Raw genomic sequence first — 72089 nt, 5'->3', positions numbered from 1 at the left:
ACATATAGCTATTGCCGGATATATCTAAGGTTACAAATTCACGTGTAGAAAGATTTGCCATTAGTAATGGAAAATAAAGAAATCAATACCTTCGAGGCTTGTAAAGTATTTGCTCGAGATGACAGAGTCTCGTGCTGATAACGTATTATAAAATAAAACTATGAAGTAAATACACAGAAGAAATATGTAGAGAGAATATGTAGAGAGATATCAGATTATATTACTTCTGCTCTTTCAACATTGCATCTGTGCATCCTATTTATAGGAGCAACATGACATGGGATATTTTGAGATATTTTGAGATATTTTGGGATATTTATAACTTAATGGATATCCACTACTTGGGATATTTATAACAATAGCTAAGTAATTGAGTTTTTAAAGCAAAAGATTGTTGCCATGAAAGGAGCATGAGGGGTCGTTTGGTTCAAAGACAAGTTATACATAGATTAATAACGCAGGGATTAGTAATGTAGGGATTAATAATACAGGAATTATTTTTGTTGAGTGTTTGGTTCATTGCAGATATCATTTGAATATTTATTTATTTTTAAAATTTAAGAAATAATTTGTTACAATTATACCTTGGATGCTTGGTTTCTTGAAACAAAACAAGGTTAATTTTGTCATTTTCGTTTTTTATCCATGGATAAGTTATCCCATGATGGTGGTGAGATAAGATAATACATCCTTTGATGTATTAAATAATCTATATATTAGTTATACATGCCTCAAAATATCAATCAAATATGATATAAAATAATACCGCATCTAATACCATGAAAGTCTTATTCTATACGGAAGAAGGAAAAGTGAATAATGAAAAAGTGAAAATATTATCTTTTGTTCGGATAAAAAAGGAAAAATGAAAAAGCGAACATGATTAACAATGATGTCGCTTTAGAGCTCGTTTGGATTGACTTACAAGTTGCTTATAAGCTGTTTTCAGTTTTTTTGAGTATTTGGCTGACCAGCTTAAAGTCATTTTATGCTTAAAATAAGCTCAAAAAATTAATGGGACCTGTTTGGCTTAGCTTATCTAAAGCAGCTTATAAGCTGAAAACAACTTATAAGCCAAAAACAACTTATAAGCCAAAAAAAAAATTTAGGCTACTCCAACTTATTTGTTTTGGCTTATAAGCTGCTTTTTTTAAGCCCATCCAAATAGGCTCTTAAAAAGGTTGGGGAAGATAGGTCCCACATGGCGAGAGAGAATCTATATATATATATATATATATATATATATATATATATATATATATATTATAAAGTTAGAAATACACAAGGTGATGTGGCATATTTCTTTAGTCAAGGATCATATTTATCTTTTTTCTCATTTTTTTTTACTTTTTTTATCTATTCTTTCTATTTATGAGACATGTTAAAAAAACTAAAAGTCACTCATTCAACTCTCTTAATTAAATCTTAATTATGACAATTGCTGGACGTTGAATTGTCCATGAAACTTTGTCAGTTTTCTTTGCATTGATCAATTTGTTTAATAATTTACAAGATTATTCTTATTTATTACATTTAATTATATCTCATGAGTTACAAAAAAATCCTTCATCTAATTGTCATGTCTCCTCAACTCCCTTCTACCTAATTCTTGTGGCTTAACCTATCTATAAATAACAATCACATATGGAATTCTTGCATGCTCATTTCCGTTTTTTCCTTCTTTTTTTTTTCTTTTTTTTTTTTTACCTTGATTGAAAATTTTGTTTGAAGCTTTCTGCAATATCTAAAACATGGGGAATAATTTTTTTTAATTCTTGAATGCGAACTGCTAATTCATCTAGAGCACTAATTTATTTTTGTAAGTTTTGGTCTAGAATATCATTAGCTTGAGGTAATTTTATTTATTCCAATATATTTTTTGGGTAATTCAAAGATGTTATTTTTCTCAATAATAGTTTCCAGATTTTGTTTGGTTTGTTCTGTTTCTCTTATTTGGTGGATTCAATCTTATTTATCCTATTTTATTTTTAATGATTCATTGAAGTGTTATGTTTGGATGATAATTATGATTTTCAATTGACGTTAATTTCTTCTTTCTTTTCTGCTTCATTTTATTTTAGGATCTAGAAGTGGAACCTTTCTATTTTGATCTCTAATAGGTATGATTATTCTTGAAGTAAAAGCAGATTTATCAAGGTATTATAGTTTCTGATATTAATTGTCTTCTTAAATATGTATAATTATTTTTTATAGTTTGACGTATTACCTTAAGAGGTCTTCCTTTTGGCTGCATTATTGGATGATAAGTGTAGAGATCAATATCGTGACAAAAGCTATTTGGTGAATAGTCTTTGATTTGAATGCTCACAAAAGGAGATGCAAAGATTATACTGACAATGTTTCGTTCAGATATATTTTCTTAGTTAAACGTTATTCACAAGGTTCAAGCTTTCCTTCATTTAATCTAAATTTTCTCAATTTATGGATAATATAAGAAACTTCATTAAATTTTTTATAGATAATAAGAAAATTTTACTTTCTGTTTCTAAAATGTCGTCTCTAGACAATTCAAATTTTGAAATTACCAATGAACAAAGTGTTAAAAGTCTATATGGGAAACAAACTGATCGTGCTTTTTCAATTTGCTCAATTATAAAAAGAAGCAGCACTTAGTTTTCTCTAAAATGGAGAAGTCATTATGAGTCCGTGATTACCGCTTCTTTTAAAAAGATACATTTCGGACGGAAGAAAACAAATTTGCAGTCAAATCAGAAGTGCATTTACTCATCACTAAGTTTAAAAAAAACAACAGTATATCTCACGAGGTGGATCTCGAGGGTAGAGTGTACACAAATTTGAGCCCGAAATCAAAATGTCCCTATAAAAATTACTTTAAACCAAAATACTTCAACAAAAAAAAAAATTACCAAAGTACCTATAGCGCAGTAAAATACTGCATTATAGCACTTCATGGAGACGGATTCGTTAAGTGCTATAGCGCAGTATTTTACTGCGTTATAAAAAAAAATCTATAACGCAATAAAATACTGCGTTATAGAAACAGTACCAAAAAAAAAAATCTATAGCGCAGTAAAATACTGCGTTATAGAAGAGAGTACTAAACAATTTTTTTTTATAACGCAGTAAAATACTGCGTTAAAGAAACAGTACAAAAAAAAATTGGCCAACGATTAGTCGTATGTGAAGACTCCGAAACGTCAATATTTTATAAAGAACCTGGTATTTTTTTTTGCGTACAATAATGTAGGCTCAATACATCAAGGATACGTATACATTCGGATCGTCATTTTAGGGGTTGAAAAGATGTCCGAAGTAAGTTTTGTTTGAAAAAACTTGGTGTTTTTTCCATACTTTGACCAACGATTAGTCGTGTGTCAAGACTCCGAAACGTCAATATTTTATATAGAACATGATATTTTTTTTCTGCGTACAATAATATAGGCTCAATACATCAAGGATACGTATACATTCGGATCGTCATTGTAGGGTTGAAAAGGTGCCCGAAGTAAGTTTTGTTTGAAAAAACTTAGTGTTTAACGGTAAGGTTATTTTAGTTAACTTTATATGTCGAGAAAATTAGTCAGCTTTATTTTCAAAAATTGAAACCGCAGAAGTGAAATTGACATTCACAGCTACATTACCTCGGGATTTTTACGTTGAAATCTATTGCGTATCATCATCTTATAAGTAAATAAAACCGAAAATTTCACGCCAATTAGGGGAAAAATTGAAATTGAATGGGATAACAAGTGTTTTTTTTTTTAAATCGGCTCGGCCAAACCGCCTATGACTGTTTATCCGCGTAGATCTCGAAAAAATAAGCAAATTAAAAAAAAAACGCGTAAAACGGACGTCCGAGCGCAAAGTTATGATCATCTAAAGTTTGACGACTTTACAACTAGTTTTTTTCCCTATATTTTTTAGAATTATATTTTATTCAAAAATTTATGTCTTGATTAAAAAATAACACGCTTAAATCAAAATCTTAAAAAATAAAACACCTAAAGTTTCCAAACAAAATTTACTTCGGGTACCTTTTCAACTCCTAAAATGACTATCCGAATGTCTACGTATCCTTGATGTATTGGGCCTACATTATTGTACGCAGACAAAAATATCATGTTCTATATAAAATATTGACGTTTCGGAGTCTTGACACACGACTAATCGTTGGTCAAAGTATGGAAAAAACACCAAGTTTTTTCAAACAAAACTTACTTTGGACACCTTTTCAACCCCTAAAATGACAATCCGAACGTCTACGTATCCTTGATGTATTGGGCCTACATTATTGTACGTAGAAAAAAATATCAGGTTCTATATAAAATATTGACGTTTCGGAGTCTTGACACACGACTAATCGTTGGTCAAAGTATGGAAAAAACACTAAGTTTTTTCAAACAAAATTATTTCGGGTACCTTTTAAACCCCTAAAATGACGATCCGAACGTCTACGTATCGTTGATGTACTGGGCCTACATTATTGTACGCAGAAAAAAATATCAGGTTTTATATAAAATATTAACGTTTCGGAGTCTTGACACATGACAAATTATTGGTCAAAGTATGAAAAAAACACTAAGTGTTGCAAAAAATAAAATTGGCCAATTTTTTTTTTCTGGTACTCTTTTCTATAACGCAGTATTGTACTGCGTTATAGAAGTAAAAAAAAAAATTGGTATTGTTTTTATAACGCAGTATTTTACTGCGTTATAGATTTTGTTTCTTTCTATAACGCAGTAAAATACTGCGCTATAGCACTTAACGGTTTTGTCTCCGTGAAGTGCTATAGCGCAGTATTTTACTGCGCTATAGGTACTTTAGTAAATTTTTTTGTTGTTGGGGTATTTTGATTCAAAGTGATTTTTTTGGGGGCATTTTGGTTCCGGACTCCACAAACTTTACCTCTACGTTGTGACGATAACTAAATTGAAGATAAATAAATTGTTAATTTTACTCCATTGGATTATAGTAAAGTTCCATTCTTCTTGATGCATAGAAAAAATATAGTTCTACTAGGTTCGATCCAGTGTTTTAAAAGGCGGAGGCGTAAGGCGAGGCGTTTTATGTCTGCCTCAGCGAGGCGTAAGTCCCGAGGCACGAGGCGTAAGCCTCATGGGACTTTAATTTTTAGTATTTTATAAAATGATATAATTATAATAAATACTTTTAAATAAGTTAAATAACGTAAAAAAATTGAAGAAAACAATAAATAAGTGATATATATATACACACACATATACATACTCCACCCCCACAAAAAAACTAATTAGAACAATCTATTATACGTACTTACAAGTATAAGTGACTGCTCGTTACTTTTTTGAGATAGTAGAAGACAAGATAAATAATTGGAAAAGAACATATATTAGGCATTCTAGCAATAAAAAAAAGTCTTGACTTTTAAATTTAATGTTTAAGTTCCTTTTTAAAATATTTGAGTAATTACATGTTGACTTTTGAGAATTTGGGCATTATACTAAGGACTTATTTAACAAATTTCGTTTTAGTTTGAAGAAGTTTTCTGGGCTTACGCCCCAACAAAAAAAAACTCGCCCCAAACGCCTGGGCTTACGCCCCAACAAAAAAAAACTCGCCCCAAACGCCTGGGCTTACGCACCAACAAAAAAAAAACTCGCCCCAAACGCCTGGGCGTACGCCCCAAATTGCTGGGCGTACGCCTTTTGGGACTTTCGCCCCGACCCATCGCCCCGAGGCATTTTTGGTACGCCCCGTGGCTCGCCCCAAAAACGCCTTTTAAAACACTGGTTCGATCAAGTATTCAAAAACCAAACTACTTAATTTATGTGTTCGGCGATGCAAGACGTTTTGTTCTCAATTTAAAACAAATCTAAGGGGCTACCATGTTATCGTCGTGGTCAGTTTTGCCAACAACGGATTAGTTCTGCCAATAGTGATTTGACCAATTATTCACATTTTCTTGATTTGGATGAATAAGAATAAAATGTAGTTTCTTTGTTTAAGATTTACTATAAAAATTATTACTGTGGCGTATGATTATTTATTTGGATAAAAAAATGATTGTACAAAAACTAATAAAACAAAAGGAAAACAAGTTCGTAAGAATTTATATGAAGTGTTATTAATCCCTTAGTATATTCTTAAACATTTGAGTTTGTTTTCTTAATATTTTTCAAATATTTGCTATTTCATTGTTTGTCTATTTTTTTTAAATTTCTATTACATTTTTTATTCTATCATATCAAGAAAAACTATAAAAAAAAAACGTGTTTAACCGCGTGAAGTGTGGGCAAGTTAACTAGTATCATATTACTCTATGAGGACATCTCTAGCCTTGTGGACCATATTTTACATCAAAATGATATAAATTAACTCCAACCATTACACTATTTTTTACACCAAAAAAGAATATTCCTTTTATATTTTTCTCTCTCTTCTATATTATATTATTTTCTATTATTTAAATTTCATTTTTTTATTTCATAAAATAAATTCTTTCTTTTTTTCTTTTTTACATATTCATCTCATGTAATTCATATTCCTTTTTTAAATAACCATTTAATGTAACATTATTTTATACTATAATTTTTTATTGAACATTGTGTTATAATTTTAATTTATTATTTTATTGAACATTGTTTTTTTAATTTTAATGTATTTTCAATTTTAAATTATTAAGTTATTGAACATTGTGTTATTTATTAACATAATATATTTTATATTTGCACTTCTTATTTTTGTGATGGTTATAATTTTTTTATACAATTATAACTTATAATAAAATTAACTTAAAATTTTATATAAAAATAATATATACGAAAATTAATTTATAAAAATTACACTCCAAAATTAAGATGTAAAATTAATATTATAAAGATATTACATAAAAATATTTAGGTATATTAGGGACCTAGACGAAAAAATTAAAATCTATAATATGTTAAATTAAAAGTGTTATATAATAAAAATAAAATATTGGTGAATAGTAATGGTGTGGATGAATAGTGTTGCACCAAATTTGGTGAAACAGTATTCACACACCAAAATGGTGTAAGAAATGGTGCAAGGTTGGAGCTCCAAAACACCATTTTTTACATCATAATAGCATTTGGTGCAAAAAATGGTGCAAGGTTGTAAATGACCTCAAGGTTCAAAAAGAGTGTTCACTTAGTCATTCGCACAATCTTTAGAAAAACTTTAACTTCCAGGGAAAAATAAATAAATTGACTAAACTATCTCTAGTTAAATAGGTATTAAGATTTAATCACTTAATATATAATAAGAGAAAATCTGGAAATATAAAATTAATTCTTTCTTGATTTTAAAGTGAACGCTCTTTTTGAACAATAGATACTATGAAATAGTAAAAAATTTACTATGTGTCTTACACAACTGACATTTGTTGCGTAAGACTCTTTTTTGTGAGCCAAAAAAGTAGACCCACATCTTACATTTTTGGGTCCAAAAATTTTAGGTTAATTTTTTTATCTCGCAAAAAAAAGTCTTACACAATTAATATCTGTTGTGTGAGACATATATTTAAAAAAATCCAGCTATTTGGACTACTTTTGGGGTGAAAAAACCAAAGTTCAAATGAATGGCCCCAAGTTCTAGTCGCTTCACAAGTACTCCCTCCGGTTCAAAATAATTAAAGATTTAACCTCTAAATGTTGATCTAAAACAATTGATGTTTAGTCTATCAAGAAGATATTTTATTCTTTTTCAAATTTACCTTTGACACATTTTTAATTCAATTAACAAATTTATGATTGTTATAGTTTTAAAATCCCTCTTAATTAAAGGTATTTAGTAAATACACCTCTTAATTTTTTAGAAGTAAGTAAATTTCTTAATTTATGGGCTCAAGTCTAAAACTTCAATTATTTTTTTACCGGAAGGAGTAGAATTTTGGAGTAATGGCATAGTTGTCACCGTATGATTTATAATCACGGACGCAAATCGTAAAATCTATCACTAATGTTTGTAGGATAAGTCATGATGGAGGTTTCAGGTTCGAAACCCCCTGCCTACGACAGCAGGAGATTTTCCTTCTGGATTGAGCGCGCGTGGATTATCTTGTGCGCACCCGAAAGATGAAACTAATCCATTTTTTCATACATTAAGGACTATTTCGGTTACGTGTTATGTATGAAGAACTAAAATGAATACTTTTTTCATACATTAAGGACTATTTCGATTATGTGAAATATATAAAGGACGAAAATGATCATTTGTTTATACAATAAAAATTATTTCAATTACGTGGTATATATGAAAGATTTAAATAGTCCAACCCCCATATATTAAGGATCGTTTTGGTCATTTTCTCAAATATGGATGGAGGGTGACATGATTCGATCAACACCAAATTTCTACGGCTAAAGTCATCGACAGATTCTCAAATTTATCCGTAAAATTTACTTAGACCCTCAACTAAGACTCGTACCATCGAGCTGACATGTCACTATTTGTGTTACCCACTTTCTTAAAGAGCGTGAATCTATTGATATGGGGCCCAAATGACAGTCAACTGAAAAAAGAAAAATCAATTTTTTCTCTCTCCTTCATCTTCTTCACCACTTGTTACTCGACCAACAACACCATGTCTCCTTCACCTCAAGTGAGAGCATGAGCAGTGAATATGGCTTGAAAATCTTGGAGAACAAGCTTTGTTTTCTCTTCTTCTAACTATCTTTTATAATATAAAGTAATTTAAAAAGAGTTTGTGCTCAAAAATATATATAACCGAAAAAATGGATTCAGATATGAATGTCCCCCGTCTTTCTCTCTTTTTAGCCGTAAAGCAAGTTTTGTTCTCGTCTTCTTCCAATATAACGTGATATAAAAAGAGCTTTCTTTGCTCGAAGAAACCGCCGGAAAAAATGGAGATGGCCGAATTTTTTTTAAGGATCCAAGTCTGCATTGTCATCCTCTTTCTCTCTTTTCAACGGAAAAAGCCGACCTCAGGTGGAGGAAGAATAAAAAGGACTTTGAAGGGTAAAAGAAGAAAGGGAAGAGAATGGATGGTGGCATTGAGAGGAAAAAAAGGTGGACAGTAATGGTGGATCGGAGGAAGCAAGAAATGCCGAGGGTTGGGTGGGTCCGTAGGGGTGGGGTATGAAAATTAAGCTTTTCCTTTTGTGTTTTTAATTTTTTTTCTTTGCTGATGTGTATTATGTTAATTGGTTTGTTTGCCATGTCATAGCAAGTGGTATCCACGCGCTTATATGACAATATAATTGTCAAAATTGTGTCTACATGGCACGGTAAATATATTCTTGAGGTTCAGATGATAGAAGTCTCAATTAAAAGTTCTAAGTGAATTTTACGGACAAATTTGAGAATATGTGGAAGAGTGAAGCTCATGGACGACCAAGACAATATTATCTTTTTACTCAGTCATAAAGTGGTTTACCGCAGCTTGCTATACTGTAGCTGCTTAATAAAGTTTCACTTGATTTGACTATTATATCCTTCTACACTTAGAATTAATTGTAGGGGGCCAAAAACGTCTGAAAAGGACACGTGCTGTCCCATTTTGTCAGCTTTGACAAGTAGAAGTAGGGGTGGGCGTTCGGTATTCGGTTCGGTATTTTTAAAGTTCGGGTTCGATAATTCGGTAATCGGTAGTCGAAAGTAGATACCAAATACCGAACTTTCAAACTTCGATTCGGTTATTTGGTAATCGGTAAATCAAACTTCGGTTCGGTACGGTATTCGGTAATACCACATTAAAGTCGAAATCCACGGTAATACCCCTAACAGTGGGTGTAAAAATGCACTTCATTGTACCTAGCTAAATGCAAAAATTCTTTCAAGCACCAAACTTATCACTTATCACTTATGCTTTCAACCACGGTAATACCCCTAACAGTAGATGTAAAAATGCACTTCATTGTACCTAGCTGAATGCAAAAATGCTTTCAAGCACCAGACTTATATCTATGATATTTTAATCAAACTCTCGTAAAAACAACCTCATACTCAAACTACATAAATTATATCTCCATACACCATCATTTATATAGATAATGAAACCAAATTAAGCTAACATATACTACTAACCAACTTTAACGGAAGCATCAGCTTGAGCAATATTCCTCGACATAGCAGTAAGCAAAGCGATTCCATGTTCAGCAGCAACAACAGTATTAGCCGTAGGTGCATTAACAACGAGACATCCATGTTCAGTAGCAGCAGCAAGATCAACATTATCAATACCAACACCTTTCACTACAATACTAGGTTTTTCAGAAATCGGGTGTACCTTGAAATTTGTTTTTTTTGTGTGTTAGAGGGAATTGGAAATGTCAAATGAGAACAGAGAGAGTGTGTGTGAGGAGTCGATTAGGGTTTTAGCCTTTTAGGTCTTTGGGCTTTGGTGTCTACTGGGTGAAGTGTGAAGTGAATGACGGGTAGGCCTATTGGGCTGGACTAGTAATCTAATACAATGGGCCTGTATATTGGTATTTATTTCGGCATTCGGTATTTACCGAATACCGAAACCGAAATATCGAATTTTATATTTCAGTACCGAATACCGAACCGAATTACCGAATACCGAAATACCGAAATAGCCGGTTCGGTTCGATAATTCGGTTTTCGATATTTTATGCCCAGCCCTAAGTAGAAGTATCTGGATTTTTTCATTGTTACGTATTTGGATCTTAACAAAGGATCTTTAAGATGCATCTTTCCTCTCATAAAGTGCTAGCTAGTGTTATTCAATTTATCATTTCCTAATCTCCATAGAAAATTGAACAATGTAGATGCAGATGCACAAGCAACTTGCATCCAACAACGAATATCAAAATTGTATACTCCAATTGGTTTCTATTCTAGATTTTTTTACTTTGGATACTGATACGCTCAAATTACACCTATTAGTGACGTAAAGCGGACGTTGTCAAATATAATAACCCAAATAAGGTTGAGATCGAATCTCACAGAGAATATATATAGAAAAGAGTACTAATTGTATGTGATATTGGTCTTTAAAGGCTTTGATTCTATTCCGAATAGTGTGCAATAATTTTTTTGTAATATAAACCAACACTTTGACTTGAATTGTAATTAATACGAGAGAGAGACTAAGGTTGTGTTCCCCATTTTGATTAGATATTATGCTTCAGGTTTCAATGTGATATACTTCTAATGGTTGTTCTAAGATGCACTTGATCTCTTAAAGACTTCCTAATGTTTCCCAACAGTTAGGCCGTATTTCCTCTTTATGATTTTCCAAATACAAAAGAGTTGATATTGAAGAATGATCAATAATGCCAATTAGACTTGGTCTTATTCATAAGGTAGTCTATTAAACGAGGGTAATGTCCCGAGTTATTGTTATTCAAGCGTACCAATGCTAACTCACTTTCCCAAGAAAAGTTAGAATAATGGCTTAGGCTAATGCTTGAAATCATTACCCAACACTAAAACACAAAGATTGAATAAATATTAACAACCATTATGCATATATCAATAGTAGAAATCCATTCACATAATACCCATCATAGGATTCACAACCTTAGTATTAAAATTAGCTACTCATACTTTTGTTCAACAAAGAAAGCTCAAAAGATGACATAATGTACTTACAATAGTAATCAATGTGAACTAAGGATGATATTGAGGCCTTAAATGCTCCAACAACTTCCCCCAGTTTTTAATGATAAGAGTTAATGCCTAAAAGTGAATCAATCATGGCTGAAAAACCTAGATTTAACTATTTATAGGACCAAAAAACGCGTCAAAATTCTGGACAAAAACATCGTTCGCGACATCGTTACGGGTCGTAACACGTGTTACGGTCCGTCCTTTGTCGGCTTGATATTAGGTAAACCGTTACGGCTTCTTTCGACGGACCGTAACACAGGTCACGGTCTGTATCTTCCAGCAGATCTTGGCTTCAAGTCTTCAGTGGCTATCATCTTGACATGCATTACGCTCTACGTTACGCCCCGTAACATGGGTTACGGACTGTCCCACTGGGTCGTAACATTGCCAATCTTTCAGTATATTACTGGAATTTCCCTTCAGATTACGGTCCACGCTACGGCCCGTAACATGAGTTTCAGACCGTCCTTCTGAGACGTAACGTGGATAATCCGTCAGCTTGTTTCAAAACTTTCTTCTCAGGTTACGAATCACGTTAGGGTCCGTAACACGAGTTACGAACCGTCCTTTAGCTCCAAGTTGTCCGTTTTTCAGCAATTTTTGTCATTTTCGTTCCTTAGTCAATCAACCCTACAAAACATCAAAATAACATAAGAAATTATATAAAAAACTCTTAAAAACAAGTAAAACTTCTAGTAAAAAGACATCAAATGTGCCGAAATTCACGGCACTTCGGCACATCAGATGCTATTTATAAGCTTTTCCTTTTTTTTTTTCTTTTGAAAAATATGGATATTAGGGAACATGAAAGAAAGAACCGACTTAATAAATGTCAGAAAATAATTATACAACAGACAAGATATCATGTTTAACTATTATTTAGTACTTTGAATGCTAAAAATTACTCCCTTTGGAGTTTGGTCCATATTTTAGTATTTTTAGCTTGAGCATGCCTTTTAAGAAATTCAATCATCCCTAGCAAGTAATATGCGTTTTTACTACATTTTCTATAATTAAATAATACATATTTAATATGATTTCTTGGTTACATAAAACACACTTACTAAATAGAAAATTTTGAAAGAAAAAAAAATCAATACTTCATTTATTATGTAAAACACTATTTATTTTGGATTAAAGTATAAAAGCTAAAAGCTTTGTAATATTTATACTGGTAATTAATGGAAATGATTAGTTACCAAAAAAGAAAGTATAAAAGCTAAAAATATAGTATAATATGAATTGAACAAGTATGAGAATGATCATATAAAATTAAAATGGAGTAAATTTAGAAATGTTTTATCTAAAAAAAAATAAACAAATTTAACTATGATAAATGATTAGAAAATTTAATAAAGAGCGATTGAAAGATATTTAATGATTAGAAATGAAATTTTGATTCAAATGGCACTATTGATTCTATCAGGTAGTTACATCACCACTTTGAATGCTAAACGGTAGGGAAAATGGCCAAAAATGCATTTCAACCGCAGGAAATAAAATTACTTGGCCCTCCATTTGAATTTCATTATAGATATGCCCTTTTTATTGCTGGACAGACTTAGATTTGTCCCTCAACTATGAGAAATAGAATATATTTACCCTCAATTTAAAGTTGGTCCTAAATATGCGCTTATCGTTGAAGAACTTGCTCAAATTTGCCTCTTAAAACTAACAAAATTCACCTCTTTTTTTTCAATCAACCCTTGTATTTTAGGATTAAAGGTTTATTTGACTTATATTTTGTAAAACAACGAGAGGAAAAAAAAGGGATAGTTTTTTTTTTTTCCCAAACATTCAATTCAACAACATATCACTACTTAAACTTTTCTCTTTCAGTTCCTTAAAGATCAATATTTCTTTGTCTACATAACTGTGATTTTATGCATAAGTTTACTTTAACAAAAATAAAGTTAATATTCTTCTTTTTCATGACAACAATCACAATTTCTTCAATATACAACAAATCATTTCCAAATGTGTAAATCCATAACAAATACAATCCAATATCAGAAATAGCAAGATGCCACGCGTAAGTATGAAAAGAGACAATTATTCTTGGTTCTCATATTTAAAGTTGAACTTTAAGAAAGAAATTCTATTTTAGCCCTTTGTAAATACCAAAACAAAAATAAAAAGTTAATTGTTAGGCCCGGCCCGTTGTACGGGCCTTACGTTATCTAGTTTTTCCTATATAAAGAGCGTCCACAAGTCACTCTTCTCCGTCAAACCGAAAAAAATCCTACACACAGAAAAAAATTGTTGTAAACACAAAATGAGCAAAGAATGCAACGATTCTTGGTCGTCAAAGAACAAGCAAGTGTTAGAAAAAGAAGAAAATGAGACAACAAGTGGAATAATGACAACATTAGGTGTTGTTGCTGGTGTGGCTTTTGTTGCATGGGACATTTCTAAGTTAATTGGTGAAACTCAAGAAAATAACAACAAGATGATGAAAAGGCTATATCCGTGATCTTCGTGGCAAGAAATGAAATTGAATCCCATTTCGATTTCTACTCGTATTATAATGTCTACCTTAATTTCTTGTATTTTTCTAATTCCCTGCAAGCTGCTTTAATATCGCACTAATGGTTGTTATCCCTTTTCTTGTATATATGTTGTGTACTTGTGGCTTAAAATGTCTCTGTTATTATTAGTGAAAAATATGTGATAACCTTTTCGATCTTTTTGTTTCACCGGCAACCATTTCAAGTCCCGTTTAAGTTACACTAAATGAGTGACTTGACTCAATATCTGTGTAGATTAACATTCTCTTTTATTCTCTTATCTGAATAATTCGAGAGTTCAGGTTTTTATTCTTTGAATGGGACAACTTGAAGTCAGTGAACGTCGAAATCTTAAAAGCTTCAGTGGAGAAGTTGTAGGAGATGAAGCCAGTACTCGATTTGTCCTTCAAATGGGCTAGTCTTTTAATTTTTGCCCTTTAAGATCTCATTTATACCTAGCGGCCAGCAGTGATAAATTCTTTAAGGGCGCGGAGTATAACATGTGAAATATTATGATACAAAAATATAAATTTTATGACACGCAAACAATTAAAGTAAATTATTTGCTATGAGCGACAAAAATACTCATACAGAAATATACTCAGACCTGAAGGGTCCAACTTAATTTATGTATATTCATCCAACACAAACACTGATAAAAAAGCTGTAAACTTACGGGAAAAAATGACAGATTAACAATTCATGAGTTTCATATTCAAATAAAAACAAGAAGTAGTAATCTTTTTGGTTTTTGTTTTGGAGATTGTAGCTTACAAAGAGAATATAAACACATGAAATTAAAATGGTTGCGATTTCAAAAGTAACTCGACCTAGTTTCTAGAACCTGACTTCATATGTTTTCTTACTAAGCCCTAGACGCCATTTTTGCTTTCCCGAGAGAAAAAGAAGAGGATGTTTATTGGAAAAAGTTCCAGCATCACAAGAAAGAAACCCTATAACTGCATAAATCACACACACATAGTCAGAGAAATGTATATGTGAAATAGAATTTTTTTTTTAATGTATAGCAAAATTGGAAATGAGAATAATGGAGTTGAAACTAAAGGAGAGTTGATGCAGACATAAATAACTAATCATAATGATGATGCACAGTGAAGGATTTGTCCCCACTAAAATGACACTTCTGCCCTTAACATCTTTTACTTCGCTTGCTTTTTTTTTTTTTTTTTTTTAGGTTTCTTCCCTTCTTTGTATTGAGCATTCACCGTGATTGAGATTATGTTCAAAACTTAGGTCGAATATATATTACATGTATATTTTTCGTTGTCATAGTTTTTGAAGTTGAAACTTGAAATTTTTGAAGTTGACTTTTTAGACCTGAAGTTGTGTTGGGACATAGATTTTAGTTGAAAAATTTGAAATCCCAAAAACTGGCTCTAAATATATTTTGAAGATAGATTTTCAAAATCTAATCAAAATTCATGTCACCAAAACGGAATGACCAAAAATTTATATACCAAAAGGGGTATATCGTGGGCTGATTCACGATATACCCCAATTTTTTTTTTCATCTGACACACCAAGTCAACGAAAAAAAAAATACAAGTTATAATTGTATAATGTGAACTGATCCACGTTATACAATTATAACTTGTATAACGTGGACTGATCCACGTTATACAATTTATATTGTATAACGTGGATCAGTCCACGTTATACAATTAATATTTTTTTCCTAGCGTTTTACAAAATAGGAGTCCGGAACCAAAATGCCCGAAGTGTTTTTTCCATACTTTGACCAACGATTAGTCGTGTGTCAAGACTCCGAAACGTCAATATTTTATCCAGAACCTGATATTTTTTTCTGCGTACAATAATGTAAGCCCAATACATCAAGGATACGTAGACGTTCGGATAGTCATTTTAGGGGTTGAAAAGGTGCCCGAAGTAAGTTTTGTTTGAAAAAACTTAGTGATTTTTCCATACTTTGACCAACGATTAGTCGTGTGTCAAGACTCCGAAACGTCAATATTTTATATAGAACCTGATATTTTTTTCTGCGTACAATAATGTAGGCTCAATACATCAAGGATACGTAGACGTTCGGATCGTCATTTTAGGGGTTGAAAAGGTGCCCGAAGTAAGTTTTGTTTGAAAACTTGTTGTAAAGTAGTCAAACTTTAGATGGTCATAACTTTGCGCTCGGACGTCCGTTTTACGCGGGTTTTTTTTTTAACTTGCGTATTTTTTTCGAGATCTAGGCAGACAAAGGCAGTTTGGCCGAGCCGATTTTTGAAAAAACACCTTTTATCCCATTCAATTTCAATTTCCCCCAAATTAGCCTGGAATTTTCAGTTTTATGTACTTATAAGATGATGATACGCAATAGATTTTAACGTAAAAATCCCGGGGTAATGTAGCTGTGAATGTCAATTTCACTTTTGTGGTTTCAATTTTTGAAAATAAAGCTGACTAATTTTCTCGACATATAAAGTTGACTAAAATAACCTTACAGTCAAACACTAAGTTTTTTCAAACAAAACTTACTTCGGGTTCAGGAGCGCGGACTACAACTAGAAGGAGGAATGAAGTGTAGTACCTGCAAGCAAACAGGTCATAAAAAGAATCGCTGCCCCGACAGAAATCAGTAGTTGTTGTTGCTTGTTGGTTTTTATGTTTTTTCTTAAGTTGTACGATCGTTGTTTCTTTATGTAATCTTCCAAGAATATATAACATGTCTTGTACCATTTAATAGTTAATATGTAATTTAACATTTACTACTCAGTTAATGTGTGACGTTTATTTAACTTATATTTTATTTTTTATTTCTGTTCGCATATATAACACATTTAATTATTGCATGTGTTAAAATATTTATTTGAGTTAATCATGCTTTAAAAATTTAAAAAATTAATAATTTTTTTTTATTAAAAACATAACCGAATATGATTTAAATTTAGGCAACGTCTTACCAAGTATTTGTTAAACGGGATAAAAATTTATATTGTATAACGTGGATCAGTCCACGTTATACAATTAATTTATTTTTTTTTCGTTGACTTGGTGTGTCAGATGAAAAAACAATTTGGGGTATATCATGGATCAGCCCACGATATACTCCTTTTAGTATATAAATTTTTGGTCATTCCGTTTTGATAAATACCGTGTATTTTTATACCCTTTAGACTCCGGACTCTCCAAATTCATCTCCCAGACACCGTTTCATTTTGCTGTGCTGTAGGTGTAGCTTTATATCTGATGAGAAGGAGCTACTGCGGAGCATATTACTAGGAAATGGTACCTTTCCAAATTTGAAAATTCTGGTGTAAAAATCATCTCATCGAAGTTATAATTCTATAAAAGTTAATACTAAAACAATACAAAAAAATAGTCTTTTACAACAGTATGAAGCGTGGGCTAATACCCTAATCTATATATAATATAAAGTTAGGCATAAACAAGGTGATGTGACACCTCTCTATGACCACCATTCTTATTTATCTTTTTTATCCTTCTTTTGGCTTTCTTCTAATTATAAAATGACAATATCTAACAACAGTGTGAAGCGTGGGCTAATACCCTAATCTATATATAATATAAAATTAGGCATAAATAAGGTGATGTGGCACCTCTCTATGACTATCATTCTTATTTATCTTTTTTATCCTTCTTTTGGCTTTCTTCTAATTATAAAATGACAATATCTAATATTTTAAGTATTTTCTTCTTTGTGTATTTAATGTTATTACAAGGAGTAACTACTCATAACTTACACCTCTTCAATTTCACTCTTAATAATATTTGCATAATGTCCATATATACTTTTCATGTCAACATAAAGTTTGTAACGTTGCTACAATTCAACTGATGAAATGGCCGGATGGTTTACAACAATTGAATTAGTAATTAAAAGGGTCATTAAAGCTGCAACAATTTAATCAAAATAATGCGTCATTAAAAGTTCCATACGTGCCTTTTGGGTTGTAGAATAGAGTCTTTACATAATTCAAGCTTAACCTTTAACTATTTCAAAACTTTTTGTTATTTATATCCGGTAATTAAAACAAATGATTTTCTAATAGTTGATGTCTTTTCCTGTTGTTTTTAGTGCCCTGGTGTGGTAGTACATGGTATACATATTACAATAGATGTCAAGATGATAGCTGCATTATGGTATGTCATCTGCACTATAATTGAGTAATCTTCTAATTATTTTTATTCTACCTATGTATTTTGGTTTATTCTCTTCCTTTTCACCTAATTTCATTTATCTTTTACTAATTACGTATTACATATTTGCTATATGAACCTCCATAGTGGTTTTCGGTAGACATAACTTGCTTTTTTAGTGTGTCTAGAGCAGTTGAGCAAAAAAAAAAAAAAAATTAAGAACTCAATTTCGATGTCAATGCTGGTAAAATAGCTTTTCCTGTAAATATATTATGTTATTCTTATACCTTTGTTTTTTGTGCTGGGAACCACAACGATGTGTTTTTGTTTTCATTTGTTTTAGCTCTGCCAGACACTAATATGCACAGTCAAGTGTAGTGTAGGGTAGTAGTAGGCGCTCTTAGGCCTCTTCTTTGCTTTTGTTTCAGGCTGATGCGCTTACGGAGATGTTCGAGACTAATTAACAAACGCTTGATGTTCTTATTTTCCTTTTATCTTTACTTTTATTTTTCTAATTTAAATCTATGACTTTTATGCTTAATTATTTATTAGCATATTAGTACTATTTTGTTTTACATAACTATATTTATAAAATGACACCTCTTTGGTAGAAAGAAATGCTTTAAGCTAAGTGTGGAGATTTATGCATATACCTTTATTTTACTTAACAACAGAAAAGATCATGTATTTTTTTTATTTTTGCTATGTATGGTTTTTGTGCTTATATATGTAGTAAAAAGTTGTCATTTCTTTGGTATAAAGAAATACTTTAAAGTAAATTAACTCGTGGAATATATGTAAATACTTTAAATAGAAAAATCTTGTTATTCCAACACAAAAATAATGTAGATAATAATTAGATGGTCTTAATTTAAGGGATCTATTTTTCTTTTTGATGGTATATCTAATCTCCTACTACGGGAAAAAAAAATCTACTACTGACAAAGTATTTTTCGTTGAGAAAAATATAAAAATAACTGTTAAGAATAAAATTAGTTGAAACTTCAAATATAATCTATTTGTAAATCAATTAGTTAGTGAAATATTTTAAATTTTGGTTATTATTAACAAATCATTTCATAAATTTAATGAGATCTTTTGACCGCGCGAAGCACGGACAAATATACTAGTTTATTATATATGTAGTGAACTGGTCATCTCAGCATTTTCCAAAGGTTTAAAGTGTGAAAATTAAAATTGTATTTGAACATGATGAACTTTACTGAAACAGAAAGAGGATATGAAACTTGAATATTTGTGAATAAAGGTTAAAGAAAGATGAAAAAAGAAAAGTTATGGTTTGTTCTCTAAATTGTTTGGACTGGGCCCCGAGTACTAATTCGTCTGGTAGAAAAATTCAAATAATTATTATTCCATGTCTTCCTTTAAAATGGCTAAATGAGCCAGAGCGTTATATCGAAATTTCAACTACACACCTTATCTTTGCGAGAGTTTTATTACCCCCTGAAATGTTTAAAAACGGAATATTTAACTCACTAAATGCTTACGTGGCAAATTGAGTGTATTACACTCTCCTTGAGAGAGTGAGCACTAGGGGTGTTCAAACGAGACCGAAAAATCGATCCGAACCGATAAACCAAGTCAAACCGATTTAATAAACCGAAAACCGGCTCGGTTTGGTTTGGTTTGGTTTTAGATTTTTAAAAACCGATAACATTTGGTTTGGTTTGGTGTTACTCATAAAAAAACCGAACTAAACCGAACCGAACCGATAAATATGTACATATTTAAAATATTATATATATTTATATATGTTAATATTTATATATGTTAATTAACCTTTATCTATTTTTTAACTTCTTCATAATTTAGGACCATTCCAAGAGAAAAGTCTAGCCCATGTTCCCCAAGCCCATTTACGGTTAAAGTAAAATAAAAATCTCTTACTGAATAGTTAACATAAATAAACTCTCCATGATTACATTTGTCTGTTAAGAGGTTTCTCTGCTGAATTTTCTTATTCTACTTTTTGGTAATCTTTTTTTTTTTTTAATACAAACACATGCTAAATATTCTAAAAAGAAGTTATGTTTTGTGAGTGCACCATGCACTATCTGTTGTTCCTTTTTTCTCTTTTTCATGATGTCCATTCTTGTCTGTTGTGGCTAGGTTTGTTAAGTGGTACTTTGTGTTGTTGCGTGCCATCATCAAGGCAACAGAGCTTCGTCCTTTCAAGATGAACAGCAACCGCTCTTGCCGGTTGGCTTGCCATTTTGTTCTTGATTGAAGCAGCCATAGCCATGAAAGCCTATTCTACATTAGTGGCACTTTTTGCACTTGTTTCCACGAAAGGTATGCCAATTTCATCAGCAAAAGCCTGAGCTGTCTCTGTGGAAACTACCTTTTGTGCTATGAGATCACACTTATTTCCAACAAGAAGTTTGTTCACATTATCACTTGCATATCGGTCTATTTCACTCAACCATTGCTTGACATTGTTGAAGCTCTCTTGGTCGGTTACATCATAAACCACAATTATTCCGTGTGCACCGCGATAGTACAAGAAACTTTAATCCCTGTAAGTCTGTAACTTTTTCTTCCCTTTTATTTTTTGGTTACTTTTTGTATGTTCCCTACTCTTTGTTTGTGTAATTATTTTTGTGTCTTTGAAGTTTTACTTGAATGAATTGCTTCTCTAGTCTTTCATTTGTATGTGTTTTTTATTTTATTTCTCTGTTATTTTAGATTTTCTCCACTGATTTAAATTTTTTCTGTTGATTTAGTTTTTATCTAATGATTTTGAATTTCTCTATTTATTTAGATTTTTGGATACTTTTTTTCAGATGGAAACTACAACTACTCAAAAGTGCAAGTTTGTAAATAAGTTTGTCAATTTTTTTGCATTATAAAATATATTATTACAACCCGGAAAAACCAAACCAAACCGATAAAACCGACAAAACCGATAAAACCGAAACCGATAGAATTTATACTATAATGGTTTGGTTTGGTCTGAATATTAAAAAAAAACCGCCTTGATTGGTTTGGTTTGGTTTTAGCCAAAAACCGAGTCAAACCGGACCATGAACACCTCTAGTGAGCACTAAAGAAAAATATTGAAACTTTATTTTTAATATTATTTTTTATAAATATATGTATTTTTAATTATTTTTTTCCTAGCTTATTTGTTTCTATCTCATTTCTAAAAATGTTTTTTTTTTTCTTAATATGTGAAAAACTTCTTCTGCAACACCACCAAACACGCCGACGAGCTCTTCCATCTCCGCCGCCGCAGCTTCTACCACCCTTAAGTTTTTCTTAGTGGAAGCAATTCGCTTCTCGTGGAGATCCCATAAATTACCAAAGTCAAAAAAAGAAACAGAAAAAAGTAGCGAAAAATAAAATAAAAAGTGTAACCTTAAGAATTCCCTTTTTCGTGCTTCACCAACTGGAAGCAGTCCGCTCCACTTTCACTGTTTGTTTTTCTTTTTCTAATGTTTCTATTCTATTACTTGGGCTTAGTCATGGAGCATTCTACCTTATTTGCTTAATTTGTATTCTCCATGTGGAGAAAAGGACCAAAATCATCCATAATGTTTGGGTTTGGATCAAAATCATACATATTCTTTCACATGGTGCACTAACAGTACATTATGTTTGCATAAGTGGTGCACTTTTAGTCACAATCCCAAATAAATTTAACGGAAAAGAACAAAAATGCCCCTGAACTTTTAGAAAAGGTATAAAAATACCCTTTATTCATCTATTTTGCTAAAACTACCCCTCAATTCAACTTTTTGGCTCATTTATTCCCCTTGACTAACGGACAACACTAATTTAAAAAAAAAAAAAAAATTGCACATGACATTTTATTACTGAAAAATTGATTTATTCTTTTAAAAAGAAATCTGAAACCTTGGAATTTTTTTAAATTTGGAAAACTTTTTTTTAACGAGTAAAACCTTGACTAACGGACAACACTAATTTTTTTCTTTTCAAAATGTGAAAAATTGGATTTTTATAAAAATCTGAAAAAATTAATTTTTTTATGGAAAAACTGTGTTTAAAAAAAAACCAGAAAACTATATTTTTTTTAAATCTAGAAGAAAATTATGGAGTATTAGTTTTGCATATTTTACTTAAAAAAACAATCAGTTTTTCAGATTTAAAAATTGAATTTTCTAAAAAAAAAATGGGGTTTCCACCCGTTAAATTTTTTTTTCCAAACTTAAAAAAATTCCACATGTTTTAATGAAAATCCAATTCTGTTTTATATATATATATATATATATATATATAAAAGGCTTACTACATTTGTTTTTTTAAAGAAATGGATGTTGAAAAATTATTTTTCCTTATTCTACAAATAACGATTTTTCAGATTTCTTTTTAAAAGAATAAATTAATTTTTCAGTAATAAAATGTCATGTGCAATTTAATTTATTTTTTTTTAAAAAAAATTAGTGTTGTCCGTTAGTCAAGGGGAATAAATTCTCAAAAAGTTGAATTGAGGGGTAGTTTTAGCAAAATAGATGAATAAAGGGTATTTTTATACCTTTTCTAAAAGTTCAGGGGCATTTTTGTTCTTTTCCGTTAAATTTATTTGGGATTGTGACTAAAAGTGCACCACTTATGCAAACATAATGTACTATTAGTGCACCATGTGAAAGAATATGTATGATTTTGATCCAAACCCAAACATTATGGATGATTTTGGTCCTTTTCTCTCTCCATGTGGGTCGAGGTGTGGTTTCAAATGAAAAGTGGAAAAGATCAGTTCTTAATTTTTATTGCTTAATGGCTTTTTTAGATCGTTTCCTTCTTTTAAGTTGTTTTGTTACTTGATTTTAGTCATCCGCAGTAGTAATGGGTACGAAAATTTCTTGAACCCAAATAGAGTTGTATGAACACATGTTAAATTCTGAAAAAAGAATGTATGATTGAAGATGAAATTGAACGTGTATTTGTGTTAATGGAGGAAAAGGTTCTCACCCAAGGTTTTGGGGATATTGGAGAAAGAAAGAGATTTTTAATTGAGGAAGATGAAGGAAAAAAAAAAATTAAAAAAAAAAATAATAGATCAAAAAAAAATTAATTAAAATTTTCAGGTGTCAAGTGCCTGCGCTTCACCAGCAAATACATATGTGGGTATGACTTTTTAAGGAGGTAAATATTCCATTTTTAAACAGTTCAGGAGGGTAATAGAACTCCCGCAAAAATAAAGTGTGTAGTTGGGATTTCGATCCCAAGTTCGGAGCTCATTTGGTCATTTTATCAACCTTCAACGCATATTCCAAAACACTTGGTCATTTTATCAACCTTCAACGCATATTCCAAAACACACATGATGCAACGACAACTAGTAGAATTAGCACGATTACATGAACATATTTTCTTTTTAATTTATTTTTTATAGAGTACTTAATTGATTTGGTGGTACTATGGTAGATTATAACCAATTTTATTTGTGGCCGGAAGTATATTGTCACATTTTTTTTGGAAAAATGAACCACCAAAATCAAAGCGATTAAAACCCGACTTAATTGATTCTGTTTGGTTTCAACATTTAAAGGATCAACTCAATTGGTTTGGTATTCTTTTAAAGAAAACCGACTCAAACCAATCATGGACATTCCTCGGTACAAGACAAGGCGTTATTTCTACCATTTAACTTTTATACGCTTTAATTTTATTATTATTTTTTCTCATACTATCCTCAATCTTAAATAACTATATAAAGTGTAATAAGTAAAAGTGTCAACCGGTTCATTGTAACCGGTTTTAACCGGTAACCGGACCGGTTAAACCGGAACCGGTATAACCGGTTCCGGTTAACCGGATATTAGTTAACCGGTCCGGTTTCAAAAAAATTTTAACCGAAACCGGACCGGTTAAACCGGTTAAAATTAAAAAAAAAAAAAAAAAAAAAAGGAAAGAGCCGTTGGGCCTCGGTAATGGACCGTTGGCAACGGCCATTTTTGCAAAAATGGCCGTTGCCAAACGGTCATTTTCTTAATTTTTGGCCCCCAATTTTTTTTTTTTAACACTTTAACCCCTCCCCACCCCTATATAAACCCTTCTTCATTTTCATTTCAATTCACTCTTCTTCATCTTTCTCTCAAATCTCAATATCTCAATTATAGTTACTTTGCAATAATTAGCCACAAAGTCTTATTATAGTTTCAACTTCCAATTATTAATTTTGCAATTATAATATTGTTGGTGGAGTTGGTGATTTTGCAACAATCCGAAGTAGCTTTGGTGGATTTGCAATTCTAGCCGCCTTCGCTTTGTTGGAAATTAATCCGGCAATTTGGTACCTTCGTTCCAACTCTATCTTTAATTTTCGCAATTTAATTCTAGCAATTTATTTTTCGAAATTTAATTTACGCAATTTAATTCTAGCAATTTAATTTGTTGTAATTTATTTTCTTGTGATTTATTTGATTGTGATTTAAATTATTTCTATTTAATAATGTCAAAGAGATTAAGACGTGGTGCCGGTAGTAGTAGTCGTACTGTTAGGGGTGCGCTTAATGAGGAAACATTTGTGGAAGAAACACCTAATTTAGGTATTGATGTTGGTGGAAATAATCCACTTTTAGGTCATGAGGCAATGCAACAACATTTTACCGACACTTTTAATGAAGACTTAGATGATGATGATGATGATGAAACACAACCCCCCGAAAATCCCATATGAGATACAGGTCCTGCACAATCACATACACAAGACAAACCGCCTAGAACTCGTAGGCCAACAGCTAAAGTTTGGAAATTTATGACTAAGGATAGGGAAAATCAATCAGTTACATGTACCCTATGTGGACAAGTATTTAGTTTTAAGCAAGGAACTGGTAAGGATGGTGGAACGGGTACACTAAATGCTCATATGAGAACCAAACATATGGATGTTTGGGGAGAGCAAACGGGTTCAAATGTGGGGGGGGGGGGGGGGGGGGGGGGATTCAAATGACGATAGACCCACGAACCGGTAGAAATTTGAAGTATGACAAGAAAAAAAAAACGCGTTGAAATAGCTAAAATGGTAGCTTATGATTGTTTACCATTTTCCTTTCCCTCGGGTTTGGGGTTTGTTACTTACATTCAACGTTGTTATAACCCGTTATTTGAGGGTATTCCTAGAAGTACTTGTAGAGCCGATGTTATAGATTTGTTTAAAAAATATAGATTTTATTTGCGCCATGTATTTAATTCTTTAAATTGTAATGTTTGTCTTACCGCTGATTTAGGTCTTAGTATTAACCATTTAGATTTTTTTGCTATTACATGTCATTGGGTTGATGACAACTGAGTTATGCAAAAAAGAATTATAGCTTTTTTATACGACGAAGGAAAAGGTCGTCACGATGGAAAATTTTTAGCCGATTCAATGTCTACTATAATGAGATTTTTTAACATTTATAGAAAAACACTTTGTATTGCTTTAGATAATACTTCTAATAATACAAAGGCAATTGGTCTTTTAAAAAGAGAAATAAACCCTCCTTTAAGAAATATTTTTCATGTAAGATGTAGTTGTCACATTTTAAATTTAATTGTTAAAGATGGTCTTATGCATTTTGATGATTCTGTTCAAAAAGTTAGAAATGCTGTTGCGTTTCTTTTTTGTAATGCTAATAGGGGAAGAATTAGAGATTTTAAGAATGCTTGTGTGGAAAATAACCTTAGACCTAGGAAAATTCAAGTAGAAATTGAGACTAGGTGGAACTACACTTACATTATGCTACAACAAGCATATGAGTATAGGATTCCCATACAACAAGTTCACAACAAATATAATATTGATAGTGAGGATTGGTTAACTTTTAGGCATTGGGAAGATGTTAAAGAATGTATTGAACTCTTAGAAAATTTTTATAATGCAACTCTTATTTTTTCTAGACAATTCTATCCCACGGTAACCGGAATTTTAGCCTACTTAGCGGAAATAGCTAGAGTTTTACAAGAGTATAAATATAAACCCGATTATCAAGTGGCTATTTTTGAAATGATAATCAAATTTAAGAAGTATTTTTTTCCCATCCCAACTTTATTTATATTGGGTTCCCTTTTAAATCCTTGTTTTAAAGTGTCTTATACTAAAAATTTGGTTAGTCAAATTTATACATTTTTAGAAATTGAAGAGGGAGTTCAACCATCTTTAGCTGAAGCCGATCTCGCTATTGTTGATGAGTTTAGAAAAGTTTTTACTCATTATTCTAGTTTGGAAGAACGTGCTACACCCGTTACTCCACACCCTACTACTTCTCAGAGTAGCAAAAAGGGCTTGTCGGGTTTAAAAGTTTTACATTCACAGCCTACTTCTTCTTCTACTGCAAACTTTGATGAATTTAACTTTTATTTGATGCAGCCAAATGTGGATATCAGCCAACTGGATGAGGTGGACGTCTTAGCATGGTGGAAGAAGTACAAGGCAAGCTATCCGGTACTTTCAAGAATGGCTCGAGATATGCTTACGGTTCAAGTATCAACCGTGGCTTCGGAGAGCGCATTTAGCCAAGGAAGACAGCAAATTGGAGACCATAGACATTCATTATCCGGCTTTAGCTTGCAAGTACTAGTGTGCATTCGAGATTGGATTAGATCGGAGCGACGCAACCAAAACTCAGAAGCGGAAGAAGGCGAAGAGGAAGAAATTGAATATTTGATAGCTAGTGGGCCGGACCAAATGGAAGACTTTGAAGATATTTCCATTGTCACGACCCGACTAGGGGCCGTGACGAGTACCCGATACTTGTACCGAGCACCCCTTGCTTATCCTTTTACTTTTTCCTCTTAGCAGGCCGTATGAACTGTGCCATATTTTTTTTTTGAACATTAACATTAGTGGCGTCATTATGAACATAGACTAATAAACTTCGTTATCACTTATACATCAACATTAGCATGCTAGAACACCATATATCTAACTGTACTTAACTGACTGTACATATCTGTCTACGAGCATCTAGACATAGTACATTTATACATAGAAAGGGCTGAGTACTGCCGTGCTCGAATATATATACACAAAATAGTACCAAGGAAGTGAGGCTCCGGAATAACTGGAGCACTGTCAACACTGCTGGTAGAGCTTCTAAGGATCAAATCCGCCTGTCTGCTGACCTGCGCGGCATGAAACGTAGCGTCCACAAGAAGGGACGTCAGTACGAATAGTGTACCGAGTATGTAAGGCATGAATAGTAGCATACGGAAAGTATAAAACGGAAATAACGACATAAGAGAATAATAGCACATGTCCTGAGGTAGAAACATAACCTGTATATATATATATATATATATATATATATATATATACCCTTGGCAGGTGCTATGCGTACTTAGCTTTCCTTTAAGAATCTTTCCTTGTTCATATACATATACATATAAAATAGGACATCTCATATTGCCGAGGCGTCGGCAGCCGATCCATTTAACCATAAATATACACATCCCGCGTCCGGGACGATATCATATCATGTAATGCCAACTGATCAGGTGGATATGCGTTCATAACGCTCTGCCCTTACCTCCATTTTCCCCGTATACACATGCATATATCATGTACATATATCAGCGTCTATAGCGCTCTAGCTCTTTTATCATATACATATACGTGTGTCGTGTGTCGTGTAGGTACATCAGCGTCTATAGCGCTCTGGTGCTTTTATCATATACATATACGTGTATCATGTTGAGCTCGCTCTGTGTGAGCTCGCTCACATTGCCGGTCCCAAGCCCGGATAAAGGAGGAGGGTTGCCGAGGGTCAATCGGAAACAGCCTCCCTACCCAGGTAGGGGTAAGGCTGCGTACATCTTACCCTCCCCAGACCCCACTATTGTGGGATTACACTGGGTAGTGACCATATACGTGTATCCTGTGCATGTATCAGCGTGTATAGCGCTCTAGCTCTTTCGTCATGTGCATGTTTTAAAAATATATACACATATCTTACATACATTTACATGTCTTATATGCATTTACGTATCCTATATACATATGTCTCATAGGCACGCAGGAAAGCCCAAAGAATAATCATGTAGTCATCGGAGTGACGTAAGGTCGGTGACCTCCAATTATATTATAGAATACTCGTGATCGCTTTGTCTCACCTTGAAGGAACGAGTATTTTAAGGTGAGACTACCAACGGGGAATAATATTAAAGTAAACGTAGAATGAAATCGGGGCATCATAGATGACAGTTCATAGACTTTGAAATCTTTTAGAAAATAAAGTCATAGCTAGGAAATATAAATAAGATTCAAAAATTAGTTTATCATTTTCATGTTTACATAAGATACTTAGCTTAGTTATCTTAGTCATAGAGTCGTTCCGGTAGTACGTATCATAGACATATTCTCTTATCTAACATCATTGTTATCATTATTGTCATGGAAGTGCCCTCGTTAGAGGAGTCATAGTATTTATCATTTGGTAACGAAATCGGGATCAAAGGTTCCCTTTGGATTCACTTCAAGTAAGTCAAGCAAGACTGTAAGGAAAAATCCGAGAGTAGCGGGCTCACCTCGGGCCGGATGGGGTGACGTATATGATTTACATATATTACGTGTCATGTCATTACTTGTGAGGGTCCTAGGGTAATCGGGTCCCACTTATGCAAGTTCTAGGGGTTTAAGAGGTCTTTCCATCATTTGCACACTTTCTAGTTCAATCCTATTGAACAAAAAGTGGAAAACTTTGGATGTGGATTCCGGGGAAGAGAGTTGTCCCCGTGGCGCGTACCCAACTTATTACGTCTAAGACATGCCATAGAAAGAAGGGTGAAACCTTACATACCTCTTTCCGCTCCTATTGCTACTCCAAATTCACGTTGCAATCTCGTCAAAATCTGCAATTTGGTCATGTTTACCAAAACTCTTATTAGGATACTTAGAGTTAGAATCTTAAGGAAACATTTGGCTACCGAAATTTCGGCAACACTTCCCCTATAAATACTCCATCCCACCAAATTCAACTTGGCTAATTTCAATCAACAACAATCCCGGGAATTCAAACCCGGCCAAAATATGAACCACAATTCCAACAACAACAATACTAACAACTTCCATATTCAATCAACTTACTACTTCTTCCAAAAACTTTCTAACTTTAATGAAAACAATCACAGCCTCATGATCTATATTCCAACAACATCATACTAACCACATTACCTTCCATGCATGCAAGGACATTACATTCAATTCACATAACTTCTAAAACAAACCTCCACCTACTTCAACTTCACAAGATTATTATGCATTCATTAGCAATCTAGCATCCACAATTTAACTACAACCAAAACATTAAATAGAATTGACTCCTTTTCTTCCATATTACCCTACAACTACACGAACAACATCAAGCATACACACTACAACCTCTCCAAATTTATTCAACTTCCATTTTTCACATATCATTCACAACAATAACAACCAAACACTAGATAAATTAATTAAAACGCAATTTCTACACACATATACATGTTCCATATCTCACGGCCACACCCCTATTTTTATCTCTTTCATGAATTTCATCCATTTTAACATACTACAACACATATAAACCATTCATAACACATAAAGAAAGATCAAAACTCATCTTTCTTCTTCAACTTCTCACTTGACTACAACTTGGCAATTTGTATGATTTTGAATCTTTCTTGCTCCAACAACAACTCCACCTTGTTAAGCACCCTTTACTTGGTAGGGATTGATTTTTGAAGAATTTTTATCAATTTTTCCTTGGAAATTTACCCTTGGCCGAAATGACCTTTAACTTTTCTCCTTCTCTTTCTTGTTCTTCAACTTCTTGAATATTCTAGAGGTTGTGTGATAAAGATGACTTAGTCATCTTATTTATTGATCAAATTTTATTTAATATTGGCTTGGGCCATAACCATGGCCGGTTGGGCCTCACAAATTTGGGCCTTATTATTTGTTTTGATTTTTTTGGGTCAACTCGGTTTGGTCCCGAGTTGGGCCTAGCCCACTGACCTTTCGACCTTAAAACGTTCATATCTCCTTGTACCGACGTCACCTGGGGATCCACGACCTATGGTTGGAAAGATAATTCAATTATCTACAACTTCGATTTCTTGGTACTTTTTCAAATTTCAAACTTATAATACCGTTTTTGCCCCTTGACGTCAGATCACCCGAAAACGTTTTCTTAAAAATATTCGTTTGGAAGACTTCCACTTTGATTTGGCCCAAGGGTCCTTCTTGAGTCGTGTTTAACTTCTCATATGTGATTCATATGAATTTTCAGATGTCCCAAAAAAATCTCGATGTGTGGGTCCCACCTCAGCAAATAATCTGACGTTCAAAAATACGGGATATAACATCCATGACCGAATATGATGTGGGGGAAATTAACGAAATGGTTCAAAATTGGTGATTTTATTATTCTACTATTTTTGTGTAACTCATGGATTATTTGCAAGTTAAAAAAAAATACAACTTGCAAATAAATGTTATCCAAGAATGAATAAAATATATGGCTCATTGAGCTTTCTTTTATTTACTTGTGTTCATATTTTTACTTTTATTAAGTTAGGAATATAAGTATATATAGTATATAAGTAAGTATATATAGTATATAGTACATATATACAAGTATATATAGTATATAGTATATAGTATATAAGTAAGTGTATATATATGTATAGTATATATATATTAAGTTATACATATATATAAGTATATAGTACATATATATAAGTATATATAGTGTATATACTATATATATATATATTAAGTTATACACATATATAAGTATATATAGTATATAAGTATATGTAAGTTATACATATATATGTGTACGAAAAGCACTATTCTGTATTGCTGACTTGCTGTTAGGCTGTTAGTCAGTAAATATTTAAACTTTAATTATAAAGTTGTATAACATATGTAAATATACCTACAGTATACAAATAAATACTATAATATATATATATATATATATAATACAAAAAACAAAAAATTTTAACCAATCCAAACCGGACCGGTTCCGGTTTGGACTTTAAAACCGATTAACCGGAACCGGCCGGTTTCCTAACCGGTTCCGGTTGGAACCGGTTGACAGGCATAGTTATAAGTAATCAAATTTAGAGTTCCAAAGCATCATTAATAGGGTTAGTTTAGTAAAATACACCTCTAATAAAAGCTTGCTTATGGGATGTGCCAAATAAACATGGGCCAAATAAAATGAAATAGAGGGTGTACGTTGATACTATTATCTAAGATTTTTTTTTAACTTTTATTTCTTTCATTCGGATAAAAAAGAGTGTTCACTTAATTTATTTATGTTTTGTTAAAAAGAGTGTTCACTTATCAAATCAAGAAAAGAATTAACTTTAATTTTTTAAATTTTCACCTATTAAGTACTATGATCAAATCTCAATACCTATTTAATTAAGATAATTTAATCAAATTATTTCTTTTTTTAAATTAATATTTTCTTAAAGAAATATATAAATGATTAAGTGAACGTCAAAGGAAGTATAATATATCAATATAGGTTAATAGGTTATATTGTGTTCTAGGTTTTCCAACTCTCTTCTTTGTCTTTTACTCCCTACTTAATTTTTATCTTTGTTGACTGTGTAGACTACTTTAAGTCTAGATGTAGATGCAGGCCTAGGAATGTACAGCACTTTTGGACGGTGCTTAAGCTTTACGGGGAAGTTAACACGAGCTAGCAACAACAAAATTATGAAAGGACAAGGAAGGGTCATTTATTCATGTTGCATGACACTGAGCTTGACTCTCCTTTGCTATTTACACATTGATTCTTCGTCATTAAGTTACCTTGTTTTGTCTTTTTTGTTTTTTTTGTTTTTTCCATTCTTCCTTATGGCCCCTACCAGGTCGAAATGGTACGTCTAGACTCGTGAGCAGAAGACTATTTATTAAGGATTTGCTTTGCTAAATTATATTTTGAAAATCTAAGTTTGACTACCATTTAAAAAAAAATTAATCTTTCTTGATTTACTAAAGTGAATCAGTAAAAAAACAGCTAATACAAGGAACAAGTCAAAAAAAAAAAGGGAGTAGCTAAGTAATTGAGTTTTTAAAGCAAAAGATTGTTGTCATGAAAGGAGCATGAAAGTCTTATCCTATGCGGAAGAAGGAAAAGTGAATAATGAAAATATTATCTTTTGTACGGAAAAAAGAAAAAGTGAACATGATTAACAATGATGTCGCTTTAAAAAAGTTGGGGGAAGATAGGTCCCACATGGCCAGAGAAAGAATATCATATTACTCTTTCGGTTCAAAGAGAATGTTCGTGCATATTTTTAGAAAAGCTTTAACTTTTAGGTAAAAATAAATAATTTGATTAAGTTATATTTAGTTAAATAAATATTGAGATTTGATCATTTAATAAATAATAAGAGAAAATTTTAAAATATAAAATTAATTTTTTTCTGAAATTTAAAGTGGACACTCTTTTTAAAAAATAGGTAGTATGAAATAAGAAATTTTTTACTATATGCCTTACACATATTAATTGCGTAAGGCTTTTGTGAGGAAAAAAAGTAGACCCACATTTTATACTTTTGGGTCCATAAATTTTAGATTAATTTTTTTATCTCACCAAAAAAAAAGTCTTACATAATTAATATATGTTGTGTGAGACATATATTTAAAAAATTTCCGAACTACTTTTGAGGTGAAAAAACCGAAGTTCTTTTCTTTTCACCTTAATAAAAAGATCACCAGTCAAATTAAATTATAATGTTACATAACACTTAATAGTAACCACATAACTAGGCAAATAGGTCCTTCGTGTACAAGGACTTCTTCTCGTGTCCTAGATAAGTATGGTTTCTCAACATGATAAGTATAGCTTGTATTTGTATTTTGATGAGGAAAACTTCCTAGAAATATGCTACGGATAATATTAATTTATGTAAATGTACTTTGTATATATAGATATACACCTCCTTGTAACTGGACGAAACATAGATAAAATTTGAGTTGTCTGCGGCAATGAAATTTGAGGAGAATTTTGATTGAAGCTTTCTTTTTACTTCAGTAAGCAAAAGGAGATCGAAGAGTAACTAAAAAGAGTTTATTTTTTATGAAACCATAAATTAAGAGTCAGTACTAATATTTATGAAAATTACAAGCCTTATAAGCTATTTTTAGTTTTTTTAAGTGTTTGGCTGACCAGCTTATAGGCTTATTGTGCTTAAAATAAGTTGGGATAGCCTAATTTTTTTTTAATTTATAAGTTATTTTTAGCTTATAACCTTTTTTTTTTAATCTAAGTCAAATGGGCACTTAGCAGAGTCTCTTAAGATGTTTATAACTATGGAATTGAATGAGTTCCAATCAATCTTCAGCCCTTTTTTCCTTCTCAAAATGATGTTGCAGGATATTTAGTGAAAGTTGAATGATTTGGTGGTTAGCAAAATTAGTTTGATTATTTTTCTTCAGTTATACTTTCTCCGTTCATTTTTACTGATCACTTTTAATCATGCACATTTAAAAAAAAATAATAAATGAAGTGCATAATTAACCAATATATCCATATTAATTGGTGCATATATATTTTTATTTGATTTGAAAAATAATTTGAAGTGAGTATTTAATATTATGGATAAAACAGTAAAAAGAAATTGTTTTATCTGGATATACTAAAAGTGATAAATAAAAGTGAAAATTTATTTTTAAAATAGTAAAAAAGTAAAAATGAACGAAAGAGTACACAACAGTATAAGTTACATTACCTTATGTGTCATTAATCCGAATAACACATAGGTCACCAACCACATCTTTTTATTAAGAGAATAAGTTTATATAGTACATCGTTAAAATAAAAAAGAAAATTACACCGTCAGTATTAAATCAGTTAAAGGATAGCTATTAATAAGTTTCCTTAAAATAATAAAATAAGACAGATTATCTCTAACCGTGTATATGATTAGATCAATATCAAATAATGCACCTTTCCACCTACTTTCATGGGAAGTGTAATAAAACATGTAATCAATATCCTTAATTAACTTCATATGGGAAAGAAAAAACTATTAATACAGGTTATTTTCCAAGAGGGAACTTGCTTATAACTTCCCTTAAAATTCACATTCACAATACACTTGCTTACGCTTACAATTAAAAACTCCATTGACAACCATGGCTCTCACCATTGAAGAATACCAAGTACAAGATGATCGGTACCAATTTTACGATGTTTACTTCTTTAGTGACAAAATCCTAACGACCGTTACTCATGATCCAGACATAGTAACGGACTGGATCAACGAAATTGAGTACGTCCATCGACGACGTCTCAATCGCCTTATCGTTGGCCTAGACGTAGAATGGCGGCCTAATTTCAACCGTTACAAACAAAATCCAGTTGCAACTCTCCAGCTTTGTGTTGGTCGTCGTTGTCTCATGTTTCAACTACTTTATTGCCAATATATACCTGATGCCTTAACGGAGTTTATGTTGAACCCTTGTTATGCTTTTGTTGGAGTGGGAGTTAAGAATGATGTTGAGAAGTTGGTGGACGATTATGAGTTATGTGTGGAGAATGTTGTTGATTTGAGGTACTTGGCGGCTGATATGTATAATTCGAGGAATTTGAAGAATGCTGGATTGAAGACACTATGTGAAGTTGTGCTTGGAAGAGAGATTGAAAAGCCGAGGCATGTTACTAAAGGGAGATGGGATAATGAATGGCTTGCTATGGATCAAGTGCAGTATGCTTGTATTGATGCTTTTGTTTCTTTCGAGATTGGAAGGAGCTTGAATGCTTCGGGGCACTAATCTTCTGATTGATTGATTGGACTATTTCTCAATTTGTGCGTATCTCGATAATCAGTTGTTTAAATATGGATTAATTCAAATTGGTGTTTCTGTTTATTTGGTTCTTGCATTGGTTTCGTACTAAATTTAATGTTTACTGTTAGGTTCCGTTTTAAATTTGGCTATTTGCACTAAGCAATTGAAAGCATGTTGCAATTGAAGTATGTTATTTGTGGCCGGAAGTATATTGTCACATTTTTTTTTGGCAAAAAAAAATTCCACCAAAATCAAAGCGATTAAAAATCGACTTCATTGATTTTGTTTGGTTCCAACATTTGAAAGATTGACTCAATTGATTTGGTATCCCGTTAAAGAAAACCGACTCAAACTAATCAGGGACACTCTTCGATACAAGACAAGGCATTATTTCTAGCACTTAACTTTTATACGCTCTAATTTTATTATTTTTCTCTCATACTATCCTCAATCTTAAATAACTATATAAAGTGTTATAAGTAATCAAATTTAGAGTTCCAAAGCATCATTAATAGGGTTAATTTAGTAAAATTATTCTCTAATAAAAGCTTATGGGACGTGTCAAGTTAATATAGGTCAAATAAAATGAAATAGTGGGTGTACGTTGATACTATTACTGAAGATTTTCTTTTACCTTTTATTTCCTCCATTCGGATTAAAAAAAATGTTCACTTAATATTTTTTTTTATTAAAAAGAGTGTTCACTTATTAAATCAAGAAAGAATTAATTTTAATTTTTTAAATTTTCACCTATTAGTGCTATGACCAAATTCTAATACCTATTTAATTAGAATAATTTAATTAAATTACTTTTTTTTAGAAATTAATATTTTTTTAAAGAAATATATAAATGATTAAGTGGACATTTTTTATATTGAAAGGGTGTACAATATATCAATATAGGTTAATGGGTTATATTGTGTTCTAGGTTTTCCAACTCTCTTCTTTGTCTTTTACTCCCTACTTAATTTTTATCTTTGTTGACTGTGTAGACTACTTTAAGTCTAGATGTAGATGCAGGCCTAGGTATGTACAGCACTTTTGGATAGTGTTTAAGCTTTACGGGGAAGTTAACACGAGCTAGCAACAACAAAATTATGAAAGGACAAGGAAGGGTCATTTATTCATGTTGCATGACACTGAGCTTGATTCTTCGCCATTAAGTTACCTTGTTTTGTCTTTTTTTTTGTTTTGTCCGTTCTTCCTTATGGCCCCTACCTGGTCAAAATGGTACGTCTAGACTCGTGAGCAGAAGACGATTTATTAAGGATTTGCTTTACTAAATTATATTTTGAAAATCTAAGTTTGACTACCATTTAAAAAAAAAAAAAAACTTTCTTGATTTACTAAAATGAATCAGTAAAAAAACAGTTCTAATACAAGGAACAAGTGAAAAAAAAAAAAAAAAAAGGGAGTAGCTAAGTAATTGAGTTTTTAAAGCAAAGATTGTTGTCATGAGAGGAGCATGAAAGTCTTATCCTATGCGGAAGAAGGAAAAGTGAATAATGAAAATATTATCTTTTGTACGGAAAAAAGAAAAAAAGAAAAAGTGAACATGATTAACAATGATGTCGCTTTAAAAAAGTTGGGGGAAGATAGCTCCCACATGGCGAGAGAAAGAATATCATATTACTACTTCCGTTCAAAAAGAGTGTTGTTTTGTCATTCGCATAATTTTTAGAAAGGTTTTAACTTTTAGATAAAAATAAATAATTTGATTAAGTTATCTCTAGTTAAATAGATATTGAGATTTGATCACTTAATAAATAATAAAAAAAAAATTAAAAATATAAAATTAATTCTTTCTTAATTTTAAAGTGAACACTCTTTTTAAAAAATAGGTAGTATGAAATAAGAATTTTTTTTACTATGTGCCTTACACGATTGACATTAATTGCATAAGGCTTTCGTGAGGAAAAAAAGTAGGTCCATAAATTTTAGATTAATTTTTTTATCTCACAAAAAAAAAGTCTTACATAATTAATATATGTTATGTGAGACATATATTTAAAACATTTCCAGCTATTTGAACTACTTTTGAGGTGAAAAAACCAAAATTCTTTTCTTTTCACCTTATTAAAAAGGTCACCTGTCAAATTTGATGCACATTATCGTCACATAATGGTAGGAAGAAAAGTAAATAAACTTAAGGCAACTTAACAATGGAGAATCAATGGGTAAATAGCAACAAGAGTCAGGCTCAATGCCATGCATGTAAATGAATGGCCCCAACTTACTCGTCCGTTCACATGTACTCCCTTTTTTTTTTTTTTTTTTTTTTTTTTTAAAGTCCACTAGGTTTTTGGCTTAGGGCTAATTTTATTTATTTTCTAGAAAGCAAAAAATACCTCAAAGGGAGAGTACAAGTAAGGGGACTAGGCCTTATCTTACTAATCCTATTGAGGCAAGAACCTCTACACTAGCCAGAATGTAGAAAATACGAACTTAACAAAATCAAATATTCTATGATCATCATAGAGTTTATAACACACTCTGTGATGATATTACAAATGATAATACTAAAGTAATGAGAAAATAATCCAAGTAAAAAAATAGAATCCTTGGTCTCTGGACTTGTAAAATTTTCTATATTCATTGAATTATCCACCTTGTCTTGTTCTTCATGCCAATCCAACAAGTCTTGAAACTTCATCATTTCTTCTTGGATTTTGTGGACTTTGTTGAAGTGGTAGGAACTGCCACATTCTTCTTTGCTTGTCTCATTGGTATTTGTCTTGGAACAAATTCCGCAGTCATCTTACCATCCTAGCTGCCTTTCCTTGCATGAGTTTTATGCCTTTTTACACTTTCCACCTGTCTAGGAGATAAATCCCTATCCTTTGCAGCATTGTAGAAGTTTTGTGCAATAGACTCCTCATCCATATCAATTCTAGACCCTTCACTAGTTGGTATTGCTACTTGTAAATTATGTTGAGGCTTTGCAATCATATCTTCTTCTTGTTGTGTAGTTGCCTTAGGATTTAGCACAACATTTGTTTTACCTCCTACTGCTGCTACTGATTTATCATCTGAAACCTGCAAACCTGCAGCCTTAACAAATTGTGTCATAGAATCTGAGATTTCACCCTCCTCTTCTCCTTCCTCTAGTTGATCTCCCCATAGTTGTATTTCACCATCTGTACCCTCAAATGTATTTGCAGGCACTTCTTGGGGAGACATATTTATAGGCACCAGATCATCAATAGCATTAGGATTCAAGACTGCACCTACCACCATTTGTTCACCTAAATTATTCACCTCGACCTGCTGCATATTAACATCACCAACAGTAGCATTAGGACCATCATCTGCAGGACTTGCAGCTACGTCCTCCTCATGCTCCACAATAGTTTTAATCATTTTTTCAACCTCTTTCTCCACTGCTGGTGCTCCAACTACAGCATTATCAGCCTCTAAAGGGATTGAAGTACCTGGTAATAAAACCAATTGCTTTTGGAAATTAGTACCACCATCTGTCTCCTTTAATTACTTTTGCAAATTATTATCACCATCTGTCCCATTATTGTTACTAGGACAAGCACTAACTGCAAATTTCGAATTTTTCTCCACACCACCTATAACTGCACTTGGAGAATTCTTATCTGCAAGTTGTAAGCTTTCCTCCACAGTAGGCACAACTATAGCATTTTCATTCCTTGCACCAGATGAAACAACTCCTGCATTAGGCCTAGGGCTAGTTTCTGCAGCATTAGACAATTGTTTCCCATCATCAAGATTCAGAAATTTCTGAGCAGTAGCATGCAACTGCTGGCCATTCTCTTGCACCTGATGATCTTTCTCCACAATTGCATTCTTATTATCCCCCTCGTGATCATGACGAATAACCACTGCCTCATCATCGATACCACACTCACGACCATCATGTCACACCCCGACTTTACTAGGGTGTGATGGGCACCCGACCCCATATCCGGAGCCGAGCGAACCCGCTGACTGTTGTTACATATATAAACTCCGGAATCAGTAAAGAAAGAAATACATAGTAAGCTCTCCAATATTTTTTTTTCCATAAGTAAACTCCGACATCATGTAAGACTCGTGACATGAAGCGTAATAACATATCGGCTGCTTACAGATTGACCACCCAGTACCCATGACTCTGTCTGCAAAGTCTCTAACGTAGAACAAAACATCATAGTATATACTTGGACTTGGCAATTCTCCGGGACAAAGGGAGTTCGCCATCTCCGCTGGAACATCTTCAGTAAAATCTTCTAATCATGTGGGAGTACCTGCGCGGCATGAACGCAGCCCCCGAAGAAGAGGGGTCAGTACGAGCAATGTACTGAGTATGTAAAGCATGGATAGTAACATAATAAAGGAATATGCAGAATGAATAATGACAGAATAGACATATGGAGCTTATCCTGGGACAGATGTAACCTGTACATATGATTGCCTTTCTGCAGATGTCATGCATGCTTAGTTTCTTTTTCAGAAAAACGGTGTTTCTTATTTACATATACAGAAAACAGAACATTTCAGAAAACGGTGTCCTTCATTTACATTCACAGACGCCGAGTACATCGGCTCTCCCACCCCCCTCCCCAACAGTGTCCCAACATATTATATATATATCACAAATACAGACGCCGTATCCGGCTCTCCCCTATCCCGCGTCCGGGACGAAATCCAGCTGAATCAGGTGGTGATATAACAGTGGCCCTTCCCCTTCCCCATATACATATACATATACACATTCACATTCATATTCATATGTCATACAATTGGCATGCATGAGAGCCCAAAGAAAGTCATGTGTCCATCGGAGTGACGTAAGGTCGAAACCCTCCGATTACATTATGGAATAATCGGGTCACTTGTCTCACCTTGAAGGAACGATAATTATAAGGCGAGACTATCAACGGAAAATAGCTTTAAGAGGAGACACAGAATAAGATCATTGGCATTATAACCGTCAATTCATATGCTTTGAAGTCTTTTAGAAACTAGTACAACACTTTCATATTCACATTGGATTCTTAGCTCAAAACTCTTATTCGTGGAATCATTCTTGTCGTACTTATCATAGGCATATTCTCTTTTCTGACGTCATCGTTATCATTATCGTCATGGAAGTATTCTCGTTGGGATAGGTACAGTACTTGTCATTTGGTAATGGAATAAGGATCGAAAGATTCTTTTGGATTCAGCTTCAACGTAAGTCAAGCGGAATAATAAGGTAAATCCGGGAAACAGTGGGCCCACCTCGGATCAAATGAGGCGGCGCGCCAAATTTACATATGTTACATGTCATGGCGTTACTTGTGAGGGTTTTAGGGTCATCGGGTCCTAATTATGCAAGTTCTAGAGGTTTAGGAAATTTTTCCAACATTTTGCACACTTTTTAATTCAATTCTACTGATTGAAAAAGGAGAAACTTTAGATGCGGATTCTGGAGGGTAGAAGGGTCCCCGAGGTTCTTAACCAACATATTACGTCTAAGACATGCCATAGAAAGAAGGGTGAAGCCTTACATACCTTTTCTGCTTCTTATGCGACTCCAAATTCACGTTCCAAATCCGTCAAAATCTACAAATTGGTCATGTTTACCAAAACTTGATTAGAGCCTTTAGACGTTGATTCCTTGAAGTAACACTTTGTCTGCCGAAATTTCGGCAGCATTTCCTCTGTAAATGTACCAACCCCGAGAATATGGCTCGGCCCAATTCAACAACAACCCAACCAACAACCAAGCTACAACATCAATAAGAGGTTCAAAACACATTCTAATCATTAGTGACTCTTTTCTATACAATTCGACGATATTCCATTTTCATTCAAATCAACCGCATGCAATCAAACCAACATCCACCTTCATACATTCAAGTACTAATCCAAACCATTTAAATAAGATTCGAGAACGCTTCGGACAAACCACAAAACATTCGAACAATCCAACAATGTACCATGGAACCCGAAATCTCCCAACTTCCATAGGAACCATCACAACACATTTCTTCCTTCAAAATTCACAAACTACACCCACAAACCACTTTTTAACAACATTATTATCATAATTACAAGAAACTACATTTGATTCAAATTGGCTTCCAAAAACAGCCCGCAACAATTACGACACCATCTTGGCTCACTAAGCTCTCATTTACATCACATAATCCACAACGCAACAACCCAAACATACTAAATAAAATTAGTCCATTCTTTGACATGCAAAACAGTCCATTTTCGGCCAACATCACAATACACCCATTCCATGATTTTTTTATTCATTTTCCATACATTACAACACCACATAATTATGCTAAATACACTTAATTCATTATTCCTACACATTGCACACAACACACGGCCAAACAACACTTCACACGGCTCAACATGAACATGCAATATTTCATGAATTTCCATTCTTTTCTACACATTACAACACATTACAACAACAACCAATACATCACATAATTTTAATTCATTCTTCCATACATAACACTTCATACATACGGCCTCAACTCCAACTTGTTTTCTATCATGAATTTCTTCCATTTTAGTATACTACAACACATGTAAACCCTTCATAACATATAAAACAAGATTAAAACTCACCTTTCTTCTTCAACTTCTCCACTTGGTTAAGGTTCATGAATTGTCCATATAAGTGTCTTGCTTGCTCCAACAACTTCACGATGTTAAAGAGCATCTTCCAATTAGTAGTAAAGCTAGGAGAAAATAATTTTCCTTGGTCAATTTCCCATAGCTCAATTTCTAGAGCCATGGCCGAAACCCTTGCACTCTCTTCATTTTTTTTTTCTTTTGTTCTTCTTCTTTTTGTCTTGAATTGGAAGACAAGCTCATATATATATACCCAAGCATGTGAGGGGCACATGCCCCTCTCTAGAATAATCTCCAATTTTCTTGAATTGTTTTACTTGGTCAAAGAAGACCAAATGTCTTCTCTCTCCCTTTTTTTTTTTACACTTTAGTCCTTCCATATTTACACTTTGCCCCCTTCACTTATGAATGACCACATGCTCCTTTCTTTATTTCCTAGAGTTCTCTTCTCTTTTTACCCTTAACTTTTCTCAATATTTCCATAACACTAATATCCATAATTGATATTTATAACCAACTTAAAAATTAAAATAATTTTTGAACGTAGCGTTTCCCTTAACTTGCCACGACTACCTTGGAATGTCCGAACGTACGAAATACGGGCTATAACACATCACCTCCTTCACCCAATGTAGCAAATTTATTTTGCTGTTTACTAAGCTTAGGAATTACTATAGCAGTAGGCTTGGCAGAAGTAGATTCAACATATTTCCCACCATTACCTTTCTTATTTTTCTTTCCTCCTTGTGTTTGCCATTTAATATTATCATTAACCTTGCCAACGACTTTCTCACTGGATAATATTGTGTGAACACCATCATTAGGATTTATATTGCTTCTATTGTTTCCTTCTTTATTATTAGGGTTTGCCTCCTTATTTCTTTGAACTCCTTCACCTTCACCATTGTTTTCCTTATCCAGCATCAACTCTGGATGTAAATTCCAACACCCATTCACATCATGTCCTTGAAGACAACACTCCTTACAATATTTGGGCATGAAATCATGTTGGATTTTCACCCAACGAGATTTAACATCTCCCTTAATATCAACAACATTAATTTGCACTCTTGTAGGATGTTTCTCCAATAAATCAACCTCCACCTTGACACGAGCACAACTAGGTCTCGTTTTATTTTTAGTAGCTAGGTCAATTGTCAATGGCTTGCCCACTGCCGAAGCCAAAGAGAACAACACTTCCTCCACAAAAAAATGAGGTGCAAGCGTAGGGAAAGAAATCCAAGCTATAGCAATACTTGTTTCTTCCTCCGGACTGAACCAAGCATCCCACTTCAACGTTCTCATGGGATAAGAAAAATTTCTATCCTTAATCCAAAAAGAAGACTTAGACATGAGTGTAACATAATCTTCAAATAAGCTACACCTAATAAGAACATGTCGATTACACAAATATCCAATAATAGGTTCTCCTTTAAGTTCACATTGTTTTGGGATGGCCATATGTAATGCATTAAGATCACTCCATCCATTCGTGAATTTTCCAATAACGGCATATTGGATCTTTTCACATATTATCATAGCATTAATCTCCCCCATATCATATTGTAAAGTTGGTTCACCATGATGATAAACAATAGGTTTTAAAGGTATGGAAGCCGACAGCTTGGGTAGAGGGGTTTTTGGTATTTTTGAGAATTTGTGAGTAGTCGGGGGTTGTAAACGTTGTTTTTGGTGGTTGAGGTGGCTGGACAACCTCTTGTGGAGGCTGTCCAGTGGCTAAAGAAGCCATGGAAGGCCGAATTGAGCTCAAAGCTCCATGGGAGCCGTCGCCCAAGGGAGAGAGGGTTTAGGGTTTTTTCTCAAGCCACATATGTACTTCCTTCGGTCCATAATAATGGAAGATTTAGTCTTTAAAAATTAGTCTAAAATAATTAAAGTTTTAGTTTTTCAAGAAGATATTTTATTCTTTTTTAAATTTATTTTTGTCACATTCTTAATTCAATGAATAAATTTAATACTTATTATAGTGTCAAAATCTCTCTTAATTAAAGGTATGTTAGTCAATACACCTCTTAATTTTTAGGAATAAGTAAATTTCTTAATCTATGTGCTCAAATCTAAAACTTTAATTATTTTTTACCGGAGGGAGTAGAATTTTGGAGTAATGGCATAGTTGTCACCGTATGATTTATAATCACGGACGCAAATCATAAAATCAATCACTAATGCTTGTAAGATAAAATTGAACCTATATAAATACGGAATATTTTGTGCATCTTGCAATTCTTTTTCCCGATCCTTTCATAGTTTTCTCGTTGGTTCTTCGTTTAAATTTCCAAAAAGCTTTACGTGGTCGTTTGGTGCATGGCCAAAATTATCCCGGGATTATAATTCCAGGACTAATTTATCCCATATCTTGGGATTATTTTATACCATCTAGAAGATGGTATAAAATAGTCTCAGGATAAGTGGTATAAGAAGGTATATCCCAGCTTATACCATGAGATGCATTTTATATTTTGTTTGGTATAATGTATAAATTTATCTCAGAATAAATTTATACCTTTTACTAAATATGATATAAAAAATTATTAGTAGATGGTATAAAATAGTCGCAGGATAAGTGGTATAAGAAGGTATATCTCAGCTTATACCATGAGATGCATTTTATATTTTGTTTGGTATAATGTATAAATTTATCTCAGAATAAATTTATACCTTTTACTAAATATGATATAAAAAATTATTATTGGGATATCTCGACTTATACCATGCACCAAACGACCCCGACGAGTGTTGCACATTCCCAGACTCGAAGTAGTAGACTTCTCAGTCAACAGAGATAAATGGAAGAATGCCTTGTGCCAGCTTGTTACCTTTAATTAACTCTAGCAGAAAAAGATTAAGAGCCTGTTTGGATGGGCTTAAAAAAAGCAGCTTATAAGCCACAAAAAAAATAAGTTGGGGTAGTCCAACTTATTTTTTTTGGTTTATAAACTGTTTGAAGCTTATAAGCTGCTTTAGATAAGTTAAACCAAAAGGGTCTAATTAATTTTTTGGGCTTATTTTAAGCACAAAATGACTTTAAGCTGACCAGCCAAACACTCAAAAAAGCTGAAAACAGCTTATTGGCAACTTATAAGCTAATCCAAACGGGCTCTAACTTTGAAAAGACAACTCATTAAATAGTCTTTCACAAAGGAAATGGGCGCATTTCGTCAACTAAATAGTCTTTGGAAATGACTACATTTCTGTTCAGACTAGGGGTAGGAGTTCGGGTCATTGGATTGCATGTGAAATTTTTGATTTGGATATTCGATTTTCGAACTGAAGAAATTACAATTCAAATTCAATCCAAATAAGTTTGGATTGGATTGAATATTTTAAGTTCGGTTTCGAATTATTCGATTTGGATATTTCAGAGTTTCGAATTTGACTCTTGAGACTTAAGATAAACTTATTAGGAACGAAATTCATGTGTTAGTTCCACAGAGGTAAATCTAAATCATAATTGCTCAGTAAAAAAAGTTTTTCAGTTCAAATTAGGATTAACAAATCCAAGTCATGTCCAACATAGTAAATTCATATCAAATGAAAGCATTCTGGAAAAGTGAAAATGAACAAAATAAAATCTAAGTAGTCATTTGGAAAAATAACGAAGAACTCTGCCATGAGTGACACTAACATGAGACTTTTGAGACTTGAGAAGTAAGAAACCCTATATTATATTTGTTTTAGTAGAGAATTATATATTGGACTTAATATTTTAATGAGAAGGGCCTTAAGTACTAATCTATTGGACCTTTAGAAACTAGACTTATTAGTATTTGACACATATGATATACGCTGGGCTAGATATAAGGTATAAATTTTGGATTTTCGGATATCCAAAAATCCGTAGTACTAAATCCATATCGAATCCGAAATTCATAAATTTTAAAAATAAAATCCGAAGTCCAATCCATAATCCAAATATCCAAACCAAATATTTAAAAAGTTCGAATTTCAGTTTGGATTTCGGGTTGACCCAAACTGTGCCCACCCCTAGTTCAGACGAGATGAACTTTCACCGATATTTAAAATTATAGAATTGAGCTAATTTAATTTAATTTTAAAGAATAATTAACTAACTCTCAAAAAAGGAAAAAACAATAGTGCATTTAGTGCATTGTGAGAAAAATAAATTGTATTTCCGGTCTTCGTCCCATTTTTACCTGATTAACCCCAAGGATAGCTCAGTTGGTTGAGTATGAGGTTTTTTATAATGGAGATTTTAAGTTCGAAACTCCCTGCCTACGACAACAAGAGATTTTTCTTCTGGGTCGAGCCTGGGTGAACTGCCCTGTGCGTACTCGAAAGACGAAATTAAATCCCAAATTAAATCCCTTTTTTCATACATTAAGTACTATTTCGATTATGTGTTATATGTGAAGAACTAAAATGAATACTTTTTTCATACATTAAGGACTATTTCGATTACGTGGTATATATGAAAGGCAAGAATGATTATTTTTTTCTGATTATTTCAATTACGTGGTATATATAAGAGGACTTAAATAGCCCAACCCCCACATATTAAGGACCATTTTGATCATTTTCTCAAATATGGACGGAGGGAGTACTAAGCGACATGGTTCGGGTAACACCAAATTTTCCTATATAAGGAGCATCCACAAGTCACTCTTCTCCATCAAAACAAAAATAAATCTTACTCAGAGCAAAAAATTGTAGTAAACACAAAATGAGCAAAGAAGGCAACGATTCTGGGTCGTCAAAGAACAAGCAAGTGTTAGAAAAAGAAGAAAATGAGATGAGTGGAATAATGACAGCATTAGGTGTTGTTGCAGCTGGTGTGGGTTTTGCTGCATGGGGCATTTCTACTTTAATCGGTTCATCAGAAGATGACAAGAAGATGATGAAAAGGCCAGGGCAACCTGGTTACATGCCTAGGGACGATTTTGAAGAAAGTCCTAAAACCTATTTCCGTGATCTTCGTGGCAAGAAATGAAATCGAATCCCATTTTGATTTCTACTCGTATGTAATACAAGTTCTAGTTTAATTGCTTGTATTTTCTGATTTCTGCATGGTGCTTTAATATCGAACTACCGGTTGTAATCGCTTTCTTATATATATATATATATATATATATATATATATATATATATATATGTTGTGTACTAGTGTCTTTTTTTTGCCCTTTGAAATTGAATTTATACCTAGCGGCTGAATTTATACCTAGCGGCTAGCTAGCTTAAGGTCTTTAAGTACGTGAAGTATAATTTGTGAAATATTATGATATAAAAATATAAGTTTTATATCCCATAAAAAATTAAAGTAAATTATTTGCTATGAGCGACAGAAATACTCATATAGATATATACTCAGACATGAACTGCTAACCCTCGGTGTCCCCTCCTGCACGTCCAACTAAATTTATGTATACTCATTCAACACAAACACTGATAAAAAAGTGAAAAACCCCAGTGCTTTTTGACTAAACTGATCAATTAGAAAAAAGCTGTAAACTCACGGGAAAAAATGGGAGATTAACAATTCATGAGTTTCAAATTATTCAAATTAAAACAAGACGGAAAACAAGTAGTGATCTTTTTGGATTTTTGTTTTGGGGTAAAAGGACATTCTTTTTTATCCGTAGATAGGTTATATTGCGTAATAGGTTGTCCAACTCTCTTCTTTGGCTTTTACTCCTTTATTTCATATAAGTGATTTTTTAAGCTTTTATTTTGTTCAAAATAAGTGGTGTATTAGAATTTCAAGAATAAATTGATTTTCTTCTTTTAAAATGATATTTATTTACATAATTAAGAATTATTAAGCTTTTCTTTTTTCTAAACATTTAATTAGGGATAAGTTAGTAAAAAACACTCATAATTTTATAGAAGTGAATAATTTTATAAGGAGCGTACATGAGTCTAAAAAGCCACTTAAATACTACTTAATTTTTATCTTTGTTGATTGTGTCGACTACTTTTTTAAGTTAGATGTAGATGCAGGTCTAGGAATGTGCAGCACTCTGTTTTGGATAGTGTTTAAGCTTTTCGAGGAAGTTCGAACGAGGAAGCAACAACAAAATTATGAAAGGACAAGGAAGGGCCATTTATTTACGTGCATGACACTGAGCTTGACTCTCCATTGCTATTTACACATTGCCTTGTGGCCCTAGCAGGTCGAAATAGTACGTCTAGACTCGTGAGCGGAAGACGATATATTAGGGGTTTATTTTACTAAAAATTATGTTTTGAAAATTTAAATTTGACTATTAGCATTTTATATAGTTACTTAATGATAATAATAATATTGAAAAAAAAATTAATCTCTCTTGATTTACTAAAATAAATCAGTAAAAAAACAATTCTAATACAAGGAACAATTAAAAAATAAATTAGGGGGAGTAGTTAAGTAATTGAGTTTTTAAAGCAAAAGATTGTTGTCATGAAAGGAGAATGAAAGTCTTATACTACACGAAAGAAGGAAAAGTGAATTAAAAAGTGAAAGGGTGCTGCTATTTGGCACAATCCAAAATTACATAATCCTATTAAAAAGTTATAATTACCTTTAATAAAGATTTGACTTCAATAAGTGATATTTTTCTCCAATTTTTTTTTCCTCCAAGACAAAATAATTATTACACATAGCATGCATAGGCTTTTCATTCTTCCAACACCTAGAACCCATAAATTTATCTTGGATAAAGATTCACTTCAATTTTTTCCCCTCTAATATTTTTATATAATTTATACATACACCTAATTTAGTTAATTGGTCAACCTATATATACGGTCCATCAATATAAACTATCCTATAAATAACTTTTAAACAATAGAAAAAAAGTCCTAAATTAAATACAAAAATTGTCTAATTTTTTGACGAAATTGCATTTATTTTATATAAAAAATGATTGAATTGAATCAAAACTTAGTAAAAATATTTACTCAATCCTATATAATATTTAGCTAAATTGAAGTAATTCAACTTTTCAATTACAGTCAATCATAGTGTTGATTGCTTGTTTTTTTTTTTTTTTTATAATCAACTTTTTTCATTAACCACCAAAGTGAATAGTTACATTACTATAGCTAGCTATATCCCAGATTAGCTATCTCAAAAGTTACTGCAGAAACAAACAACCAGAAATAACATCAAAACTTGAGGTACAAGCAGACTCAAAATTTAAATCTATGGAAGTAATGTTGCAACGAGGGTGTAGCTCGCACACAACTGATATAAGCAATTTTCTTGGCAATGGTCTCACAAGCAGTTGCTCTTCCTTCAAAAATCCTGGTATTCCTTTCAATCCAAATGGCATGTGCGCATTCAGCAAATACGATTTTGAAAGCTTTGGCCTGGAGAGTCTTGCCTTTAGCACTTGCAATAGCCCAATTTACATACTGTTCCTATGTACCAGCAGTCATACTTGGTCGCTGCAGCCATCTCAACACCTTATCCCACAGATTCCTAGCAAAAGTGCAGTGCACAAACAGGTGTACCAGGGTCTCATCATGATTTTGACACAGTGAGCATATAGGATCAGCAGGTATGCCCCATTTCAGTAATCTATCAACTGTTAGTAATCTCCCATGCAAGTGCAACTACATAGTGAATTTGGATTTTGGTCTTGCATTGTTGATGAAGATTAAGTTTTGTTATTGAACTCTTGGCAGGCTTGGTAGCAGCTGAAGATATATGTTCCTAATCATGCTATGTGTGGTTTGTTGGCATTCCACCCCTTGGAGAGTCTGATAAGCTTGCAATATTTGCCTAACCATCCAAGAAGCTTGTTTTGGTATGACAAGGTCACACAGTTGACTCCCCTTTATGTAAAAGGCATGTATCCATCTGATCCATAGTTTGTCCTGTTTATGAGCTAAGTCCCAACAAGATTTTGCCATAGCAGTTTTATTCCAAAGGGTGATGTTGATGAGATTCCAACCCCCAAGAGATTTAGGCAAGCAGACTTTATCCCACGCAATCAGTGTTTTTTTAGTAATCTCATTGGTACCTGACCAGAGATAACTTCTACAATATGCATCTATAACTTTGAGCACATGAGCAGGAATGGGGAATAGTTGGGCCCAATAGGCTTGGATCCCAAAAATCACTGATTGGACCAATTGGGCTCTACCAACATATGATAATTTCTTTGCAGTCCATGAGGCTATTCTACTTGTTATTTTAGTGATAAGAGGCTGCCACTGTAAGATTGAAAGTTTTTTGGTGGAGAGAGGAATGCCAAGGTATTTAAGAGGAAGTTCCCCATGACCATAGCCTAGGTGTAGGATAATGCTATTTTTATCAGTTTGATTTACCCCCCCCCCCAAGTAGATAAAATTTTACCGAGATTGGATTGTAAGCCCTAAGCTTCAGAAAAGGTGATAAAGTATTTATGGAGGATTTGAACTGATATAGGATCACCTCTACTGAACAATAACAGATCATCTTGGGTTGTATTTGAACTCTTTGACATGTTTGACCTCATTAAGACATCTACTTAAGCAATCCATGGCAATGGCAAAGAGAAAAGGAGAGATTGGATCTCCTTGTCTTAGTCCCTTGGCTGCATTGAAGGGTTCAGAAAGTGATCCATTGACTAGAACAGTGTAATTGACAGTCTTAACACAAGCCATTATCCATTTGATAAACTTCTCAGGGAATCCTAGTTCAGTCATAACTTGGGTTAGAAAAGGCCATTCTACAGAATCATATGCTTTCTGGAGGTCAATTTTGATCATGGATCTAGGTGAAATGTGTTTCCTAGAGTAGGCTTTGACTAGTTCATGGGCAAGAATGATATCGTCAACAATTTTCCTCCCTGGGACAAACCCAGCCTGAGCTTCGCAGATGATACTAGGCATGACTACTTGCAATCTACCAGCCAATATTTTAGCTATTAGCTTATATAGAATTGTACAACAGGCTATTGGTCTAAAATCTTTAACAGTAGAAGGGTTAGGGATTTTTGGTAGAAGTGTTAAAGTGGTGCAGTTGATACCTTTGAACATTCTGCCAGTTTAAAAAAATTCTTTAACAACCTCAGTCACTTCATTTTTTACCACAGCCCAGGAAACTTTTAAAAAATGGGAGTTATAGCCATCAATACCTGGGGCTTTGTCATCTCCAATGGAGAGTAGGCTATTGTAGATTTCATCATATGATACTGGGGCACGCATGTCAAGTTGTTGCTAATGAGTAAGTAGAGGACCTTTTTGTATTGTGATCTTGTTAACATCTGGAAGAGTGGTGGTTGCAGTTCCCATTAAGCCTTTGTAGAATAGCAAAATTTCAGCAGTGATATCCTTTGAATCTGTCAACCTTGATCCAGCCAGAGAAGTGAGTTCATTAATTTGTTTCCTATGAGTCCTTTCTTTGATTACAACAACAAAATACTTAGTGTTTGAATCCCCTAGCTTGAGCCATGTAGCTTTAACTTTCTGCTTAAGGGCACTTTCTTGTAGTAAAGACCATTTCTCCAAGTTTTGTAGGATGTCCTTCTCTTTGTTCAGTAGAGGTTCAGTATAGTGACATGTGAGTTCACTTTGCGTTGCTTGCAGATCCTGTCTAGCTTGTTGAATGTGCTTTGAGATGCCTTTGAAGTGCTCATTGTTGAGTTTTTTTAGTACAGGCTTCAGAGCTTTTAGTTTAGCCCATATCTTTTCCATTTTATTCCCCCTGTACTGTTATCCCCAGATATATTTGACCACCTCTAAGAACTGGTCATGTGTTGTCCATACATGGCACCTGATTTGGTTGGTGACCTGGTTGGAGTTTTAAGAGCATAGGAGCATGATCTGATATGTAAGGCAACTCATATTCTGTTGTTACCTATCCCCATTTCATCATCCATTCACCATTACCAAAAATTCTATCTATCCTACTATGAATTCTATCACTGCCATGTTACTTGTTAGTCCAAGTGAAGTAGTCCCCTCTCCAAGGTAGTTTAGTAAGTGATAGATTTGTAATACATTTAGAAAAATCATGCACTTCAGTTGGAGTGATGGCATTTCCTCCTTGTCTATCCATGGTATTTAAAACTATATTAAAGTCCCCATAAATGATCCATGGGACAGTAATGCCAACTGCACACTCAATCAGATTTTCCCTTAGAGCCTTTCTTTGATCAAGTGTATTGTGCCCATAAATAACTGCTACCCTGCAGTCCATATTAGTAGTTGTTCCTCTAACCTGGCAGTGAAAAAATTGTTCTCCTTGCTAGATAGTAGTAATTCTATACCAGGAGGGGTCCCAGATAATCGAAACTCTTCCATTTGTTGCATCAGTGTAGTTGTGTATCATCTCCCACCCAGGTGCAACATTATTCAGGATGTTTTTTGCATTATGGTCTTTGACTCTTGTTTCTACTATACTGTCACACCCTAACCTCGCTAGGGTGTGATGGGCACCCGACCCCATACCCGGAGCCGAGCGAACCCGCTGACTCTTAGTGCACACATAATAATTTTTTTTGAACTTTTAAATCAAACAGAAATGACATACATAACAGAGCTTTCAGAAACTTTCTTTATATCATTCTCAAATCTGTAATCATGTAAGACTTATATCATAGCACAAAAAACACATCGGCTGATGGAGCCGCTTACGGAACTGACAATCAATACCCACGACTCTGTCTGCAAAGTCTCTAACATCAATCCAGAAATCATGAAATACAAACTCTGACTCGGCAACACTCCAAGAGCAAATGGAGCTTGCCATCTCCGCTGGAACATCTTCTATAATAGCTTCAACTCATCTGGGTGTACCTGCGTGGCATGAAACGCAGCCCCCGAAGAAAGGGGGTCAGTACGGAATATGTACTGAGTATGTAAGGCATGAAGTACAGAAAGCAGAATCATAACCGGAATAACAGTACAGAACTATGTACACCGTTCAGAATACCAAGATGCTTACCTTCCAGACACAAATCATGTATAACAAAACAAATAGCGTGCCCCGACCCTCCATTGAGGGACGCGGTGAATGAAATCATATATGTCAATATCATGTATCAAATGTGCATGTAACGTGCCCCGGTCCTCGGTAAGGGACGCGGTGAATCATATATCATGTATGCATATAACGTGCCCCGGCCCTCAGTGAGGGACGCGGTGAATCATATATCATGTATGCATATAACGTGCCCCGGCCCTCAGTGAGGGACGCGGTGAATCATATGTCATGTATCATATATGCATGTAACGTGCCCCGACCCTCTTTTGCGGAACGCGGTGAATAGAGTTATCATATGCCATCCTGGCCACCGCCCCGTCATCATATCATATATAATGTGCCCCGGTCAGTAAGTGAGAGGGATGCGGTGAACAATGCAGAGGAGTACGCACGAGAACATATCCTGGCCCGGGCTCAGTGAAGGACATACTGAAGCTGCATGAACAGAGTAGTGCGAAACCATATACACATAAATCGAGACCCGATAGATCGGTATACTTGTTGACACCTGAAGGTTCAGAACAAGTTTCAAACCAATCGGAGCTAGTACATGAAAGTTACGGATAATTTTACCACAGAACCTTTACGGACATTTCAGAAGCCATTTTGGAAGATCAAAGCAACAATCATGTTAAGTACCTTTCGGATCTCGTGATGGATAAAATCAAATATAGCTTTTGGAACCGTACATACATATCAAGGTATATCAAGACTTAACGGAATAGTCGGACGTGCTATCATTCGAAAATCAAGACATTAATCATATCACTTATCTCTTAAATGCCAATTCAGGAACATATCAAATAGGTCTTTGGACATCATGCCGACATCATGTATCATGTATATACATATAACATATTCATGCATACATACTCGTAGGACATCGCACATTGTATTGCTGCGGAATGTGCAGCCCGATCCATACACATATTATATTATTGCCGAGGAACGTTCGGCCCGATCCAAGAACTTATGCAAAAGTTAGAAATATTAATACTTACAGAATCATTTTAAGGACATGAATTCTTATACTTGGCTTATTATCAAATTATGCAATAATCTCAACCATACTGCGTGTACTCGTATCAGTATGCCAATAGAATTCGTAGACGAACTCGGAAACTTATAAAATAGAGCTTCAGAATCACGAATACGTACCGAAACCATATGAAACGGCTTATGGAGGTCAAAGATATTAGCCACCCTAATGGCTCTAAGAACGAGAATTTCTTTGAAATCATACATATACATCATTTGTTCATTTCATAGAGATCATGCCAAAAGAAAGAAAGGTAAGCCTTACATACCTTGTCCGCTTCCTAAGCTACGCTTATTTGTCCAAGCTTGCAAGTCTACATTTAAGAGGATTTACACAAACATTAGCCTCTTCATCGCACATTCGTACCATATTTCAAATTATACTATTTTATATTCTGCCGAAAATCAGGCAGCACCTCCCCTGTTTATATGCCTAGCCTGAATTCTCAATTCAGCAACCAACAACAACAACAACAATACCAACATCAATTATAATGTTTCCAACTCCAAAATATCTCATAAAACAGCCCACACACTATTTTTCAACTTTTATAACTAATTAACTCAGTATACAATCATTTAATCACGCTTTCTTCGTAAATAATCCCATATTAACACAAGTAGAAAGAGATTCATACCTTTCTCCCTTTAATATTGTTGTATCTTCCCTTTTTCACCTTAGTCTTATGCCACAACGCACTGCCATACGATTCTGCAGCGAAAACTATACGCTATCCGGACTGAAATTGGGAAATTATACCTGGTTTGGGCTAAAATTTGGTTGTGGAAAGTTGGGGAATTTTCTGGAATATTTGGGGTGTTTTTCATGTGTTTTTGGCTGAAAATAAGGGGGTCTTCCCCTTTTTATAATCGTTTCGGTTTTGTTTGAACCGACATTAAATTCCTTCTGCGCGTTCGCGCCCCCTTTGGGCGCGTTCGCGCAGCTTCAGTTTTTCTAACTGCACCTTCGTTCAGTAAAATGGTCATAACTCTTGATCCCGATATCGTGTGAGGGCCCACGACCTATGGTTGGAAATCTCTTTCAATTATATACAACTTTTATTTCTGGGGGTTTTCCCAAATTCCAAACTTATAATGCGTATCCCAAAAACGTTTTCTTAAATCGTCCTTTTGGAGGGTCTACACCCATTTTTGGCTTATGGGTCCTTCTTAGGACTTACTCAACTTTCCATATACTATTCATATGCCTCATCATATGTCCTTTATGAAACTCCGATATGTGGGCCCCACTTAGCTTGCAGCAACGAGGGCTTTTCGTCAAATAACACATGAACTAATTTACACCATATGGTCTCCAAATGTCATATATATGTTATTATTACCTTCTTATAACACAACCTTCATTCCGAACTTGATTTTCAGATTTTGTTCAACGCGTTCGCGCCACGTGGGGGCGCGTTCGCGCTGTATTGGCCCTTTGGCCTTCTGCGCGTTCGCGCCTCTCGCTGGCGCGTTCGCGCAGACCATTTTTTTTCTGGCTTGCCCATCCAACTTGTAATGTACATATCTCCTTACCCCGATGTCCGATTGAGGAGCCGCTTGTTCCGTTGGAAACTAGACTTCCCGAACTTCACTTTAAACTTTTGTTTTACTTCAAAACTCTTACTATACTAGAACATATCATTTCTTCCATTTAGACCAAAATTTTCGTATCAGACCTTGCCTAACTTTCTTTCAAAGCCTCGGAAGCTTAACCTCCTAAATCCGGGCGTAACTTTACTCTTCCTTTGGCCCATACTAAGCCGTCTACAGTTTTGATAACGCGAAATTTTTCCGGGGTGTAACATATACCAGCTAAAGTGATTCTTTTATTCCTCAGATACTTCTTGAATTCTTTCTGCTTGTACCTCTTATTCACCCCAGTAATATTCCAGATTAACCAATTCATTGAGAACTAGTCCCTCCTCTATCCAGAGCTAGTGTGGAGACACTAGTACTCAGTGTTGATTGTTGTCCCTTACCCTTCTTTGTAGTTGACATTAATTCTGGAAAGTTCTGGGGAGTTAAATCAGGTGCAACACTATTGACTATTGGTGAGTGACTTGTGCAACACCCCTGCTATTCAGTTTAATAATACCCTGTTGTTTGGGGGTATGATTATTGTTATTTGGTATCTCAATCCCAGGTCCAGGTGCAGGTACTACTGGTTGCATGTTCCCTTTAAATTTCCACCCAACAACAGCTCTCTTGTTATCTCGTCTTCTATTTTATTGGACTGGAGGTGGTGCTTGAGGCTTAGGTTGGGGTGGGCATTTGTGTCCTATAGTCAAGCATCTATCACAGTATTCTGGTTTCCAGTCATAGAGGACTTCTTGTTGGAATTTGTTACCCTTGGAATCAATAATTGAGAATTCACTATGTAAGGGATTTGAGACATTGACTTGGATCAGCATCCTAGCATAGGATACTCTCATTTGTTTTGTTGTACACTCATCAGCAAAGAGAGGTTTACCCAGTGCAGTTGCTATTCTACTCAGCGACTTAGTACCCCAAAATGACATGGGAAGCTTGGGGAATTTCACCCACCAGGGAATTTTTGTAGGGCACTGTTGAGAGAAATCAAACTCAGGGCTCCATGGGTGTAGGATGATAGGTTTATTATTAATTGTGTAAGGCCCAGAATGAAATTTTTTATTCCTATCCTCCATCGTATGAAATTTAATTAGGTAATAGCCCTTTTCATGATAGTAAAGGTCGGGCAACACTACATTTGACCAATTTGAGCTAATGTACCTTTTCAGCATGTTGTAACCTGGTGTTTCCCCAATTACATAGGCAATTAGGGCTTTGCTCCACTTTTCCATATCCTCGTCAACCTCTTGTTGCTCTAATTGCACCGCCATCTGACTATCGATGAGTGTGGGGGGAATGTATTCCAATGCTACCATGTGTTGCTAGTCGATTACTTTGGAATAGATTCGTCCACTGAGCTGGATCTGGGAAGGGTGGTCGAGTGCTGGTCTCAGTCTCCATATTTTCTGCTGTGTGGTCCCCCTTTTCATCTTCCCCAGTAGGATTAACTCTATCCACCGGAGTATTTGCATTTTGGACAATGTTAGGGGTTACCGGTGGGGTTAGTAACAGTTTCTTCATCACCCCTGTGTTTGCTGAAGCAACAATTTCCGCCTCCCCAATGTCGTTCAACTGTAGATCTGAGCATTGTGAGGCTGGGGTGGTTCCCGGTTCCCTTGCCATCGTCTCTTGTGTCGGGGAACTCACAGAGCTGGTGGCTCCTTTGTCAACTAATTCTTCCACCTTTTTATTTTCCCCCTTTTTCTTGCCTCCAGTATTTGATGGGTCGTTCTTCCGTCGTCCTCGTCCATGTTTTCCAGTTTGTTTGCCCCCTCTCGCCATGATGTACGACCACCGACGCAGGTTTACTTATCGTGCGCCGAGAGCATGAGAGAGAGAATGTTATAAATGTACTTGTTTTGGTTGTGAAAAACTTGAAAAATTGATTATTTCATCCAGTTTTTGTCATTTTTTTAAAAACTTAATTGAATTAAATTAAAACTTGCTAATTGTTCCTCAATTATATCTAATACTTATCTAAATTCTTGCTAGAATAAATCTTTAATTCAAAGTCAACAATAGTGTGACTACTTGTTAAACCCGCTATTTAAAAAAAAAGTTGATTGAAGTAAATCGAAATTTGCTAATTGTTATCCAATTCTATCTAATATTTAGCTAAATTGAGATAATTCAATGTTTTCATTAAAGTCAACTCGGTGTTGACTAATTGTTGCGTTCACTATTTTTTTTATTTTCTTAAATTGATTGAATTAAATCAGTACTTACAAAATATTTATTCGATCTAATCCTATCTAATGCTTAACAAATTGAGATAACTCAATGTTTCCATTAAAGTCAACTTGGTGTTGACTAATTGTTACATTCACTATTTTCTTATTTTCTTAAATTGATTGAATTAAATCAGCACTTACAAAATATTTATTCGATCTAATCCTATCTAATGCTTAACAAATTGAGATAATTCAATGTTTTAATTAAAGTCAATCATAATGTCAACTACTTGTTACATCCATTATTTTAAAAAAAAGTTAATTGAATTAAATTAAAAGCCGATAATTGTTACTCAATCATATCTAATACTTAGCTAATTTGAGATAATTTAATATTTCAATTAGATTCAACCATAATGTTGACTGCTTGTTACATCCCTTTTTAACAAATAATGATGGAATTAAATCAGAACTTGCTAATTGGTACTCAAATTTATCTCACTCCTAGAAAAACTAAGATAATTCAACATTTCAGTTAAAGTCAATTATAGTGTTGATTACTTGTTATATCTACATTTTTTTTTTTAAATAATTGAATTGAATCAACACTTGGAAAAACTTTTACTCAATAATGGCTGATGCTTAACTAAATTGAGATAATTCAACTTCAATCAAAGTCAATCATAGTGTTGACTACTTGTTACGTCTCTTTGTATCGTTTCAATTTCATCGAATGTCTATGAAGAGACACTACTTGTTACATCGTCTATTTTTTTTTTTTTTGGTTAAGAAAAAAATGGAATTAAATCAAAACTTGCTAATTGTTATTCAATCCTATCTAATGCTTAACTAAATTAAGATAATTTAATATTGCAATTAAAGTCAACCATAGTGTTGACTACTTGTTACATCCATATTTAAAAAAAATAATTAACTGAAATCAAAACTTGTTAATTGTTACTCAATCATATCTGATACTTTCCTAAATTGAGATAATTAAATATTCCAATCAAAGTCAATCATTATCATAGTGTTAACTACTCGTTACATCCACTATTTTTGTTTAAATTATATGAATTAGATAAGAACTTGCTAATTGTCACTCAATTCTATTTAATAATTAACTAATTGAGATAATTCATGCTTCAATTAAAGTCAACGATAGTATTGACTACTTGTTACATCTATTTTTTTAATTGATTGAATTAAATCAAAAGTTGCTAATTGTTACTCAATCCTATACTTAGCTAAATTGAAGCAGTTCAATGTTTCAATAAAAGTCAACCATAGTGTTGACTACTTGTTACATCCACTATTTTATTGATTGAATTAGATCTAAACTTACTAATTGCTACTCAATTCTATCTAATACTTAGTTAAATTGAGATAATTTTTGTGATTTAATTAAAGTTAATCATAGTGTTGACTACTTGTTACATTCATTATTTTTGTTTAGATTGATTAAATTAGATCAAAACTTGCCAATTGTTACTCAATTTTATTTAATACTTGACTAATTGAAATAATTTAATTAAAGTCAACCATATATTGACTACTTGTTGCGTCTATTTTTTATTAAAAAAAATTGATTGAATTAAATCTAGAGTTGCTAATTGTTACTCAATCCTATATAATGCTTAGCTAAATTGAAGCAATTCAATTAAAATCAACCATAGTGTTAACTATTTGTTACATCTACATTTTTTGTCTAAATTGATTGAATGAGATCTAAACTTGGTCATTGTTACTCAATTCTATTTAATACTTATCTAATTGAGATAATTCAATGTTCCAATTAAAGTCAACTATAGTATTGACTATTTGTTACATCTATTTTTTTTTTAAAATTGATTGAATTAAATCAGAAGTTGCAAATTGTTATTCAATCATATATAACACTTAGCTAAATTGAAGGAATTCAATGTTTCAATGAAAGTCGACCACAGTGTTGACCACTTGTCACATCCTTTATTTTTGTTTAAATTGATTGAATTAGATCTAAACTTGCTAATTGCTACTCGATTCTATTTAATACTTAACTAATTGAGATAATTCTATGTTTCAATTAAAGTCAACCATAGTATTTACTACTTGCTACATCTACTTTTAAAAAAATGATTGAATTAAATCAAAAGTTGCTAATTGTTATTCAATCCTATATAATACTTAGCTAAATTGAAGCAATTCAATATTTCAATTAAAGTTAATCGTAATATTGACTACTTGTTACATCCACTGTTTTATTGATTGAATTAGATATAAACTTACTAATTGCTACTTAATTCTATCTAATACTCAGCTAAATTGAGATAATTCATTGTTTTAATTAAATTTAACTGTAGTGTTTACTACTTGTTACATCCACTCTTTAAAAAAAAAATGATTGAATTAGATATAAAGTTGCTCATTGTTATTTTTTTCCATTTAATACTTAACTAATCAAGATAATTCAATGTTTCAGTTAAAGTCAACTATAGTACTGACTACTAATTACATATATTTTTTTCTTTTAAAATTGACAGAATTAAATAAAAAACTGCTAATTGTTACTCAATCTTATATAATATTTAGGTGAATTAAAGCAATTCAATGTTTCAATCAAAGTCATTCATAGTGTTGAGTACTTGTTACATCCACTGTTTTATTGATTAAATTAGTTCTAAATTTACTAATTACTACTTAATTCTATCTAATACTTAGCTAAGTTGAGATAATTCAATGTTTCAATTAAAGTCAACCATAGTGTTGATAAACTCTTACATCCACTTTATTTTTACTTTTTAAATTGATGAAATTGAATCAATAGTTTTTATTTTTTATTTTTTTATGGTAACAAATGTAAATATTACCATTAACAAACAAAACCAATACACCTAGAGAGCACTTAATCACATAGCCACCTTCCGAGAAGGGTGCTATGTAGTTTAAGCCTCCAACAGTCCACTAATTACAAAAAGAACTTCTGAACCAAAGAGGCACATCTAATAGCCTGTTTAGACTGTCTTACTGTGTCTAACCTAATTATAAAATCTTGTTTTATTCGTGTAATCACTGTATCTGTATTCACAGTTGTTCCTCGAAATTGTCTCCAATTCCTAGCCTTCCAGATATTGTATACCACTGCACCCCAAAGTGTTGCTATAATTTCCTTATAGAACTGTCTCCAGTGCTTCCTTCTTATGCTGGTCAAAGCCTGCTTCACATCTCCAGCTGGTAACTGTATTCCAGTCCATTGAGCTATAACAACAAGAATCTCCTTTGTCCAAGCACAATCTGAGAATAGATGCTTTTTGTCTCCATCACCTTGCCCTCACACAAACTATAGTCTGTATCATCCACTGGTATGTTTAGTCTGTGTAATCTCTCCTTTGTTAACAGTCTTCCTTATACAACAATCCAAACAATAAACTTATGTCTAGGTTGTAGAATTCTGCTCCATGTCAACTTTGCTCCTCTCAGCCTTGTCTAGTTTCCTATCATTTGCCTATAGCTAGTTGATATTGAGTACTTCCCATTAGCTGTAAGCCTATAAGTTCCTTGTTGAGTGTACCAGTGTTGCATGTCATTTTTCAGAGAGTTGAGCTTCCTCCAATACCAGCTGCTATCTTGGGGTGGAAAGTGGTCCTAGATGTTGGGATTGTTCCTCATATACACCCCATGAACCCACCTGACCCAAAGGATATCTTTCTTATTTGGCAGTTGCCATAGCAATTTTCCCACTGAAGCAACATTCCACATATGGCACCTTTTGATATTTAATCCTCCTAGTTTTTTAGGCACACAAACCTTCTCTCATGCCACCAGTGCTATCTTCTTGTGCTCCTCGGAACTGTCCCACAAGTATGCTCTACACTTCTTGTCTACTTCCTTCACTACACTTTGTGAAAGTATGAAAATTGATCCCCAAAAGCTGTGGATGGAAAATAGAACTGATATGATGATCTGCAGCCTGCCTGTATAAGATAATTGCTTAGAATACACTTGAGGGATCCTGTGAGTGATCTTCTCTGTAAGTTGCTTGCATTCCATTTTACTATATCTTTTGGAAGATAATGGAAGCTCAAGGTATCTTATAGGCAGTGTGCCAATACTGAATCCTGTCCTTTGTAGTAAATGCTCTATTGTATTATCATCCACCCTTGCTAGAAATATATTCGATTTATCCATATTTGTAACCAAACCAGTAACACTACTAAAATGTTTCAAGGCTTCCATTAATCTGGACACTGATTGAATATATCACCCTTGCAATAAATCATGAGATCATCTGCAAAGATCAGATGAGTTAGCTGGACTTGCTTACACATCGGATGATATTGAAAATCTGGTAAGTTGCTCATACATTTCAAGGTACTTGACAAATATTCCTTAACTAGTATAAAGATTAGAGGAGACATAGGATCTCCCTGCCTTAATCCTTTTTTCCCCGCAAAGAATCCATAACCCACACCATTTACTTTGACTGTATACTTCGGTATTGATATACAAGTCATCACTAATTCTATAAACTTATGTGGAAATCCATATCCAATCAATGCCTCCTCTACAAACTCCCAACTGACCATATCATATGCCTTTCTCAAGTCTATTTTCATCATACATCTTGGTGTTGTTTTCCTGTTGTAATGCCTCAGTAAATCATGACAGATGAGGACATAATGCAACTTGGATCTCCCCCGAAAAAAAGCAGAATGATTATTTGCTACAATATGACCTACAACTGCTTTGAACCTCTTACAAATCATTTTTGTGATGCACTTGTACAACACATTACAACATGCAATTGGCCTATACTGACTTGCAAATTCTAGGGCATTCACTTTAGGAATCAGTGCAATGTTTGTGGTGTTGATCTGTTTTAGCAATTTACCATTACTAAAGAATTTAAGGACTGCTTCTACAACATCCATACCAACTATGTCCAAAGCAGACTTGAAGAAACCACTACTATATCCATCTGGCCCAGGGCTTTTATTGCTATCCATATGGAAAATAGCAGTTTTTACATCCGGACTTGTATATTCCTGGATCAAGGCAAGTTGGTGTTCTAAGGTGAGTTGTGGACTATTACTGAGAAACCCTTGATAAACTGCCCTCCTATCTTCTACCTTCTTACCTTGTAGCTCCATGTAGAATTGCAGAAATATATTTGCAATGGGTTCAAGTTCATGCTGCCAATTGCCTCGTTCATCTTTTAATTGAGTAACAGCCTTTTCAGTCTCTTATGTTTGATAACTAAAGAAATACCTTGTACAATTATCTCTAAGTTTCACCCATGTTGCTTTGTTTTGCTGCTGTAAAAACATATTTGCCATATATGAAGTCTGCCTATATTTTGCAAATTTCTCCCTTTCCTCATGTTGTAATGTGACATTTCATGGGTCTACTTAAAGCTTCTCCTGTGCTAAAATCAGAGCTTCCTTGTCCTCTGCAGCTTCAGAAACAATATTCCTGAAATGTTGGGAGTTCAATTGTTTAAGACACTTCTTCAACATTTTCAACTTTTTCACTACTTTCCACATTTTACAACCCTCAACGGGTGTATTCCATTTTGCTTTGACCTTATCTTTGAATAGTGGATGTTGAGACCATACATTACAATATTGAAATGCTCTGCTAGTTTTAGTAGGTTGACTCGTTAATGATACTCTTGCTGGGCAATAGTCACTAATACCTTCAGGTGGATATACTGCTCTACAAGGAGGCATAATGCTCAACCATTCAGAGTTGATGAATATCCAGTCTATTTTTGAGAAGACCCTCCTATCACTGCTCTTGTCATTCCAAGTATACCTCTGTCCTTGTTGGGGTAGTTCAATTAGTTCACATGTATCAACGCAATTTTTGAAATCAGCCACTTCAGGCCAATTTTTGAATCAATAGTATCAACTTGTTTTACGTAATCTTATATAATACTTAGCTAAATTGAATCAATCTTATATTTCAATTTAAGTCAACCATAGTGTTGAACACTTGTTACATCCACTATTTTTTTTTTTTAAAAAAATATTGAATTAAATCAAAACTTGTTAATTATTACTCAATTATATCTAATCTTAGCTAAATTGTGATAATTTAATGTTTCAGTTAAAGTCAACTAGCTGTGGCAGCAATGGCCACGCCCTCAGGCCTCCGTGTAGAGAGAGAAGAGAACGTTAGGTTTTAGATTAGATTATGTTCTAGTTGATTCATTTTTTCGTCTCAACCTTAGTGTTGACCACTTGTTACATACATTTTTTTTTAATTGAAGAAATTAAATCAACACTTAGCAATTTTTTTTTTACTCAACCCTAATCTAATCTTAGTTAATTTGCACTAATTCAATTTTGAATCGACCCATAAAAAAAACAGGAAAACACATCAATTTCCAAAAAAAATAAAAAAAATAATAACGAAGAATTTTAATCAGAATTAAAAAAAAAAACGAAATCTATACCATTATGTTATATTGAAACCCATCAGTCTTATTAGCCAGTACAAAGTTAGTGAGAAGCATCTGATCACCACCACGATTATTATAAGAAGGGAAAAAAAAAAATCCTTACCCATTGGATTGAGCTTGAATTTTTCAACATGTCAACATATGTTTGCATATGATAATTATCTGATTTATCCAATGAAGATATTTTTGGAATCGTATTTTTTTAAAAAAATAGGCATGCAAATATGTGTATTGCACGTTTTTTCTTGTTGAATGTTATTGGAAAGGAAAGAGTAATTGTGGTCTTGAAGAAAGAGAGAGTAATTTGAATTATTTTGATTTTTCCCTCTAACTTTTTAGGAAATGTGTCAATGGAATAGAAAAAAGAGGAACTTACTGGTACACCCTCAAAGGCCAGGTGAAGTTATATTAATACCCCTAAAAAAGTGAAGTTGTGCCAACTTGTAGCAAATATATTTTTCCAAAGTGAAAATATTACTACACTAGTATTATATTTTGTATGGAAAAAAAAAATGAAAAAGTGGGCATGATTAAAAAAGATGTCGCTTTAATGACAATGCTCCAATTTCAAAAAAGTTGGGTGGAACATAGGTCCCACGTGGCAAGAGAAAGAATATCATATTACTCACTTAGCCATTTACACACTAGACAAAATTAAATAATTGAACTAAGTTATCCTAATTAAATAGGCATTTATATTTAGTCACTTAACATTGTGGGATTTCACTGAATATGTTATTGTTGTAACATTTAATAAGAGTAAATCAGAAAATATAAATTTAATTCTTTCTTGATTTGAAAGTAAGCACTCTTTTTTAATAAAAAAATAAAGGCTAAGTCAACACTCTATTTGGAGGTAGTATGAAACAGGAAAAGTTTTACTATGTGTCTCGCACAACTGACATTAGTTGTGTGAAACTCTGTTTTGTGAGACAAAAAAGTGAACCCACATCTTACACTTTTGGATCCATAATTTTAGGTCCACTTTCTAATCTCACAAAAAGAAGCCTCACATAACTAATGTCAGTTGTGTGAGATACATATTAAACAACTAAGGTCTGTGTGAGACACATAGTAAAACTTTTCATTTGGACTACTTGTGGGGTGAAAAAACCATAATTCTTTTCATTTGGTCTACTTGTGGGGTGAAAAAACCATAATTCTTTTCATTTGGACTACTTGTGTGAGGCACATAAGTACTACTCCAATGGAGAGAATCGGGTTCAATCAATTGGAATCCTCCCCCATCAGCTTTAGCTAGACAATTGTATTTTTAAAGCTTTCATCTATCTAGACCATGAAAGTCTTCTTACGAAAGAATATAGAGTGAATTCCACTTTACCCCCTAATATTTAAGGGTTGAGAAACGATACCCCCCTCACATATTGAACGGGAACGATAACCCCCCCTATTTAATATTTTCCGGTGAGAATCTTTTGTTTTTAATAAGGGTGAAAATCATTTACTCCCCCCAACTATGCTTTAAAAATCAAACACCCCCCCCCCCCCCCCCCCCCCCCAACTTTGAACAATAAATATTCTTCCCCCTTTATCCTAATTGACTTTTTTAAATGCCTATTTCACCCTTTATAGTATCAACTTTTGTCTTCTTTTTTTTACTTCTTTAAAATCATGATATTTTTAATTTTTTTAATTTATGTATTATAACAAATAAATATTATCTTGCAGTCGAAGAAAAAAGTGAGAATACTAATTGAATATATAAGTTAATGATGTTTTATAATAAAATAAATTAGCAGAATAAACAAAATATTAATTTTATTAAAAATAATAAAAACTTTAATATTTATTTATACAAGTAAAAAATGGTTCGTCATAACTTTATAAATATATTTATATGCAGGTAATGCAAAAACAATTAAAAAATAGAGGTAAATTTTTAAAAATGATTTATTTATACTGTAAATGAATTTTATTTTACAAACAATAGAGAATAAGAGAGAAGTGAAATTTAAATATACACACATGCATGTACATACATATATATACTTACTGCATATAATATTGAACAATCATAAAAAATAGCATTAGATTTTGTTACAAATTCATAAAAGTATTATTCTATTTATAATGTTAATGAACTTAAATAAGAATCAATAAATACCTACATTAAAAAATAATTATTATATATAATATAAAAATGTATTACATAAATGGAGGATTAAAAAAAAAAAGCAAGGATGAAATAGTCATTGCACAGAATAAATGGGGGAGAATGTCTATTGTTCAAAGTTGAGGGGGGAGTTTGATTTTTAAAGCAAAGTTGGGAGTGAAAATCAATAAAGATATTTTTTAACAGATTTTTTCAAGTAGCTGTTATACATTATTTTCAGTGGAATAGGTGAATGAGACAATAATAAGATATATATATTTTTGTATTTAATTCTAGAAAAAAAAATCTTTATTAAAAAATAAAAAATTCTCACCGAAAAATATTTGATAGGGGGTTATCGTTCCCATTTAATATGTGAGGGGGATATAATTTCCTAACTCTTAAATATTAGGGGGTAAAGTGAGATTCACCCAAGAATATATAACATGAAAAAGAAAAAGTGAATTTGTAATGCATCATATTAAAGTTGTTGCTTCAACCAATAGTTAAGGTTGTTCCATCAGTTTTAAGTGGAAAATGGACCCCAGAAATTTCACTAACCGGTCATAAGAAAGAATATCTTTATTTGATGAAGATAAGAAAGAATATTAAAACCTTAGAAAAAGTGCTCATGAACGGTTTAAATCAAAAACCCAACTAGGTCAGTCAACAAAAAGTTACTTAGTAGGAAAGAAATTATTAAGATATTTTTTTCCCAAACATATGTTGTTCATTTAAAGATTTTTATAAAATTAATATTTAGTCTCCATTTTATCTGTTATTATGCACAATCACTACCTCCGATCACCATCAATAACTATCTCATGACACATTATTAACTCCAATAACCACCTTATAACTATCATTTCTAACCATCATCATCACCACAAGCTACAACAACTACTAGTAACTCTTGTGTATAAACAAATAACTTTTTAACATCTTACACTTTTGAGTCCATAAATTTTAGGTCCACTTTTTATTTCACAAAATGAAGTCTCACATAATTAATGTCAGTTGTGTAAGGCACATAGTAAGACTTTTCGGTTGAACTATTTTTGAGTGAAAGAATCCAAAGTTCTTTTCTTTTCACCTTATTAAAAAGGTTACCTGTCAAATTAGGTGCACTTTATTGTCACATAAGGGTAGGAAGAAAAATTAGTAAATAAACATAAGGCAACTTAACGATGAAGAATCTATGTGTAAATAGCAATAAGAGTCAAGCTCAATGTCGTTCATGTAAATGAATGGCCCCAACTTCTGGTTCTTTCGCAAGTGGAACATTGGAGTAATGACACAATTGTCTGTTGTATGATTTATAGATCACGAACTCAAATCGTAAAATCAATAACTAATGTTTGTATCAGGATAAAATTGAACTTATACAAATATGGAATACTTCGTGCATCTAACAATCCTTTTTCCAAATTCTTTCATAGTTTTCTTGTTGCTTCTTCGTTTGGATTTCCAAAAAGCTCTACACATTTTCGAAAAAAGAGTGATGCCCATTTCCAGACTTGACATATACATCTCACTTGGGGGTTGTTTGGTAGGCTGCACTAATCAAAATAGTCCTTGTATTAAAATTTAGTGCATTCAATACATTATTTGGTTACTCAATTCAATTTAATCATACCTAATACTTGGATAACTTATACACCATAGGCGGCTTATCTAATACCGAGGAAACCAAGGGATTACTTGTCCCAGGTGTAACTATACATGGATAAGACTCCTAAAATGACTAAACTACCCCTCAAACCCTTCTTTAGGTTAATAAGGTGTTCTTTATGAATCAGATTAACTTACAGAAATATTTGTAGAGCTTATATTTGAATTGAAGTCAAGTTATATATTTATTATTATTACCTCTAGTAACCATTGCCATCTTTTGCCCTTGATTGCTCTTTCAGAAGCCGAGAACTGATGGCAATGGAGGTTTTTTCTAGTATATGCTCATACCAGAAAAATGAGTTAAATAAGGTAGCTTTCATCTACTTGGTAATTGAGTAAATTTTCTTTAAAGTTCGGTACTTTTGTTTTCAACTACGTTTTTTTTAGCTAACAAACATAGTGAGAAAATTGTTCTCTCTTAGCTAGTTACATGAAATAGATCCCATAAAAAAATAATACAACAATTTTTGTGCAGTAGTCAAATATAGCTCATACAATTAAATGAAATAGAAAATCCCACAAATATTCAAGGGTATAATTGTAAAGAAGATTTTGTACAGTTTTAAACCAAACTCAAGCTTAGATTATACTTTGTTTATCTAATTTTTAATACATGAACCAAATACTAGATAAAAAATAATCCCAGCATTACAATTTCTGTATTACTAATCCCTGTATTTCTAATATCTGCATTACTAATTTCTGCATTATTATTCTTCGTACCAAACAACCCCTTAAAGTAGTGGACTTCTCAGTCAACAGAGATAAATGCAAGAAGTAATGCCTTGTGCCAGCTTGTTACGATTAATTGACACTAGTAGAAAAGGATTAATCTCTCTTGTTTAAAAAGAGCGTCCGTCTAACCATTTGCACATTCTTTAAAAATTATTAATTTCTAAGTAAAAATTGATAATTCGATTAAATTATTTTTCATTAAAGGTATTGAGATTTGATCACTTAACACTTAATAAGGACAAATTTAAAAAATTAAAATTAATTCTTTCTTAATTTAATAAATAAACACACTTTCGAATAAAAAGTAAAAACTAATTGAACACTTTTTTTTAGATCGAAAAGAATAACTATGAAAAAGGAAATTAATTTTTTGAAACCGAAAAGAATAACTTTGAAAAGAGAACTCATTAAATAGTCTTTCAAAAAGGAAACGTGCGCATTCGTCAACTCATTAAATAATCTTTGGAAATGACTACATTACTGTTCAAAACGAGGTGAGCTTTGGCCAATACTAAAAAATATTAAAATGTCCTAGTTCATTTAACTTCGAAGAATACTTAAATTAACTCTCATAAAAGGAAAAAACAACTCCTATTTTGAGACGGAGGGAGTAACAATTAGTGCATTGAGAGAAAAATAAATTGTATTCTCGGGCTACGTCCCATTTTTACTTGTCACTATACTAAAATATAGATGTTCACTTTTAATTACTTGTTCAGTTTGAAAATAAAGAGATACTTTATTACATTATACATATTTCACGTACCCTTAAAATTAAGTATTATAATTATTTTCAATTCATTCCTACTATATATATATATATATATATATATATATATATATATATATATATATATATATATATATTGGAATTGATCACTAGTTCTCTTGGTAAATAACTCAACCTTGAACCAAGTGCACCATTTAATCTTATTGTTAAAAATCAGATTTTTTTTTTGAATTGCCAGTGCTACAGCGGAGATATAATAAAATTACTATTGATTTATATCTTGCTACTTATAAGGGGTGTGCTAATCAAACATGAACAAGTATATATAGACGCGTAAACGACTGGTCCTTAATTTAACATGTTCATTTTAGTCCTTCATATTTACACGTAATCGAAAAAGTCCTTAATGTATGAAAAAAATGATCATTTTAGTCCTAAACCTTTAAACTTACGGTTCAAGTCAAAAAATCTGTTCACTTTAACTAGCAGCTCACGTGAAGGAAGCAAAAACTACCATTTTCCTCCCGCCACCACCGTGTACTCGTGCCTGAACAATGGAGTATACATTTTTCTTACTTTCCTAATAACTTAGTTTTCATTCTTGCATCAAGAGACCCAATTGAGTTATGATTTTAAAGGCAAAAATATACTTTAATTATTGGTTCAAGAATTTCCATTAAAGGTAGCAAAAGTTGATATTTCTTCACATCATATAAGATTTGGTTATGGCAGAAAGGCTTCACTCCCATTTTTTATGTTTTTATACAACTCACATGAGTTGTTGGTTTAGCTTAACATATTCTTTTATGCGCTGTTACTTTTAAGGTTTGGATTAAACTAATCACTATTTTCATACATTAAAGACTATTTCGGTTACGTGTTGTATATAAAAGGCTAAAATGAACATTTTTTTAATACATTAAGGACTGTTTCGATTACGTGGTATATGGAGGATGAAAATGATAACTTTTGCTTTGCTATACATTAAGGACTATTTCTGTTAAGTTATATATATGTAGGACTAAAATAGTCCCAACTCCATACATTAATGGACGGAGGGAGTACTAAGTGACATGGTTCGGGGACCTACAGTCAACACCAAATTTTCCTATATAAGGAGCATCCACAAGTCACTCTTCCCCCGTCAAAACAAAAACAAATCTAAGAGAGAGAGAGACATAAAAATTTATAAAAAATTGAGCAGTGGAATAGTCGCAACATTAGGTGTAACAACATTAGGTGTTGTTGCAGCTGGTGTGGCTTTTGCTGCATGGGGCATTTCGAAGTTATTGGGTTCATCATGTGAAACTGAAGAATATAACAAGAAGAAGATGAAAAAGCCAGGGGCAGATGGTTACATGTATAGGGACGAATTTGAAACAAGTCCTAAGACCTATTTTCGTGATCTTCGTGGCAAGAAATGAAATCGATCCCATTTCGATTTCTGCTCGATCGTATTACAAATATTCCAGTTTAGTTTCTCGTATTTTCTAATTCCCTGCATGCTGCTTTAATATCGAACTATGGTTGTTATCCCTTTTCTTATATATATAAGTTGTGTACTTGTGTCTTAAAATGTCTTTGTTATTAGTATTAGTAAACAATATGTCGATCTTTTTGTTTCAATGGCAGCAATTTCAAGTCCTGTGAAATTTATAGTACACCAAATGAGTACCTTGACGCAATATTTATGTGGATCCAGATAAAATGAGAAAAAGCATGTTTGACTCTCCCTTTTATTCATAACTGATAATTAAGTAGGGAGTTTCAGCTTATATGATCAAAGATAAAATGACAAAAGGTAAATATGCCCCTCGAAGTAATAGTGAAAGCCGTGTAGGGACATATTTGGACAACCATTTGAAGTACTCCGGGCCTTTACGAGCCGATAAGTTAACGATTGATAAATATAAGGCAAATCACAGACGTTAAGGGTATATTTGGCACTTCTCCGTTATTTTAATTTGATTCTGTGCGCAGCTTTATGCTTCCAGTGATTGTATGCACAGTGTTTGATTTTTGTAAGAATTAGGCATCTCATAAGGTGAATCGAGAAAGAAGTTGAGCCTAGTGATTTTGCTACGGGAGCATGTACAGCCTTTGTTTCTCCAATTTAGTCCTATGATGTAGCATATAAAAGAGTTGCGCATAAGCTTAGGTATGGCTTTTCAAGTTGGATGAGATTATTAGACATTACTAAGATGCCTTCAAATGTGGAATTTGATGATTAAATTAGTGAATCATTGCACATATATTTTCCAAGGAGGGAAGATAATTGTTAATTCGGACAAAAGAAATCCAAGGGATAATTCAGAGAAAACTACTTTAAGGAAAAAAATAATTGGGATAAGATTGGAAAATTTTAAAATGCGTCTCACACAACTAACCTTAGTTGTGTGAGATTTTTTTTTGTGAAACCAAAAAGTGAGACTCAAAATTTATGGACCCAAAAGTGTAAAATATGGGTCCACTTCCTTATTAGTTGCCTAAGGCTTTTTTTTGTGGGACAACATTTGTGGACCCAAAAGTGTAAAATGTGGATCCACTTCCTTAAAGGTTGTGTGAAGCTCTTTTTTGTCTGTGGACCCAAAAGTGTAAAATGTGAGTCCACTTCCTTATATCACAAGAAACAGGGCGAATTGCCCTTCTTTTGGGGTGGTCTTTAAATTTTGCCCTTCGGCTAAAACCCATGGGTTCCAAGTTCGAACCCCCCACTCATTCAAAATTTTAAAAAAAATCGCAAGGCAGAGTTTAAATTTCGCTATGCTCCCACCGGCATACACTTGTTAAGGAATTACCAAAGTTATGCCAGACCCGGCATACTTATGCCTTATGGGCAGACTTGGCATAAGTATGCCGAATCCGGCATAACTTTGATAATTCCTTCACAAGTTTATGCCGGATCCGACATACTTATGGGCAAACTTTTGGTTAAGCCTTAACTAAAAGTTTTTTCCTAGTTATGCCTTATGGGGCAGACTTTTAGTTAAGGCATAACTAAAAGTATGCCCCATAAGGCATAACTTTTTCTTAAGACATAGATTTTGTCTTATAAGACAAATCTTTAGTTATGCCTTAAGGAAAAGTTCCGCCTTATGGGG

General features: G+C 33.1%; 1 long non-coding RNA gene across 1 annotated transcript; it reads left to right on the top strand.

The window, feature by feature from the left end:
* Positions 1 to 13708: 13708 nt before the first annotated feature.
* Positions 13709 to 70649, top strand: LOC132641931 (uncharacterized). The gene is made up of 2 exons (XR_009583025.1): positions 13709 to 13949; positions 70228 to 70649. It is a non-coding gene; the product is annotated as an uncharacterized LOC132641931 (long non-coding RNA).
* The last annotated feature ends 1440 nt before the right edge of the window (positions 70650 to 72089 follow it).

The sequence above is a fragment of the Lycium barbarum genome, chromosome 5, assembly GCF_019175385.1.
Source record: "Lycium barbarum isolate Lr01 chromosome 5, ASM1917538v2, whole genome shotgun sequence".
Classification (NCBI taxonomy): domain Eukaryota; kingdom Viridiplantae; phylum Streptophyta; class Magnoliopsida; order Solanales; family Solanaceae; genus Lycium; species Lycium barbarum.
This window is presented reverse-complemented; position numbering and strand designations above follow the sequence as displayed.